The sequence below is a fragment of the Nicotiana sylvestris genome, chromosome 5, assembly GCF_000393655.2.
Source record: "Nicotiana sylvestris chromosome 5, ASM39365v2, whole genome shotgun sequence".
In the NCBI taxonomy this organism is placed as follows: domain Eukaryota; kingdom Viridiplantae; phylum Streptophyta; class Magnoliopsida; order Solanales; family Solanaceae; genus Nicotiana; species Nicotiana sylvestris.
The window spans coordinates 107,770,944-107,843,032 of record NC_091061.1 but is presented as its reverse complement, the minus strand read 5'-3'; the positions used below and the strand labels follow the sequence as shown (position 1 = coordinate 107,843,032).

Below are 72,089 nucleotides of genomic sequence, written 5' to 3'. Positions count from 1 at the left end.
TAACAAGCTTGCAGAAAGCAGTAAAATAAACAAAGAAAACACTTAAGCATAAACACATAAGAGAGGGGGAAGAATTTAAACAAGAAGAGACATACCAGTTGCAGAAAAGTAAGCAGAAAGAAAAGCAGGATACTTGCAGCCAAAACACAATCAGAGAAGAGAGCTTATGAGTTCAGAGAAAACTCGAATGCTTTTTTTAGAAAACCTAAGTGTATTTGAGAGAAGAAGTGGTGACTTATGCTGTGTGTTCGAACTTATTTTTTGAAAGAGAAGAGGTACAGGTATTTATAGTTTTGAAAACGAGTAGAGAATAAGGTAACAAATAAGGTGTCAGCACAAACATGGAAATAAACACAGTTAGAATCAATTAACACAGGTATTCCCCTTTAATCAAGGGATTACTGCTCAAACGGACACTAACAGGATTAATATAAGGAAAGAAGATCAATTTGTAAGCAGAATGATTGTTACCATAAAAGGAGCAGTAAAACCATATAGTAAGGGATTAAGTCTAAATACAGGAATGTACTTATTTTGGAAAGGATCTGGTAAGGCCAAACAAAGAGAGAGAATCAATTAACCCTTAACGGGCGAGTAAAAAATCAGAATTTCATCACAAGTTTGAAAATCAATCACAGAAGGGACTCAGTATATAAATGAAGTGCACAAGTAATAAGCATGTGATTAGGGTTTCGTAAGAAACCCAAGTGATGAGGAAGGCTTTGAAAACCATCGATCTAAGCAGGAAAGTCGAAGGTCGAACTCGGATAGCCATGGCTGGCCGGACAAAGGTTGAAGACAACCAGAGAACAGTCATCAAGCAAAGGCTTGGTCGAAACCTTTTCAAGATCTGGTCATAGGACCTCAGAAACGAGCACGTAGAAGCCATGAGAGGCTGGTATAGGCCTCTGATGAGCCTGGGAAGCCATGGATTAGGGTTTCAGTGAGAGGCGGCGGCTAGGGTTTGAGGTGAGTTGAGAGAAAGAAGGGATTCAAAGGCAGCGTCTCTGAAAGAATGAGGTAGGGTTTAGGGTCGTTTGGATTAAAAAAAGTAGCAAGCAACGGTGGCCGTTGATCTAAATGATCAACGGTCGGGATTAAAAGAGGTTATGGGTTGGGTCGGTTGAGTAGGTGCTGGGTCGGGTTAGAGTGGTAATTGGGCTGGTCCGAATTTGAGTTTGAAATTGGGTCAATTTTAGGCTAAAATCGAAATGTAATGGGGCTACAATTGAAACGAACTGAGGCCAAAATTTAAATAGCCAGTTTTCCCTTTTTATTTTATAAAAATAGTAAAAAATAATTTTGAAAGCAAATTAAAAGCACTGGATCCGTTAATAGTATATAAATATTAATTAAAAAATATTGGAACCAGTTTCATAATTATAAAATGCTATTAAATCTTAAAGCAGGCTAAAATTGCAATTATATGCAATTTAGCTCTTAAAATACCAAATTAATTTTTAAAAATATATGAAAAGTAACCTACCTATATTTTGGTATAAATATGAGAATAAAATAAGTTATTCACCAAAGCGATATTTTGGGAATAATTATTGAGCAATAAATCAATTTAAAAATCTTTTAAAAAATTGAAAAAAATACTAAAACACTTGGGCATACTTATATATGTATGTATACGATATTTGAAAGTATTTGCATGTAAACGAAATACATAGGGAAAAATTGGGTATCAACATCTTGAACAAACGTTCGTCCTCGAACGAGTCTAGGAACATACCTGGGGCCTTAAATAGGTGTGAATATCTGCTCCGCATATCCCGCTCGGTCTCCCAAGTAGCCTCCTCCATGGGCCGACCTCTCCACTGCACTTTCACTGAAGCTATATCCTTTGATCTCTACTTACGGACTTGCCGCTCCAAAATAGCCAATGGCTCCACATCATAAGTCAAATCGCCGTCTAACTGAACCGTACTGATATCCAAAACATGAGACGGATCGCCGATATACTTCCAGAGCAAAGAAACATGAAATACCGGATGTACCTCCGACAAGCTAGACCGTAGAGCAATCTCATAAGCCACATCCCCAATCCTACAAAATACCTCAGAAGGTCCGATGAACCGAGGGCTCAACTTGCCCCCTTACCAAATCTCATAACACCCTTCATGGGTGAGACCTTCAATAGAACCTTCTCCCCAAGCATATAAGACACATCACGAACCTTTTTGTGAGCATAACTCTTTTGTCTTGACTGTGCTGTATGAAGTCGCTGTTGAATCACTTTCACCTTGTCCAAAGCACCTGCACTAAGTCTGTACCCAAAAGTCTAGCCTCGCCCGGCTCAAACCAACCTACTGGGGATCTACACCGTCTCCCATATAAAGCCTCATATGGAGACATCTGAATACTCGACTGATAGCTGTTATTGTAAGCAAACTCCGCGAGTGGTAAAAACTGGTCCTATGAACCCCCAAAATCAATGACACAAGCACGTAACATGTCCTCCGAACTCCAAATAGTGCGCTCAGACTGCCTGTCCGTCTGAGGGTGGAAGGTTGTACTCAACTCCATTTGAGTACCCAACTCTCACTGCATGGCCCTCCAAAACTACGATATAAACTGAGTACCTCTATCTAAAATGATGGAAACTAGGATACCATGCAGGCGAACAATCTCTTGGATATAAATCTTAGCTAACCGCTCTAAAGAATAGGCAGTACACATAGGAATGAAGTGCACTTAATTAGTCAGTCGATCCACAATCACCCAAATAGCATCGAACTTCCTCAAAGTCCGTGGGAGTCCAACCACGAAGTCCATGGTGATCCGCTCCCACTTCCACTCTGGAATATCTATCTGCTGAAGAAAGTCACCCAGTCTATGATGCTCAAATTTTACCTGTTGATAATTGAGGCACCGAGCTACAAACCCCACTATATCCTTCTTCATTCTCCTCCACCAATAGTGTTGTCTCAAGTCCTGATACATCTTTGCGGCACCCGGATGGATGGAATACCGCGAACTGTGGGCCTCCGCCAGAATCAACTCTCGAAGTCTATATACATTGGGCACACATATCCGGTCCTGCATCCTCAATACCCCTTCATCACCAATAGTCACATCTCTGGCATCATCAGAACCTTGTCCTTGAGGACTAACAAGTGAGGATCATCATACTAGCGCTCTCTAATACGATCTAACAATAAAGACCGAGAAACCACGCAAGCTAGGATCCGACTGGGATCCGAAATATCCAACCTCACCAACCAATTGGCCAAAGCCTGAACATCAATTGCAAGAGGTCTCTCCCCAACAGGAACGAATGCAAGACTGCCCATACTCACTGCCTTCCTACTCAAGGCATCGGCCACTACATTGGCCTTCCCTAGATGGTACAAAATAGTAATATCATAGTCCTTTAATAGCTCCAACCATCTCTATTGACTCAAATTGAGATCCTTCTATTTAAACAAGTGATGGAGGCTATCAGTAAACACCTCATAGGACACACCATAGAGATAATGCCTCCAAATCTTCAACGTATGAATAATGGCAGCCAACTCCAAATCATGGACATGGTAGTTCTTCTCATGGGGATTCAACTGATGAGAAGCATAAACAATCACTCTACCCTCCTACATCAACACAAACCCAATGCCCACTTGAGAAGCATCACAATATACTGCATAAGAACCTGAAGCTGACGGCAGAACTAACACTGGAGCTATGGTCAAAGCTGTCTTGAGCTTCTGAAAGCTCGTCTCACACTCATCCGACCACCTGAAAGGAGCACCCTTTTGGGTCAACTTGGTCACGAGTGATGCAATAGATGAAAATCCCTGAACGAAATGACGGTAATAATCCGCCAAACCAAGAAATCTACGAATCTTTTTGGCTGAGGACGGTCTGGGCCAACTCTGGACCGCCTCTATCTTTTTTGGATCAACCTGAATACCCTCACTGGACACCATGTGTTCCAAGAACGCCACTGAACAGAGCCAAAACACACACTTGGAGAACTTATCATAAAGTTTCTCCTCCCTCAACCGCTGCAATACAACTCTCAAATGCTCAGCGTGCTCCTCCTGACTACACGAGTACACCAGAATATCATTAATGAATACAATAACAAACGAGTCAAGATAAGGCCGAAACACGCTATGCATCAGATGCATGAACATTGTTGGGGCATTGGTCAGCCTAAAAGACATAACAAGAAACTCATAATGACTGTATCGGGTTCTGAAAGATGTCTTAAGAATGTCCGAGTCCCTAATCTTCAACTGGTGATACCTTGACTGAAGATCAATCTTAGAGAACACTCTCGCTCCTTGTAGCTGGTCAAATAAATCATCAATACGAGGCAAAGGATACTTGTTCTTGATTGTAACTTTCTTCAGTTGCCTGTAGTCAATGCACATCCTCATAGTGCCATCCTTCTTCTTTACAAATAGAACAGGTGCACCCCAAGGTGACACACTAGGCCGAATAAACCCCTTATTAAGGAGTTCCTAAAGGTGCTCCTTCAATTTCTTTAGCTTCACCGGTGCCATACGATACGGTGGAATAGAAATGGGCTACGTGTCCAGTACCAGATCAATACCGAAGTCAATATCCCTGTCTGGTGGCATGGCCGACAGGTTTGTAGGAAATACATCTAGAAAATCTCTCACCACCGGAACCGAAGGCCAAATAAGAAAGGCTTCCCTTCCCAACCATCCGTTGGGCCTTCAAGAATGAAATCGCCCTACTGGGAACATAATCCTTCGAACCTTGCCACTCAATCTATGGCACCCCCAGCATAGCCAAAGTCATCGTCTTAGCGTGATAGTCCAAAATAGCATGACACGGAGACAACCAATCCATGCCCAATATCATATCAAAGTCCACCATACTAAGCAACAAAAGGTCTACTCGAGTCTCCAAACCCTCAATAGTTACCACACAAGACCGATACATGCGGTCCACTACAATAGTATCACCCATAAAAGTGGATACACGAACATATTAAACAAGAGACTCACGGGGTGTATCCAGATAATGGGCAAAATATGATGAAACATATGAAAAAGTGGAACCAGGATCAAATAATACAGAGGCATCCCTATGGCAAACTGAGATAGTACTTGTGATCACAACATCTGAAGCAATAACATCGGGTCTGGAAGGGAGTGCATAGAAATGGGCCTGACCGCCACTTGATCGACCTCCCCCTCTAGGGCGACCCCTAGTTGACTAACCTCTACCCCAAGTTGGCTGGGAAGGTAAGGAAGTAACTGGTGTTAAAGCCGAAGGCTGACTCCTCTGCTGGGATAAACCTCTCGTAAGGCGGGGACAGAACCTCTTGATATGACCCAAATCTCTATACTCAAAGCAACCTCTACCGGTCACTGACAATGGGGACTGAAGGAAGCCCCCAACACTAGGATATCTACTGGATGAACCAGGCATAGATGACCCCTGAACTAATGGTGCATGAGTCGAACTCTAAGCTGGAAGGGCACTAAGAGAAGAGTGGCCCTGATGTAAACTGTGAGAACCATGGCCAGATGATCCACCACGGTGACCTGAGCGAGTTGACTGAGCATGTCTGAATGGACGACCTCTGCCGTGCTGGAACTGCCCTCCAGAAGGAACACCACCAAAACTACCAGATCCCCGAGGCCTCTTGGCCTCCCTCTCAACTCGCTCCTGGCGGTGAACTGACTCTATCTCTCGGGCAATGTCAACCACCTCCTCAAAAGAAGCACCATATATCCCCTCTTTAGTCATAAGAATCCGTAGCTGATATACGAGGCCATCCACGAACCTCCTAATCCTCTCCCTGTCGGTAGAGACCAACCAAACAGCATGATGGTCTAACTAAGAAAACCTCATCTCATACTGTGTCACAGTCATATCATCTTGACGCAACTGCTCGAACTCCCTGCGCAGCTCCTCTCTGCGGAACTGCGGTACATACTTCTCCAGAAAGAGAATGGAGAACTGCTGCCAGGTAAGGGGCACTGCATCAACAAGCCTATGCCTCTCATAAGCCTCCCACCAAGTAAAGGCAGCTCTCGAGAACTGAAAGGTAGTGAATGAGACCCTACTGGTCTCCAAAATACCTGTTGTACAAAGAATCCTCTGACACTTGTCCAAGAAACCCTAGACATCCTCGCCCTCTCTACCACTAAAAGTCGGAGGCTGAAGTCTACCAAACCTTTCCAATCTACGTTGCTCGTCATCAAGCATGGTTGGAACTACATAGTCCTGAGCATGTGCAACCGGCTAAGCTAGTGGTGCCCCCGATGTCTGAAGTCCCTGAATAACTTGCTCGGGTGTGCAGGCGGTGGGAGTCTTAGTGCCTCCCCGGGCATGGGAAGTAGCTACTGTAATGGAAACAATGACCGCTTGAGCAATACTGGTGCACACGTTCAGAATCTGAGCTAAGGTTTCCTGAAGACCTGGGATAACCATAAGCACAACTGGTGCCTGAGATGGTCCCGCTGGGGAATCTACACCCGAAACCTGATCCTGAATTGGGGCAGCTGGTGGATTTGATGGTGCTGCCCTAGCTATGGTGCGAGCTGCCACGGCCTCTACCGCGACCTCGGCCACTCACAACCCCAACTGGTGGTACTGGTTATTTTCACCCTGACCGGTAGTACGTGTCCTCACCATCTTTGAGAGAATAAAATAACAGAAGTTTAGTTACCAGTATCAACAGATTCGCACAAAAAAAATTCAAGAATGTGAAGTTTTCCTAAAGGTTCTGCAGCCTCTCGAATATAAGTACATACGTCTTCGTACCGATCTGCAAGACTCTACTAAACCTGCTCATGACTTGTAAGACCTATGAAACCTAGGCTCTGATACTAACTTGTCACGACCCAAACTCAACCCATCGTGATGGCGCCTATCATAGAACTAGGCCAGCCTCAACTTAACGTAATCCAAACCACAATACTAGAATTTAGAACACTTGCGGAAAAACGCATTCATCATTTAAGTAAATTGTTTTATAAACATAAGGCATAATTCATAATACGAAAACAACCAGCCCAAAACCAAGGTGTCATAGAGTACATGAGTGTCTAGAGAAATAATTTAGTCTACTATAGTGTTTACTGAGGAACAACTGAAATACAACTAGAATAAAGAAGGAAGATCAAGATCTGTGAACGCCATGCAGATACCTCAAAAACCGTTCAAGCCTACAACCTCGATCAGTGACTGCTACCAGGATCGAACGCACCTGGATCTGCACACAAGGTGCAGGGGGTAACGTGAGTACACCAACTCAGTAAGTAACAAGTCCAACCTTTGGACTGATAGGTAGTGACGAACGTGACCTCAACATAAAATAGAAATAAGCTGTGCAGAAAAGTAGGCATCCTATTCTTTCAGGAATACAACTCAATAGTGAAACATATACAGATCTGAACAATGTAAGATATAAAGCTCAGCTAACTCTACATGCCAATGCACAGAATATATGAAATGCACCATGTTCTCCCACTTTCAAGTGCTCAACCACTCGGTACTGCATATGGCCATCCAACCCAATGAAATCTATCCCGGAACATATACAACGCTGACTGCAAGTCATCTAGTACCGAGGAACAAGGGTAATCCAACCTTGAGGAGAAATATATATATATATACACACACACTCAACTACTCGGTACCGCATATGGCCATCCGGTCTAGGGAAATCCATCCCGGAAATATATATATATATATATATATATATATATATATATATACATACACACACACACACTCAACTACTCGGTACCGCATATGGCCATTCGGCCCAGGGAAATCCATCCCGGAACATACTCAACCATGGCTAGACGTCACTCGGTACCGAGGAAAAAGGGAAGTCCATCCCTGTGGAGAAATCCATCTGCATATATCAATACTTCGGACAAATCCATATATAAGGAAATCTATCCCTCAGTAATATCATCCACGCTCTCTGGGGGTGTGTTACAGACTCTAGAGGGGCTCCTACAACCCAAGCGCTATCATAATCATCAACATAATTGCTGCAGCGTGCAGCTCGATCCAATAACTGTCACTCATAATCAGGCTCTTAGCCTCAGTCAGTCATCACTCTCCAGTCTCACATACGCGGGCTCACAATGTTATGAAACTAGCCCAAAACAATGATATGATGTGCCAAATAACAACAATGGAGACTGAGACATGATATGATATGCATGAATGAGACTGAGTAAAGAATACCAATGAATTTGATGAAATGACATCAAGAAACGACCACTCGGGTCTCAACAGTGTCGGCGTAAAGCCCTAGCATGATAACTAGCATGATTTATAGTCCATTTACTTCATCACATAAAGAAACACAGATATCAACAAGATAGAATTACTAATCGGTGTCATGAAATTAACCAGGTCACAACTCTCACGGTGCACGCCCGTCACTTAGCTTGTGTGTCACCTCAATACCGTCATATAGCACATAGATCGGGGTTTCAAACCCTCAGAACCAATTTTGGAAGTGCTACTTAACTCAACCAAGCCAAACTCCTACTCCGCGATGCGTTTGCCCCTCAAATCGATCTTCGGATGCTCCGAATCTAGACATAAACAATTCGATACAATAAACACGAGCTAAAGGAATCAATCTCATAAGAAAATGCTAAGCTTAAGACCAAAAGTCAAAAAGTTAACTTAAAAGATGGGCCCCGGGCCCAAACTAACCATACTAGTTTCAGTCAATTCCAACTTTGAATCGACTTTCAAATCTCAAAAGTTCATTTTATGAAGTTTCACAGATTTTCCCTATTTTTCATCCCAAATCTCTACCCAAATGATGAATCCAACGTTATAATCATGTAGTTTAGCCAAAATTAAATTAGAATCATTTATCCCGATGGTTTTCTTGAAAATGCCTCGAAAACTCGCCAAAGCCCGAGCTCTCTAGATCAAAATATGAAAATAAAACCCTGAATCTCATATTTATTGTGCACTCTCGAATCCCAAATTCGCTGACCGCCAAAAATCCACCGCCGCCGCGTCCTTCACCGCTGACCGCGGAATTACAGCCGCCCCCGCGTCCTTCACCACTATCCGCGCCAGTTTCCTCCGCTGAGTGCGGAATTTTTCTGCTTCCGCGAAAACATACCGCTGACCGCAAATTTCTGGCGCGGTCCGCATTCTCAACTTCAGAGAATCCCCCTGAAACTCTAGCGACTCCCTTCAGCAACCTAGCACCTGTTTCAACAGCTAATCTCCTCCGATAACTATCCAAAAAAAATCCCAGGCCCTCGGGGCCTCAACCCAACATACCAACACATCCCATAACATCATTCAAACTTAGTCGAATCTGCGAATCACTTAAAACAAGACCAAACATCGAATCAAACCTCAGATTCTAGCCTACGAACTCCAAACTCATAAATTCCACAAATGACTCTAAAACCAATCAAACCTCGTCTGAATATTCTCAAAGCTCATAGGTTATTACTTTGTTTACAGCTACTCCTTAGCTCTCGAATTAGAGCTAGCTATTGACCCGATAATCATTGAATTTTGCCGATACTTCAATGTGTGCCTTGGACAAATAGGTCCGATAGTTTGGAGGGCGCATGTCTACGTTACTTGTCAGGTTTTATTTCTACCCCTTTTACTTTTCAACACCTTCTTGAAGAGCGCAAAATACAATATAAAATTATTGCTCGCTAGCCAAAGATAGAATAGTTAAATTATTGTCTCCATTGGGATTAGATTTAAATGGTGTTCGAATAATCTTTAGTTAATTACTATCCAGGAAAATTAATACTTGATTGAATGATTATCACGTATGATTAACTACTAAAATTAAGAAACTATCAATTGATCATGAAAGACAACAGTTGAGCAACAAAGAGATATCAGTGAGCGAAATAAGGGTAATTGACTAGACAGGTGCAAGACAATTGACTCGGGATCCAATTCTTGAATTAGTTCACTCTATAATACTGTTGATTCTCACGAATTCAACAAATAAGCATACTATACATGAAGTTAATGTTCCTCTTTTGATTATACGTTAATTTCAGTAATTAATCCACTTGAAGCACGGTGAACAATTGCAACAAATAAAATAATGGTTATAGTCCAAAGGATAACTTCTCATGGATGTTTCCCTATTTTCTAGTTCGATTTATAATTCAAAAGGCTCTTTAAATTAACTAGTTAAATCACGAATTAAAACTAGAGCATAAGATGTAAAGAAATTCAATATAAGCTCCTCTTTTGATTAAGCAAAATAATAAATAACTTCACAATACGAATTAAAACTCCATCAATTAATTCAAATAATTGTCAAGAATCGAATCCCTATCAAATTATCAGTAACCATATCCATCAGCACCCTAAGAAAAATTACTCCATAGCAATTGAAAAATTCATCTCAAGAAGGTTTAATACATAGAAAATATCAATGCTAGTATTTGATACAAACTCCCTTATTGCACCGATTGTTGGTTGAAAATGTTGATGAATTCTTGTGTCTTCTTGCCTTAGTTGCTTCTCAAATATTTCGTAGGTCAAAAATTTCTTCAAAAATGTATTTTTGGTATATTTATACCGTGTAGAAGTTAGCCCGGACGAAACACCCTTTCCAAGCTGAACTAGGACAACACTCTGGGGAAAATGCACAGGCACGCCCGCACCATGCACACCATGCAGTGCGCGCCTGTGGGGATTTAAAAAGACATGTTTCTTACAGACTTATCCCAGTTGCACTGCCGCACCGTGCCTAGCGGTGCCCCATGTAGTGCGGTAGTGCTTTATTCTCAGAGTAACTTTTTTGATATCCAAACTTGGTCCTCAACCCCCGAATGCGATCCCGGTTTAATTTCTTGGGCTTTACTCAGACTTCAAAGCTTCAAATTGTTCGATTTAGCTTCAAATTATCATTTTAACTCAGAATCACTTCATGCAAGACATAAAATATGTAACACCTGCAATTCACTATCATTTAAGCTCAAACACATGTAAAATGCAGTAATTATAGTGCAAATTACGGCTAAAACACGGGTTTCTAGCCTACCATCAATACCCCACACTTAAACCATTTTCGTCCTCGAGCAATCAAACTACACTTCACATGGGGATGACCTTTTCATCAAACAACTTCCCTAATGCATCATGCCAAGAATATTTAAAGCAGACTAAGCACCTTATCATAATACATAGCCTCAAACTCGACTCAAAAGCACCACGCATTTTTCACAACCTACTCACTTACTCTAACACAGAGGCCAAAGTCATTGCCTTTCCTTCGCAAGTTATGTTCTCTCACACCAAAAATTGAGAGTTGTTCCACACATAATAAAATTTAAGAACAAATAGGAACTCAAGATAGAATGAATTCACTCACTCTCGGAAATAAAATTCATATTCTACAAAAGAAATACAATAGGCTTTCTTGTAGTGTAATACTCTACTAGTTGAGCTCATTCAGATAAAGATCAAGTAGGACTTTATTTTAGTTCTAACGTAGGTTGCGGGAGGGGTATGATACATTTTGGATAATAGTGATTACATCTCCCTGAGCACATTAATACATATACTTCACAATCTAACCCCACACTTATGTTGAACCAAACCCCAACCTTCACATTATATTAATGCCAGCTCCCAATTCTTTAAGTACAAATCAAGAACTACCACTAGCAAGGAATATTTTTTCCACAAAATACATGTACACACTTTTTTTTCTTTCTTTTTATCTTCTGATTTTTTTTCTTTTTCCTTTTAACCATTCTTACTTCTTTTTTTCAATTCCCTACAAGTGGAACTCACTTTTTTTTCCAAAGCGGTGCACCTTTCTCTTATTGTTCTCAATTCCACTCTAAATCTCAACTTAGATTTTAACAAGCTCATAACAACTTCAAGTGCTTAAGAGAGGTAAAGGTTCAAACATATAGTCAATTCAACAAGCGGGTCGGGCTTGTGGTGTGGTTGCCAAGGAAAATAGGATTACAGGCTCAAAATGCTAACTAGGACACACAACAATTAGGCAGGTCATAGCCATATAATTGGCTCAACAAAGAAATGCCTATATCACTTCCTAGACTGAACAAGACTATTATTTCGCTTTGCAAACACACGGGGCAAGTTCTAGACATCAACTGACATACATAGAATATCACAAAACCTCACACACACCATGGCACATAACTCACTTAAGATCGGATCTATCCCGACTCTCTAGTCAAAATAGTTAAGCATAATCGAGATCAAACAAATTAAGGTACTTATCCATGAGTCAAGAACTGAGCCTAGGTGTCACACTCACCACTCTCAAGACACAACACAGTCACAAAAATTGCCTCCTATTAGCACTATGACTCAAAATTCTTTATTTCTACAAAAAGAAAAAGCTAACTACACCTGGTTTAAATAAAAACCCTTGAAAAAGAACCTCGACACAAAGAAAAATCAAGGAAAAATTATTACACTATCTAAGAACTAAAATAGAAATAAAAGACATATTTTTGGATTTTCACATTTTTTTTGTATTTTTCTCGTTCGACTTCAAATCCCTCAAGAAGCCAGTCAACGAAATCCATCATCGGAAAGAGTTGAAACTAAAAAGTAATTACTAACTATTACAGGCCGAATATAATTCAGAGTTATAATTACACGCCACATTATCTAATAAAGCAAGAAACAAATCAAACAAAGCCAATTGGAAAATAGAAAATAAACAAATACAAGCAAATAGGAGCATCCCCAGCCCACACTTAAAAGATTGCATTATCCCTAATGAAAATAGTAAAATTAAGAGTGAAAAGGTGACTCCATGAGGACCTTGGCCTAATCCTCATCAAAACCCTCAAAGGTGCGCAAGTACTCCTCATCATCAGAGGGAACAGAGTTCACGTCCTTATCCAGTGGTAGTTATCCTCCCTCGGCCAAGCCCAACCACTGTTGAGTGACAGCAGAGAGGGGATGATCCTGCTTCAGCTCCTCCAATCAGTCTCCCCTATAGCAGTGAAGGCACATATCAACAAGCAATAGCTTTAGTGTCTCCTCAACACGAACCAATCTCTGATCCACAAGGACAACAACAACAAGGGTTCTATCATAGTTGTGACATTAAAGGACTTAATAGGCCGGGGTACCAGGATCATTTGATCAAAATGATACTCTTTCTCCACATGGTTCGTCCACAGAACCGGAGTGATCATACTCAGGTAATATAGGTGGCGGGCCCCAAATGGTCGCACCCGAGCCGTATGCTCCAGTATGATCTTGCCAATATCAAACTTCATCCTGTTCAGGAAGCCGTCAAACAAAAACACCTTCGGCCGGGAGACATTAGTATTGCTCTAGCAAATCTTGGCATTGATTAGTCGTAGTAGAACCCTGGCTGGCCGCTGGAACGTGCTCTTCTTCATATATTTGTGGTACTCATTGGGGTAACGATCCGACCGGTTGTTTTAAATTTTAAGATTTTGTTTAGTGGTTCGAGGTCTTGAGTGGCTTCATGTTGTGTATTATGACTTGCGTGCATGTTCAGATTTAATTTTCAGACGATTCGGAATGGATTTGGATGAGTGATTCTCACTTTAGAAGCTTAAGTTAAAAATATTGACCAGGGTTTGACTTTTACAAAAATGATCTCGTAATGGTATTTTGATGTCTTTGATAGATTCGTATCATGATTTTTGACTTGTTCATATGTCCATAATCGATATCGGAGGTCCCTATGTTGATTTGTGTTGTTTTACCGGAAGTTGGCAATTTAAAGGCTTATAATTTTGATAAGTTTGATCGTAGGTTGACTTTATAACTATTGTGTTGGTATTTCTGTTTCGGGACTTGTAATAAGTCCATTTTGTTATTTGGAACTTGTCCGTAAAGTTTGACGTCATTCTAAGTTGATTTGATAGTAATCGGACGTGGGGTTGTGTTTTTAGAAGTTCTTGAGTTTCATGTTGAATTCATGTGTTTTGAGGTCTGATTCATGATTTTGGATGTTATTTTGATGATTTGATCGTTCGAGCGAATTTGTGTTATATTTCTAGACTTGTATTGATGTTTGGTTTGCAGCCTTGAGGGCTCGGGTGAGTTTCCGACGCGTTCCAGAGTGTTTGGAAAAGTTTTAATATTACTGGTATGATCTGGTACTATAGGCCTCGCAACAATAAGGTGGGAGGTCACATTTGCGATGTATAGCTAAGTCTTCTAGGTTCACATTTGCAAATACAGAGTTCGCATTTGCGAAGGTGGGGCTGGGTAAGCTTTCTCGCATTTGCGATCAGTCTAGTCGCATTTGCGATATGTCTAATGTTCGCATTTGCGAATATTATGTCACATTTGCGACTGTAGCACGGATGTGTGTTCTTCACTTTTGCGATTGATTTCTCACATTTTTGGAGTTCGCATTTGCGACATCTGCGCATGGACAAAAAGCCGAGGGACAGGATTTTTGTCCTCATTTTTATATTTTGGAATCCTAGACTCAGTATGAGGCGATTTTGAAGAGGTATTTTTATCTACAAACTTTGGATAAGTGATTTTAATCTATATCTAATCATATTCCATCATATGTATCTTAGATTTAACATCAAAATCATGTCAATCAAAGTGAAAATTTGTGCAACTTTGTCAAGTTTTTGAAAAATAAGAATTTGAGTTTTGAGAGTCGGTTTGGACTCAAAATATTGAAACTAATCACATATATGAACTTGTGGGGGTCATGGGTAGTCGGAATCTACTATTGGACCTGGGTTCTGACCGGACGAGCCCCAAATTGACTTTTGTTAACTTTTGAGGAATCGTGTAAAGATCATAGCTTTATTCATTGGAATTAATTTCTCTTGCATTATTTGATGTTATTAAGTAGATTTTGGTTAGATTTGTGCCGAGCATAGGTGAATTATAAAGGAAAAGTTATTTTTGAGAATTTATTGAAGGCTTTTGAAGTAAGTTTCTTACCTAACGTTGTGTGTGGAATACCTTGTAAGGATTGGTTTGTTTGCATTATTTGAACTATGTGAAAGGCGTGTACACGAGGTGACGAATGTGTACACGGCTTATTTGTGGAAATTTGACTGGTTTAGACTCTTAGGTTCTTATGTACATTCAAAATGAAGTTGTCTAATCATATTAAATCCTCCATTGCTAAATTTACCCTTACGTGTCTTATTTAAAGTTGATTGATTCATGTTCTACCCTTGTTTCCAAATATACTCTTATATGTCTTAATTGAAGTTGTTTCCTCTTTTATTGTCATGTTATCTCTTCCGTAATTTCTTAACCTTAATTGAAGTTATTGTTATACATTCTATTGTTGACTTATCCTTATTTGGAATCATTGTTACATATTATCTCTCTTATCGTTGAGTTGTACCTTATTAGAATCATTTTTACGTGTTCTCTCTCTTATCGTTGAGTTGTACCTAATTGGAATCATTGTTACGTGTTATCTCTCTTATCGTTGAGTTGTACCTATTTGGGATCATTGTTACATATTATCTCTCTTATCACTGAGTTGTATGTATTTGTGATTATTGTTACATGCTATCCCTTACATTATTGAGTTAATCTTATTTCTCTTATCACTAAGTTGTATATATTTGTGATTATTATTACATGTTATCCCTTACATTATTGAGTTACTCTAATTTGATATCGTTGTTACACACTATCTCCTCCATTTTTGAGTTATTCTTGTTTGAAACCCTTATTATTTTTTATGTCTTTCATTGTGAGCTTGTTCTTCAATTATTTGTGTCTGGAGATTCTTGTGTTGATTTACTTGACGTACTCCCGTGTTGTTGTTGTTGTTGATGTACTTAGTGTCGTTGAGCCGATGGATATGTGTGGTTGTGATATTGGAAATGTTTTGAGGAAATATTATGGCTTATGGGCATACGTGTGCGAGTTATTATATTGTGTTGTTATGTTTTTGGCATACTTGATATTGCTGAGATTATTGTAGGGGTGTTTGCATGTGAGTTGTTTGTGCTATTGTTATTATTAATATTTGCACATGCGGTGTGACAAGGTGGTATATATATATGTGTGTGTGTGTGTATGGGGGAGGGGTTGCTCATGTGGCGAGCATTCAATTTATTATTGCGCACGTGGCAAGACAAGGGGAACTATGTCAGGGATGATTTGTGATGGCCTGGGGGCATTGGTATTGATGATATTTGTGTAGTGGTGTGCCTACCTTATGTAAGTTATGCATTTTACATTTTGTTGTTCCTATGTGCCATTCGTTTTCTCTGCTCTTACTTGTTGACTCGAGTTGTGATAGAACACTTGCACAAGCATACACGTAATTAATCACTCATATCCGCTTAAGAAGATGAATCCTGATGTTATTGATCATTTACATGTATTCTCGTTACTTGTCATCTATGTGAGAGTTGTACTATTGGCACATGAGTTGTCCATGCGGTTATAAGTTATTGTTATTGCTGGCACATGAGTTGTCCATACATATATGAGATATTGTCACTCCCTTAGCATGTGAGTTGTCCATGCAGATATGAGATATTTAATGGTATTGGCACGTGAGTTGTTCATGCATATATGAGGTATTAATGGTATTGGCACATGAGTTGTCCATGTGATTGTGATTATAATGTAGGCACAAGATGCCAACTGATTAGGGTTATGAGTTGGAATCCATGGTTTGTGATTATGAGGTGTGGTAACTCGTAAAAATTCTTGAATAAATCTTGTGTGAAAGATATTGTTCTTATTGAGTTGTTACTTCTTTTCCATACTTGGTTTCACCTGACTTAAACTATATTCATATTTCTCTATGATGTTATTACCTGTTATGCCTTGTTGCTAATTATTGTTTCTAGTTTTCTACTGCAAGTATTATTTTGTTATTTTTACCATGCTTAGGTTTATATTGATATTGTTCCCTGTTAGTTTCACATTCATACTTGTACATGTTATTAAGACTTGTAGGTGTCTTGACTGTCCCTCGTCACTACTCCTCTGAGGTTAGTCTTGATACTTACTAGGTACCGCCGTGGTGTACTCATGCTACGCTTTCTGCATATTTTTGTGCAGATCCAGGAACTTCGGAGTCTATTGATCATTAACTAGCTAATCGGGCATTTGCTGTGGAGACTCAAGGTATACCTACCGTCGCGTTTGTAGACCTCAGAGTCACCTTCTGATATTTTACTTTGTACTGTTTATTTCTATTTCAGAATAGTTGTACTTAGTGATTTTCTAGTAAACTCGGTAGAGCTTATGACTTGTACTAACGGTCTTTAGATGTTTTATATCATGTTGGGATTATTTGCTTTATATACCAATACATGGTTCATGTTTAATAGTTGTTTTGGTTAAAAATTTGTTGATCAGTAAGTATTAGGCTTACCTAGTCTTAGAGACTAGGTGCCACCACGACATCCTACAAAGAAAAATTGGGGTCATGACAATTGGCATCTTGCATCCATGTGGCAAGAGAGTCATCTCCACACAGCTTTTGCCGGATATCAGGATAGTTCGGGCGACGAAAAAGCCTCATAAACAGCTTATGAGTGTGCTCCGGGAATCCTATAATCTGATTAATCACCCGAGAAGAAAATGGGATCACCTTTCCTCGAACCTGCACCTCGTACACAACATCTAAACTGGCCTTAGGCTACCAATTGGCATAAAATTCCTCCACTAAGTTCACATTCACTGCATCACCAGGATGGAACACACTTTCAAAACCCAGGGCTCGAATGTTGTTGTATATCCCCGAGTACTTCCGGGCTAGCTTCCCATCAGCTATACCAACCTCTGGGTCAGGGTTTACCCCAGGAACAAAGGTCCTGTACCAATTCCTAGAATAATATACGTGCAACCTAGGACCACGTCAACATTCGAATCAATGTGCTCCATTTCTTCCTCCACTGGGGCGGGGGTGGTACCCACCTACCCCCTCTCCTACTACTATATGCAACCTCAAAAGAACCGGTGTTAGCAAGCTTACTGGGACGACAAGATATTGTACCTGCACAAGATGAACACAATTAGCCTCAACACGTAAAACAAAAGGTAAGACCAAACAGGGTAACCACCCCACACTTATGTCATTGGCATGTTCACAAGTACAATATAAATCGTGGACTCAAACTATCCACTAAACACTTCACAAGTCATCACCAACTCTCCTAACCACCAACATAACATTACAACAATGCAACCAGTGATTACACTACACTATTGTAAAGCACAAAATCAAAAAGCTAAACTAGTAACTAAGAAAACAAAACTAAGAAGTTATACTAATTTACTACCAACAAAACTAAAAAGTTACACTACAACACTACACAAGTACTTAGAATGAATCGGACCTCCCAATTAACAACTGGTAACACAATAGTATGGGGTGGTCAATCGATTAGCACCCATGGCTCACACGTTACAATATCACAAAATTAGCACATGACCGCCCACCCCATGCTCATCATTTGTCACCACCTCATTACCAAGCAATTACCCTCCATATTTGCAACCAAATATACACTTTATGTCATTAGAGCATTTTATCAAGCACATCGTAGGAACTAGCTTTAACTCATCACTTCAATTCACAATAGGTGAAAACCACCACACATATCAATCAATTGCACCACTCAACACAATCACAACACTGCCACAACTTCATAATAGCACCAAGTGCACAAAATTTACACAAAACTTCACCAATATTTGGCCATATAGGCACCCCCACCAAGCTTCAACATAAAATAATTCCAACACCATCAAGACACACCAAAAATCATCCATAAGCAAAATAACAACGAAAATTTCAACAAATCCAAGCATAATTTCGGCCATATTAAATGAAATAACTAAGAAAATTATCAAAACTACAATTATCTAGGCATTTTTGTTTTTAAATTATTATTATTATTAAATTTTAGCCAAAAAAAATGAACAGTCGCATCGCGGGGTGCGGCGCGATAGTGAGGATTTCATGTGGACTTACTTTTCTGATAGAGGGTCCTGTTTGGCCTAGCACGGCACGAGGCAAGATGCCCCACGCGGCGCTATAAACATTTTTCTCAGAGTTCGACTCATTTTCGATTTAGCTCACGGGTTGCATCCATACACTATTATGTACTTATTTTATGCCTAATTCATACTCATACATGTCCAAACAAATATCAAAACTCCTAAACTTAAATATTCATAATCTACCATTATCTAAACTACTCTACAAAAGCAAGAAAAAATGGTTAGAAGTAGTTCTGAGTTATAGTCGTCAATTTGACTCCATCACTTATGCTCATTTGATCATGATGCTAGAGGATTCCTTGTCAAATCCTCCAACATTGTACGGTTTCAACCTATGCTCGTTCACCTTAAAGCTTTCATTCCCTTCCTCATCTTGGATCTCAATTACACCATACGGAGAGATATGTTTCACCACATACGGACCAGTCCATCTTGACTTGAATTTTTTGAGGAACAACCTAAGTCTACTATTGTATAGTAAAACTTTGTCCCCTACATGAAACTCCTTTGGCTTAATCAGATGATCATGCCATCTCTCTGTCTTTTCCTTAAAAATTCACACATTTCCATACGCCGTCTAGTTTAAACTCCTCCAACTCATTCATCTCCTCTAACCTATGTTCACCTGCAAGACTAAGATCAAGATTAAGCAATTTAATTGCCCAATACACTTTATGTTCTATCTCAACAGGTAGGTGACATGATTTTTCATACACTAATTTGAACGATGAAGTCCCTATGATTGTTTTGAACGTAGTTCTATACACCCATAAAGCTTCATCCAATGTTATAGACCAATCCTTACGAGAAGCACTAACCATTTTTTCAAGAATTCGTTTAAGCTCACGGTTAGCTACTTCAACTTGCCCACTAGTTTGGGAATGGTATGGGGTTCTTGTTTTGTGTGTAACCTCATACTTGGACAATAGCGCAGCAAACTGCTTGTTCACAAAGTGCGACCTATTATCATTGATAATCACTCGAGGTGTCCCAAAGCGGGTAAGATGTTCTTCCGTAAAAACTCACACACCACCCGAGCATCATTGGTCCTAGTAGGGATTGCTTTAACTTATTTAAAGACGTAGTCAACAGCTACTAGGATATACACATAAGAGGGAGACAATGGGAACAACCTCCTGGAGTCAATGCCCCAAATATCAAAATTTTCACATACCAGGATGAATTTTAGTGGCATCTCATCCCTCTTGCTAATGTTACCTGCCCTTTGACACTTGTCACATACAGCCACATACGTATGTACGTCTTTGTACAAAGTAGGCCAATAGAAATTGATTTACATGACCTTTGCTGCAGTGCAGTTTCCACCATAGGGTCCTCCAGGGTCTCCATCATGATAATGAGACATAATGCTTGCCATCTCTCATTTAGGTACACATCTTCGAAGCACACCATATGCACATTGTTTAACCAAGAAAGGGTCATTCCAAAAATAACTTTTTTACCTCACCTTGAAGCTTCTTTCTTTGATCACAAGAGAGGTCACACGCAAGAATCCACTAGCCAAAAGGCTGGCTACATCAGCATACCAGGGCGGTCTTTCAAGGACTACAACAACAGAGAAAATATGCTCATAAGGAACTCTCCTTTTATTTCCACTATCTCAACCGAAGGTCTCTCAAGTCAAGATAGATGATCTGCAACTTGATTTTCTGTGCCCTTCCTATCCTTGATCTCTAAGTCAAACTCTTGAGCAACAACACCCACCGCATCAGACGCGGCTTGGACTCCTTATTACTCAGCAAATATTTCAAGGCTGAGTGACAATGTGCACAATCACTTTACTCCCCACAAGATAAGATCTAAACTTTTCAAAAGCAAAGATCATAGCAAAGAACTCTTTCTCAATAGTGGCATAGTTAACTTGAGCATCATTTAACGTCTTACTTGCATAGTTGATGGGCCTAAACATCTTATCTTTTCTTTGCCCTAGAACTATCCCCACAGCTATATCACTAGCATAACACATTATTTTAAATGGCTGGCTCCAATCAGGTGTCAACATAATAGGAGCACTAACAAGTTTTTCCTTTATCAATACAAATGTCCTTAGGCACTCCACAGTAAACACAAACTTGACATCCTTCGCTAGCAATGCAGTCAACAATTTTGTAATGCTGGAAAAGTTTTTGATAAACTTTCTATACAACCCAACATGTCCCAATAAACTCCTTATTATCTTCACATAAGTCAGTGGAGGAAGTCTTGCAATTACATCAACCCTTGCTCTGTCAACTTCAATACCATGTGCAGTCACTTTGTGGCCTAGAACAATTCCCTCTTTACCATAAAATGGCACTTCTCCCAATTAAGAACCAGGTGAATGGATTCACAACATTCAAGCACAAGCTCCAAAATTTTCAAACTGTCATTAAAATTGTCACCAGATAGAGTGAAATCATCCTTGAATACCTATACACACTTCCCTTAGATCGGAGAATATAGTCATCATGCACCTCTAGAAATTGGTCGGTGCATTACACAACCCAAATGGCATCCTCTTGTAAGAAAAAATATCTGACGGGCAAGTGAACATAATCTTCTCAACATCTTCTGGGGAAATGGGTATCTGATTGTAGCCTGAGTACCCATCCAAAAAATAATAACAACCATGTCCAACCACTTTCTCGAGCATCTGATCAACGAAGAAAAGCGGGAAGTGATCTTTCTTTGTTGTATTATTCAACCTTCTATTATAAATGAACATTTTCCACCCAGTGACTGTTCTTGTTGGGATCAATTCATATTTTTCATTCTTCACCACTGGTATGCCCCCTTATTGGTACTACTTGCACTGGACTAATCAATAAGCTATCAGAGATAGAAAATCACTCTCGCATCTAGAACCTTGATAATCTCCTTGCGCACTACCACCTCCAGATTTTTATTCAGCTTGCGTTAGGGCCGCATCATTGGCTTGTTATTTTCTTCCAGTAGAATTTTGTTCATGCATATGGCTGGACTGATTCCTTGAATATCAACTATGGTCCAGCCAATGGCCTTCTTGTACTTTCTCAGTAGCTCCATGATGTTTAGCTTAAAGTATATATATTTTTATGTATATCGCCTCATATTTTAATCTTGTTTCGTGAATTTGGGATGTTAAATGCTATGAATTATATTAATTTGAAGTTTTTTTACTTGTAGGAATGATTCGGGAGCAAGTGGGGGCAAAAACGTGCAAGATTTGAAGCTAAAACAAACAAAATCGGAAAAGGAAGCCAGTTGGGCACCACAGGCAGTGCCTGGCGCCACCTATGATGCTGAAAATAGTATGCACAAATATGGGGGCACTATGGAGGGCGCCTGGCACCGGGCTGGGCACCGGTGACGCGAATTGTGTCCTATTTCGCCCGGGACACGGTTTATTCGACCCTAGACTTATCCAACACGTATAAAAGGAATATTAAGCCGAATTTTGGAGCGAGAGATGCACTTTGGAGGAACAATACATGCAAAAAACATTGAGGAGCGAGAACATCTCGGAATTCTTCATCTTTTCTAGTATTTTTTAATTAATCAAACTTATGCAATTGTTTGATTACATCATGAATGGCTAAACACCCATTGTTCTGGGGTTGTGATTTAGCCATGAATATTGTTGTTTGACATTAACTTAACCTTGATTATAATTCACCAATATATGGTTGTTTCTTCAATTCTGTGTTTGATTGCTTAATTGTCTTGCCAACAGTTAGGTTCTATTTACTATCTATGCTATGCTTGGGAAAGTCGTGTTTAGATTAGAGAAGAATTGAAGAGAGCATGATCTTAACCCTTAGGGGGAGCGAATTTGTGGTTAGGATAGAAATATACCTAGTCACCATGCTTAATTAAATATCGTGATCTTAATGCATTCTTAATAGATTGATTTCATAGGAATATAGGCGTTAGTCTAGTGAGAATAGGTGAGTAGTACTTCGGGAGAAGGCTATGAGTGCATTTATCGATTAATTAGCAACCATGAGTGAATTATATGAAAGGAAGAGTTAATTAGAACACAACATGAATGGTGAATAAATCGCAACCCTGGAATATATGTCTTTACTGAATACACAACAATCAACTCGTTACTTGATAATTTAGTTATTGTTTAGAATCGTAGTATAATATAATCATATTATTGGATGTTGATTTTAGCTGGATTGAATAACAATTTTAGCAATTTAGTAAGTAGTTTACACAAGTCTCTGTGGGTTCGACCCTCAACTTATCATTATATTACTTGTCGACCACATATACTTGCGTGTGCGTTTGGGAGCAACAAGTTTTTGACGCCGTTGTCGGGGAATTGAATATAAACTACTTTATAGTTTTTGCTTTAATTGTTTATTTCGTCTAGTCTAACGTTACTTGATTGTTGCTCTAATCTCAGAAACTTTGATTGAATGTGTAGGGTCAGAAGCTAGGACAAACTAAATGGCTTTGACCTGAGAACCTGAGAAAACATTTCACATGAGGTTGAGGGAAGCAAGGGATACAAACAATATTCAAGCACTCATTCAATTTCCTGTGAACATGGCATAGGAGCAACATATGGCTGTTCAGGAGGTAGCAATGCCCAGTATTGCTAATGTTACCTCCAGCATAGTGAAGCCTAGAATCACTGGGCACTTTGAGCTGAAACAGAGCATGATCCAGCTACTTCATGCAAACGGGCAGTTTATGGGTCTTCCACACGAGGATCCACAGCAGCATATTCTGAACTTCTTGGAGATTGGTGATACTTATATCACTAACAGGGTCACTCCAGATTATGTGAGGCTCACACTTTTTCCATTCTCTCTATTGGGCGAAGCTAAGCGATGGATAAAGGTAGAACCAGCTAATTCCATTACATCATGGAATGATTTGGCAAGAAAATTTCTAGCAAGGTTCTTCCCTTCAGGAAAAACTGCAAAGATCAGAAGTGAGATAGTTGCCTTCAAACAGAAAGTAGGAGAATCTTTATACTCAGCTTGGGAAAGGTTCAAGGGGCTACTCAGAGACTGTCATCATCACAATCAGACGAATGAAGTGTTAGTTCACACTTTCATAGAAGGGCTCCATCCCCAAACAAAAATTGTAGTCGATGCTACAGCTGGAGGTCAAGTATTGGAGAAAAGCTTCGATGAAATTTATGCGTTATTGAACAAATTCTCCAAAAGTAATCCGGATTGGCAAGGAGATATGGGTAGGAACATGGTACAAAAATCACCAAGGGTTCTTGAATTAGATGTTGTCTCAGCATTATCAGCACAGGTCTTTACGCTGACCAACCAAGTCAATCAGATGACCATGATCATTAACAAGCAACAAGCCAAGCCTGTGCAACAAGTTCAAATATTTTGTGAAGTATGTGAAGAGGGTCACATGAGCAATCTATGCCCAGAAAATCCAGAATCTGTATATTTTGTGGGTAATCACCCAAACTTCTCTTGGGGTGGAAATCAAGGCAATCAGAATCAATACCGGCCTCAAGCACCTTAACAATAATCCAGACCACCTCAGGCTGAACAACAAGCTAGCCTTGAGGAGATGATGAAGAAATTGATGGCCGACCAGCAAGCCCTCAATCAGAAATTAATAGCAGATCAACAAACTTTCAATCAGAAATTAATAGCAGATCAACAAACTTTCAATCAGAAAATAATGACTGATCAGCAGGCTCAAGCCACATCACTGAGAAATTTGGAGCACCACGTGGGCCAACTTGCCATAGCCCAAAATACCAGACCAGTAGGGGCTTTTCCTAGTGATACTGAGCCCAATCCTAAAGATCAAGTCAAAGCGGTTACCTTGAGAAATGGAAGAGCATTGGAAGAAGTTCCAAAGAAAAAGAAGAATATAGCTCATACCGAGGGAGAATTAGTTCCCAAGCCATTTGAGGGGAATGAGAAAGATGATAAAGGACCCGAGCCAGTAATTGAGACTAGGCCACCACCTCCGTTTCCACAAAGACTGCAGAAGCAAAAAGATGATGCTAAGTACAAGAAATTCCTAGATATTTTGAGCCAAGTGATTGTGAATTTGCCTTTGGTGGAAATTTTACAGGAAGTGCCTAAGTATGCAAGGTATCTCAGAGATATTGTGACAAACAAACGAAGACATGCAGAGTTCGAAACAGTTGCACTTACTGAAGAGTGCAGTGCCAGAGTTCAGAGTAAACTTCTTCCTAAGTTGAAGGATCCTGGGAGTTTCACAATTCCTTTGTCTCTTGGAAAACAAGAAGTTGGTAGAGCCCTGTGTGATTTAGGGGCTAGTATAAATTTGATGTCATCCTCTTTGTTCAAGCAACTCGGATTGGGGGTGCTTAGACCTACTACAATCACTTTACAGTTAGCAGATAGGTCACTAGTCATGCCAGAAGGAATTATTAAGGATGTTTTAGTTCGAGTGGGAAAGTTTATTCTTCCTGCTGATTTTATTGTTCTTGATTACGAGGCAGATGATGAAGTGCCCATTATTTTGGGGTGACCATTCTTAGCTACTGGTGGAGCAATTATTGATATGAGGGAAGGGAAGTTAAAAATGAGAGTTGACAATGAGGAGGTCACTTTTAATGTGTACAAGGCACTTATGCTCCCTAAGCATTATGAGGACTTGTGCATGATTACTGTGGTCGAATTGAAGGGAATAGAGCAGAGTCAGCATGTGAATTATAGTTTTCCAGATGGGACAACTGAGTTAGAGGAGGTGGTGTTTCCAGCTGAGCGTGTAAAGATGATTGAGAAAAGAGCCAGAGATGAAAGAGGAGACCTTCCGAGAGCGTGCAAAAAGGCTAGACTTCATGGGAGAAAGAAGAAGAGAAAGCGCCCAGCCTGAGCAGAGTAGTAGAGTCGTGCCACGACTATAAATAAGGCGCTTGTTGGGAGGCAACCCAACCTATGTATCTTTTATGTATTGATCATTTTTTTAGTGTCAAGTTTTTGTGTTGCTTTTATTTTGCAGAGTAGGGGAAGTCTGAGTACCCAAAGTTGAAGCTGAGGAGCATGTTTGAGTTTAAGTGTGGAGTCGTCCCGACCCTTAATATTGAGGATCATGTCCTAGCTAGGCCTAAGAGGGCCTCAGGAAGTATTTATCACCCTTGTTTTAATATTTTTCTCTATGATCATGCATCGAGGACTATGCATAATATAAGTGTGGGGTGGGAAAACTACTTTCTGAAGCGTAATTGTATAAAACTATTTTTATATTTAGTTTTTCTTTTAGAACTCATAGTAGACATAGTCTAGGTTATAAAAAATAAAAATGAAAATCGAAAAAAAAAATAGAAAAAGTTCAGATTTTTCCCGACGATGGATCTTTTGGACAATGTTCTTGAGGGATAAAGTCCGATTAAAAACACCAAAAAGTTTTTTTCTTTTTTTAGGATAGTTAGGTAGTATCCCTTGGTTTTTCTTTGGGCGACGGTTCTTTTCCAAGGGTGTAGCTCAAACCGGGTACTTTATTTTTATTTTTTGGAGTAGTTTAGGAAGAAACTGAGTCGCTCTGAGATATTCATTGACATGGTTGATGCTGGCACATTAGGATATGACATACATTCTGTTTTCCCGTGTATTTGGTTTGAATTGTGAAGCCTAAGTAAAGTAAATAGCCTATTTTGTGATGCCCTTTTTTCAGTTGTTTGACTCGTATGCCACATAGTGCAATATTACTTAAATTCCTCAATTATGTGTGCTTGCTTGACTTGAGAGTTGAACAGAACCGTCTTGATTGAGTTATGTGCAACGTGTGTGTGAGGATTTGTGATTTTTTTTGTTATCTTGTGTAGTCTAGAACTTGCCCCGTGTGTTAATTGAAGCGAAATTGTAAGTTGTGCTAATCTAGGAGATGACGTAGGCATTTTCTTGCTTGATCATGGGTGTGCTTGTCACATAAAAATAAAAAATTTCGTTGCTAGCCCTTTGAGCCTATAGACCTTTCTTTTGGCACTCACATTACAAGTCATACCCCATTTTGTTCTTAATTTGATATTGATTGAACCTTCACCTCCTAAGGCACTTAGTCGCTAAAAGAAGTAAGGTTAGAGATTGGGGAGTAGCTTTTGAGTGGAACCATGGAAGGGCCCGTTGGTGCACTAAAGTTGAAATCAAAAGACACTAGCCAATGAACCTTAATGTATGGAGTGTGTGAAGAAAAGAAAAAAAAAAGATGAGAAAAGGAAAAGAAAAACTGAAAGAAAAGAAAAATGATAGTGAAAGTATGTAGAAAAATAAACACCTCCAATTCTTATTGATTTGTGCTAGTGAAAATATAGAAGTGCTTAATTGAAAAGAGGGCTATGTTGTATATGGCAAGTGATTTGGTTGAGGAGAATATGTGCTTGAATTGTAAATGTAGTGTATTAAAGTGCGTAGGAGGATTAGCCACTATTCCTAAATGTATCCTACCCATCCCTTAGCCTACATTACAACCTAAAAGTCCTAATTGATCCTAGATTTGGCTAGCTTAAAATAGTAGAGATATACACTAAGGGCAAGCTTATGGTACGACCAAGGGATGCATATGAATTCTTTGTGAGAGGGAGTGAATTTTGTTCGATTGTGTGATGTCCTTAATCTATATTCAAAAGTATATTTGAATGTATGGACTAGTCAATACTCACTCTTTTGTTTGTTGGTGAGGGCACATGATCTCATGAATGATTGGTAATGTTGTAAACTTTCTTGTTGGGTAAGTGCATGAATTGAGGGTGCTTAGTGGTTGCAAGTCGATTGTTGAGATTGGGTGGTGACGAATAGGTTGTTGGAATTTATTGAATTGAAATATTCTACTTGGGTATGCTTAAACGGGAAGAATGTGAAATTTTGTATGTTCATGCTTGTGTGCCGGTATTGATTGTAGTCAAAGGGTATAATGTGTGGTTAAAAGTTAAGGTGCTCCTCTAGGATTGAACTTTGCACGTAGTTGGGGGTTTATTAGATTGTCCCATTGCTCGAGGACGAGCAAGAGTCTAAGTGTGGGGTGTTGATGTTTAGCTTAAAGTATATATATTTTTATGTATATCGCCTTATATTTTAATCTTGTTTCGTGAATTTGGAATGTCAAACTATGAATTATATTAATTTGAAGTGTTTTTACTTGTAGGAATGATTTGGGAGCAAGTAGGGGCAAAACGTGCAAGATTTGAAGCTAAAACAAACAAAATCGGAAAAGGAAGCCAGTTGGGCGCCACAAGCAGCGCCTGGCGCCACCTGTGGCGCTAAAAACATTATGCACAAATTTGGGGGCGCTATGGAAGGCGCCTAGCACCAGGCTGGGCGCCGGTGACGCGAATTGTGTCCTATTTCGCCCGGGACACGGTTTATTCGACCCTAGACTTATCCAACACGTATAAAAGGAAGACTAAGCCTAATTTTGGAGGGAGGGACGCACTTTGGAGCAAAAATACACGCAAGAAACATTGAGGAGCAAGAATATCTCGGAATTATTCATCTTTTTTAGTATTTTTCAATTAATCAAACTTATGCAATTGTTTGATTACATCATGAGTGGCTAAACACCCATTGCTCTGGGGTTGTGATTTAGCCATGAATATTGTTGTTTGACATTAACTTAACCTTGATTAAAATTCACCAATATATGGTTGTTTCTTCAATTTTGTGTTTAATTGCTTAATTGTCTGGCCAGCAGTTAGGTTCTATTTACTATCTATGTTATGCTTGGGAAAGCCGTGTTTAGATTAGAGAAGAATTGAAGAGAGCATGATCGTAACCCTTAGGGGGAGCGGATTTGTGGTTAGGATAGGAATATACCTAGTCACCGTGCTTAATTAAATATCGTGATCTTAATGCGTTCTTAATAGATTGATTTTATAGGAATATAGGCGTTAATCTATTGAGAATAGGTGAGTAGTACTTCAGGAGAAGGCTATGAGAGCATTTATCGATTAATTAGCAACCATGAGTGAATTATATGAAAGGGAGAGTTAATTAGAACACAATATGAATGATAAATCGATCACATCCCTGGAATATTTGTCTTTACTAAATACACAACAATCAACTCGTTACTTGATAATTTAGTTATTGTTTAGAATCGTAGTATAACATAATCATATTATTGGATGTTGATTTTAGCTGGATTGAATAATAATTTTAGCAATTTAGTGAGTAGTTTACACAAGTCTCTGTGGGTTCGACACTCAACTTATCATTATATTACTTGTCGACCACGTATACTTGTGTGTGCATTTGGGAGCAACACTCCACCAGCTTGTGTTCCTGTGTACCTGTCAAGTAAGCAAAAATAATCACAGGAAAATTGTTAGTTTCAAGAAAAGCATATTTTAAGTGAGTAATGAGGACTTTCAATTCCACACTAGGCTTAGAAACCTCCTTTCTTTCGTTTCTCCTCGTCAACCACTTGATCATTAGTCTCAAGAGCTTTAGCCTCTTTGTTTATTTTAGGATCTTCATCATCCACTGTGTTGGACTGAGTAATACACCTCTCTAGAGTATCCCTCACAAGCTTGTCAAACTTATATTTTTCAGCTAACTACCCAACAACATCAAGCTTGAAACACGAGTATGCAGATGCCTCCTCCCTGGGATATTTTATCATTCTTTTTATCCGGAATATTACATTCTTGTTACCCACTCTGAGCATAAGTTTTCCCTCGTAGATATCAAGAATTGCTTTGCCTGTACATAAAAGGCCTCCCTAGAATTAGAGGCACATCCTTGTTCACCTCTATGTCCACCACAATAAAGTCTACGAGGAACACAAACTTGTCCACCCGTGCTAGAATATCCTTGATAATTCCCTCAGGTAAGATGGTGGTCAGGTCAGCTGGTTGTAAGGACACTGTATAGATTTGATCACTCCAAGCTCACCTTCAAGTTTTATGAACATAGAAAAAGGCATTATATTTATAGAAGCACCAGAATCACAAATGGCTTTGTCAAATTTCTCACTCCTCGCGAGCATGGTATGGTGAAGCTTCCTAGGTCCATACACTTTTGAGGAATTTTATTTTGTAATATGGCACTGCAGTGGACATTCAACTTGACCACTTGTATCTCCTCTAATTTCCTCTTACTCGACAAGATTTTCTTCAAGAATTTAGCATATGCAGGCATCTGAGTGAGAACCTCTATAAAGGGGATGTTCACATACAATTGCTTGAGCATATCCAAGAGCCTCCCAAAGCACTTGTCTAATTTTTCTCGCTTCATCATTTGAGGGAATAGCAAAGCAGGCATGTGTCTGCTTTCCTCAACCTCTTTTTGTATCCCACTACTCTGGCATTTCTATCTTCACTCTTGTTCTCTTCCATTGTCTCAGTCTGCTTGTTCACCACCTCAGGTCTATCTTTCACAACTGGGTTAACCAATGTTTTGCCACTTCTCAGAGATACAACTTTGATTGTTTCCTTTGGGTTCTTTTTCGGTGTTAGAGGGTATAGTCCTAGGAGCCCTCTCAGATGACAAGTTTGCAATATGTCCTATCTGTCTTTCTAAATTCTGGATGGTTGTGCTCTATTCCCAGATGGCTGCACCCTGAGGCTCAAATTTCTCATCTGATTTGTTGATAAAAGCCTTCATGAGATCTTCCATAAGGTATTGATTTGACTGTTGTGGCTCGTATTGCTGGTACTGCTGCCTCGGCTGGTTTTGAAAACATGGTGGTCCTTGACCCTAGGGTCTAGGATTATTTTGCTGCCACGAGTTCAAACTCCCACTAGGTGAACTCCAAGAAAACCCTGGATGTATTTGTCTTATAGCATTGTAGCTACTCCCACCTTGGTAGTTTTCTCTATTATACTTTCACACAATGTTAACTTCCTTAACTAAAGCTCAACACTCATGTGTAGGGTGTCCCATTCTATAAAAGTCACATGCTGCTTGTGGCTCACTCTGTATCTTCGCTAAGGTCACCTTTCTTATCCCTTTGGCTATGGTGTCTATTTGGGTTTGCACTGATATGTTAGAGTCTACATGGTGAACCCTAACATATTTTTTTTGTCATTACTCTCAGCAAGCCGCTGGTTAGCATCCTTAGATAGTTCATCAAGGATTGAGACACCCTCCTCCGAAGTTTTCTTCATTAATGGACCTCCACATGCAGTACTCAGAGTTCATCCCGAGGAGGGTGTTAGTCCATCCCAAAAGTCCTGGAGTTGCATCCACAATTTGATTCCATTATGCTGACACCTTCTCACTATCTCCTTGAATCTTTCCCAAGCTTCAAAAAATGTTTTAGTGTCCTATTGGCAGAAGTTGTGGATTTCTCTTCTAAATTTTCCTGTTTTTGTAGCTGATAAGTATTGTCAAGAAACGTTTTCGTCATATCTTCCCATATCCTGATCGATCCAATTGGTAAGCTTTGAAGCCAGTGCTTCACGTCATCCTTCAGTAGAAAAGGGGAATGCATTTAAGTAGATAGTGTCTTTGGACACTCTATTATATTGAAAGGCATTCATGATTTACTCAAAGTCCATCAAGTGAATGTTCGGATCTTCATTCACCTTCCCTCTAAAGGAACAATTGTTCTGGATGATTTGAAGCAAGCCTTGATTCAACTCGAAATTGTTTGCTGCTATGGGTGGAGGTCTGGAACTTGACAGTCCCTGATTATAGACTAGTTTGGCATAGTCAACTAATGATCTCTCATGCTTGGAGCTGTATTTCCAAACTGGTCTTCAACCAGGGGTCAATTTAGATTGAATCTTCGACCCCCATCCTTTTTGACAGTCTCATCAGCAACTCTAAGGGTTGTTTCAACCGCTACCCGTGCAGCTTGTTCTCTATATTGTGCTGCCTCTCTTGCAGCTAAGTCTAATCTATCATCATTATTCTTTGCCATGTGTTCTTGAGTTGAAGGTTGCCCCAAGAAATTTTTGGTGAATCCTCTTTTTTTTCTTAGTTGTCGTAGGTGTTTCTCCTACTCTGGTTCATAAGGTATCACTTCCTTTAAAGAAGATCGAGTCATACACCAAAGAGGTTAGACATGTATCCTGTACACAAATGAGAAAACATGAAGGATACCAAGTGAGAAAATTATGTCTTCTTGCCTTAGTTGCTTCTTAAATCTTTCGTAGGTCAGAAGTCCCTTAAAAACGTGTTATTAGTATATTTATATCGTGTAGAAGTAGGCGCGTACAAACCTACCCTTTCCAAGACGAACTAGGATAATACTCTAGGAAAAATGCACTGGCACGCCTCCCCCAGGTTGCACTATGCAGCGCGCCAGTAGGGATTTACAGAGACAAGTTTTTTGACAGACTTATCCCAATTGCACAGCCGCGCGTGCCTAGCGACGCCCCATGTGGCTCAGTAGTGCTTTATTCTTAAAGTAACTTTTTTCTTCTACTTTTTGATATCCAGACTTAGTCCTCGACCCTCGAACGCGATCCCGATTTAATTTCTTGGGCTTTTACTAATACTTCAAATCTCCAATTATTTTATTTAGCTCAAAATTATTTTTAAACTCGGAATCACTTGCTGCAAGGCATAAAATACGTAATAAGTGTAATTTACTAGTAGTTAAGCTCAAACACAAGTAAAATGCAGTAATTAGAGTGCAAGTTAAGGCTAAAACACGAGTTTCTAGCCAACCATCACTTCTTCACCTTTATTCGCCCAAACTCTTTCGTGCTAGTATATTTGTTCTTGCTGCAAGAAGTAAGAGAGTAGTTGTCAGTCTTGAGGATGAACATGACAGATGATGGTGCAACTGGTATGTGGTCGTTTTAACTCATGAGTTGGTAGGGGAGGAGATTATGTCTTTCCCTAAGAAATGAAACTTTAAACGTAAGTACATGCCGATGTTCCTCCATTTTGTTTCGTTTTAGTTAGAGCTTTACTTTTTCCCTCACACATATTTTTTGTAGCTATCATGAAAGTCATTGGTGAGATTTCAGACTTTCGTGAATAGGTTGCACTAATGTTATCTTCTGCTCCCATGGATCTAAGAACTTGAAAGTTTCTTTCCAAGAAATTTAGATGGGAGGTATAAAATCACGATAAATTTCTTTTTCACCATATGTATTCTTTGTATTTGCCTTCATCATTTTATATTAAAAAAATTCTAGCCATTTGAGCAGTGGAGTTGGGATCGGGTATGAAGATTTCTTTATTCTCGAGGTTTAGAGACGAGATGTTCTTGCTGGCGGACTATTCCTTGGTTAGGACTGTAAGGATATGTAAGGAATTGGTTAGCAAATGGTATATGTAATGGGTAGGTTGCTATAGACTTTTGGAAGGTTGTATACCTGTTTGGGAATGATCGGAATTGGTTTGGGAGATATTTGTAAGCCTAATGAGAATGTGTATTCTATATCAGATCGGGTTTTCTTATTCTTACGTAATTGCTACCATGGGTATATCATCGAACAAAATAGATGTTATTTATGCCCTGGTTTATGTTATATGTTTCTCTCTTATTTTATAATGGGTTATGAGGTTGCATGATTATTCGCATGCATGTTGTAATCCTGTTTAGGCCTTATGGTGATGTGGGCGAGATGACCCTCGTGATGTTGATTCGCTTATTTCACCCTATCTGTGCTAGCCTCCTCTTAATATTGTGTTATATCTATTCACCTTTCCACAATTATATTTGTGCACTCTATTGTGTTTGATGTTGATGCACATGTGTTTAGTGAGCATGAGCACCATGGCTCGAAGGGTATCTCTATGTGGATTGATATATTTTGGATCGGGTTGCGTGCTATAATGGAGCTATGTGGGATATCCTTCCTTGTGTTTATTTCGTGTTTTATTTTTCCTTGTGGGATGAGCTCATGAAATTATGTTTTGGTTGTTATATAAGTTGTACTTGTTGGATAGTCCTCGTACCTTGCTTTCTTTCCATATTTGGATATATTTAAGTTATTGCTTGTTTGGTGTACAGACCGTGTTGTGTGAGGACCTATGTAATTTTTGGTGTAACTTGTCGGCTAGGCTGCTTGAATTGGATGAGATGAGGTTTTTGGACCTGAGATTTGCACTATCGTATTGGGATAAGAAATGTTTGGAATAATGATACCATATTTTCGCTCAGAATTTGTCAATTGTCCTTGTCGGACGAGAGAGCTTCTTGACTGATTTATTTCATGAGTAGTTACAAGTTTTTACATGTTTCTTTTATCATTGGTAGCATTGTGAAGGTCCGTAACAAGATTTTATTTGATCTGAAGCATATTATCAGTATCGGATTTGGAGATGAGCAGCTATTGTGTCAGAAGTTATTGGTGTGAGTATATGGGTTATGTGTCACATCATGTCATTTATCTTAGCAGTGTATTGACGACTTGATGCATCTTGTTGTGATTGATACAATGTGTACATACAAGGATAAGAACTTATAATGGATTCCGGTTGTTGGAAACGAGATTCTAAGATTTTTAGATTGAGGTTGAATTAATGATCTTCAATTAGGTTATTTCGTTAGGCTTATATGGATTAGAGTGATGTGGAATCACTCATGGATATGTGTATGGTGAGTTCATGCAGTGATTTGATAGCCTTGGAATGACTCTTGTCACGTTCTAAGACGAACGTATGTTTAAGTGGGGGAGAATGTAACGACCCGACCAGTCATTTTGAATATTTGCATTCAATCTGGCAGTTTGAGGTTATGAGTATCTTTGTATAGTTTATTATACTTATTGTATCGCCGGCTTCAGTTTTCAAGTGGTTCGGGATTGATTTAGACGGATGATTCCCACTAGAGAAGCTTGAAGTTGAAAGAGTTAACCAAATTAACTTTTGCATATTTGACATCAGATCGGAGTTTTTATTGTTCTAGTGGATCTGGATTGTGGTTTTGGATTTGAACGTATGCCCCAATTTATATTTGGATGTTTCTAGAAGGTTTTGGCTCTAATTGGCAAAAATTAGCAATTTGAAGGTTTGGGAAGTTCATAAGTTTGACCGGGAGTTGACTTCGATGTTATTGGTTTCGGATTATTGTTCCGAAAGTTGAAATATGTTTGTTATGTCATTTGGAACTTGTGTTAAAATTCGAGGACATTTCGAGTTGATTTGAGATGGTTCAGCACGCGATTTGGAAGTTAAAAGTTCAATAGTTCATTGATTTGATTTGGGGTGCGATTCGTAATTTTAATATTGTTATGCGTGACTTAAGGACTTGAGTAGATCCGTATTATATTTAGGGACTTGTTAATATATTGAGGTGGGGTCTCGAGGAGCTCAGGTAGGTTTCGAATGGGTTTCGGCCCATTTTGGACCATGTTAGTTCTTCTGGTTTCTGCTGATTTCTGGTGCTTCATTTCTTCTTTGCATTCGCGTCCCTGTCTTCGTGTTTGCGAAGTGTTAGTGGTTATCTCCTTCGCATTCGCGTAGTGTTGAGCTGGGCAGGTCATGATGGATTCCTCTTCGCGTTCATGCTGGTGTCTCCGCATTCGCGATTGTCTGGTAGTTGTGCTCTTCGCGTTTGCGAGGGTTATTTTGCGAACACGTAGCATTATTTTGTGGCAGAGTAATTTGTTCATCGCAAACGCGAGGTTTATTCCGCGTTCGCGAAAGGTATCCCTGTTCAGTGATTATAAAGTACTCTATTTTAAAGGTTTTGGTCATTTTATTACATTTTGAGTTATGAAGCTCGGATTTGGGCGGTTTTAAGAGGATTTTCACCACGTGGATTGGGGTAAGTATTTTGACTCAGTTTTGATTATATTACACGATTCCATCTTCGATTTTGAACTTTAATTTGATGAATATAAAAGAGAAATTGGAAGGGGGGAGAGGTTTGTCAAAATCTTTCTAAATTGAATATTTGAGATATGAACATTGATTTGGAGTCGTATTTGAGGGAAATTAGTATGGTTGGACTCGTATTCGAATGGATTGTCGGAATTTGTGAGTTTGGTTGGATTTTTGGGTGCGGGCCCGAGTTGACTTTGAGTATTTGATTAAAGATTCGATCTTTATCGTTTGGGTTTGCTTCCTATGGCATTATTTGATGATTTTGAGTTGCTTTTGGCTAGTTTCGAGCCGTTTGGTGGTCGACTTGTGTGGGATGACGCTTCTAGTGTATCAATTTGGCTTGTTTAAGGTAAGTGTCTTTCCTAGATTTGTTGAGAGAATTTTTCCTACTAAATGATATTGTTTGCTACATGCGGGAGTGATACATATACGAGGCGATGAGTGTATATGCATGTTCCAGGATTTCCTATGCTCGAAAAGGGGAAATTATATGCTTTCTTTGTGCTTTGATGAATCAGGTGATTCTTTGACTTATACTTTATTTAATTCCATGACTAGGGTTGTATTGTGGTCCGGGCCAAACGGGCCTAAACGGTCCTGGGCTTGAAGCGGGTTGGGCTGAGGCGGTCCCGGGCCAAACGGTCCCAATGTGTGGAACCGGCCCACGGTGGTCCAAAGCCCACATGGTCCCGGGCTAAATGGGCCGAGCCCGCGATATATATGTATTATATATATATATATATATATATATATATATATATATATATATATATATATATATATATATATATATATATATATATATATATATATATATATATATAGTTTATATGTATTAGATATATAATATATATATATATATATCAAATTTAAACACAAAATAAATTGCAAAGAAATATTCAAGGGAATGTCTTATATATTTTACTATTACGACATTAACAAAGAATGACAATATCTTTCTTAGTCTTCCTCCCCCCAATGGAATGAGCACAACAAGGTACTAATACCACCATTAAAAGGAAAAAAAAAACTAGGGAAGATGTGCCAAAATACAAGTTACATGTTAGTCTATGTATTATCTCTAACAAATCTCATAAATCCTTCAAGGTCCGGAGGAATTTCCGTTGGTGGTGGTGGAAAAGAAGCTTGTTCATCACCGCTTCCGGGCAAAGGAGCATCCTGCGCAAGTTCCGCTAGCATTTCTTTATAAGTTTCATCTATGTCCGGTTGTGATTCTGCAAGTCCAAAATTGCTTCTTTCCGAGCGGATCCAATCTCTGAAGAGTACTAATTTTTCCAAGCTCTCCCTCATAGAAGTTCTATGATCACCGATTTGAAGTCTCGCTTGACTGAATGCGCTCTCCGATGCCACTGTTAAAGCTTGAACACTTAAAATATCTCGAGCCATCTTTGAAAGAACCAGGTAGTGTTTTTCTTTGTCCTTCCACATTTCCAAAACATCGAAGGAGCCGTCAGGATTCTCTAATTCAAGTCCCTGCGACAAATAAACTTGAAGCTCATTTAGTTGTGAACTATCACCAAAATTATCACCTTGAGAACCCCTGAACTCCGTCCAAGAACTAAGGGCTTTTAGGCCCGCAGTTCTTTTAGATGCTTGCGAACTAGACGAAGTAGGAGTTGGAACATTTGGTCTAGCTTGATCTAAGGCAAGTTGATAAGCATTATAAATTGTTTGAGCATTTATTTTAATTGAGGCTTTTGCATCTCCAAGTGTAGCAAATTCCTCAGTTGAAAGTGATAAAGTGTTATAAATTTTTGAATACCAAAAGTGAGGACCTCCTAATTTCATTGTAGGATTTAACAATGCAGCAACACCAAAAATAAGGGGGATAGGTAAAAAATATTTTTTAAACTTAGCTTTCATAGAATTAATAGTTTCTTGATAAATTACTCCACCCTCTGAAAATTGAGTAAATAAATCTACAAGTGCTGCAATATAAACTAAATAGTTAGAAATAGTAGGATAATATTGGCCAGATAATTCATTTGTAGCAATATGAAATTGTTCTAAAAAGTCTACAAGCATTTTAACATTACTCCAATCTTGATTTGTAAGGTGCTCATCATCATCATCATCACCATCACCTACACGAGCATTATACGTTGCGCTTATTGGGTTCCTATATTCATATGCAACAACTAAACTTTCATACATGTAATTCCATCTAGTCGGACAAGGTTTAGGAACCTTTCTTTCTCTAAGGACAAATTCATCACAATTTTTAAAATAGTCTCTAAGTCTACTTCTACGGTTTGAATAAAAAAGCCAATTAAGAGCCATTTTAACCTTTTCAATTTCTACATTTAAAACTTTCATACCAGCACCGATGATTAAATGGTAAATATGACAAATACATCTAACATGAAAAATATTACTAAATGCAGGATTTAGTGTAGTTGTAAGCAACCCTATAGCGTTAGTATTACTAGAAGCATTATCCATTGAAACCGACATAATTTTATCTCTAATGCAAAAATATCTACAAATATTTGCAACTGTATTCGCAATAAACTTACCTATGTGGCGTGAATTTATTATTCTATAAGCAATAATGCGCTTTTGCATTATCCACTCCTCATCTATCCAATGACTTGTAATAGTTAGATAATCACAGTCATTACCACTTCTACCAATATCAGTAGTAATAGCAATGCGACAATCTATATGAGTAAATAAATAGCGCAAATATTGTTCATATTCATGTTTATATTTATAAATATCGCTCTTTACGGTTGCGCGAGGCCATCCTTTATAAGTAGGATTAAAAACTCTTCTAATATAATGCACAAAATGAGGGTTAGAAGGAAAACTATAGGGTAAGCACATAACAGTAACCATTTTTGCCAATTCTTCACGATCTTTATTTGGATCATAATATAAAATGTCACTGGTAACAGTGTTAATTCCCGGTTGAACTAGATTTGAACTTGTACTAGGGTTAACCATACTATCTACACTTGTCCCCTCTTGCGCAGCTTTCATTCGTAAAAATCTAGCTTTATCTCTAGGGTGCTTCAATATGTGTCTAGTCAAACTACCCGTGCCGCTACGGTCTCCAGTAAATTTATGAACTAGTTGAGACCCACAAGTTTTACACTTAGCCTTATTTTGTTCTCTTAGTTGAGTAAAAAAGTGCCAAACAAGAGATGTTTCAGGCCGTTTAGCAGGTTGTCTATTAAAAGTAGGGGTTACTACAGGAGGGTCAGGCGGGGCATCATTTGGGTTATTAACAGGACTAGTAGGTGTATCATCTAAATCCGGTTGCGTTTCATCTAAATCATCATTTTCCTCATCATTTTCAAAGATAGTTTCATTAGGATAAAGAGCATTCATAACTTCTTCATTTAATTGTTGACCCGGTGCAACATCATGGCAAAATTGACTATCGAAAAATTAAAAATAAGGGTTATCACTATCAAGAATAACAGGTGGAGGAGGACGGGTAACAGGTCTGGGTTGGGGAGCCGGGGGAAGAGTAGTAGCTTGGCTACTAGATTCCCCAATTTTAGATTTTCCCTTACCTTTACCACCAAAAAAAATTTCAAAGAAAATGTCATATTAATTATAATTATACTAAATAAAACTAACAAAACTATAATATTAAAACTTAAGAGTTGGAACGAGTTTACCGAATTGACGAACAACTTCTTGAAAATTGAATATCGTTGAAGACTTGAATACTTCAATTCACCAACTTCACAATTTTTCACGAAATTGCAATAATAAAGTAAGCAATTATAGAAGAAAATTAGAGAGATATTGATGAATTTGTGAGTAAAAATGAAAGAATGGGCAGGTATTTATAGTTGAGAATTGGAAAAAAATGTAATTATAAAAAGTTTGGGGTTAAAGCAAAGTTTGGAGGCCAAATAGCTATTTTTTAAAGTGCATAACGGACCAATTTTGAAGCCCAACGGTCAGATTTCAAAATCTAGCCGTTGGGCATTTTTGAAAAAAAGAATTTTTAAAAAAAAAAAAATAGCCGTTGGGCCCGATTGAACCGGCCCAGGCCCGCCTGCCGGTCCCGAGTTTAACGGTCCCGGGCTCATGGGCTATTTGTGTTGAACCGGTCTGCCGCGGTCTTTTGCACCACTTAAGCCCAGGCCTACTTGAACCGACCCATTAGGCTCGTTTGGCCCGCGGTCCTAGGCCGGTCCCGGGCCCAGACCGGCCCACAGTACAACCTTATCCATGACTAATAAACTCAATTAACTATGTTATAAATCATGTTAGAACATGTAACATCGTAAAAATAATTTAATGTATTGTTTTCAGACTGTTTACTTTCTTAATTGATCGTAGTATCATGAACACCCATTTATACATGTTATTGTCTTGCTACCTGATATTCTTTATCCGTAATATATGTAAGGATTGGGGATTAGGGCTATGTTTGGCATGATGATTATTTCCGTGCGGTTGATATGATGCTGGCACGATGAATATTTTCATGCGGTTTGAAATGAGATTGGTTTGTTGGTTATTACCGTGCAAAAAGAAAGGAAGTTGGATTTTTGTTATGATTACTCATTCATTAAGCACTTACATGTCCTTTACTTTGGTTTCTATTAGTGTTTGCTCTTTCGTAGGATACCTTCCATTTGGGTTCCTTATGTAGTTATCACTATATTTTCTCTTTGGTCCCTACTGTATAGCTATGTCTTTACCTTGTCTGTTACTGTTGCACTTGCATTTTCACTTGAATTACTTCTGTTATATGTCCTCTTCGAATTCACATTTGTTATTAGCCCATACCTGTTATATGCCTCAAATTGTCACGTGATTTATTTGTTAAATGCCTTAACTTGCTACATGTTTTCACTCACTACATGTTTAAACTTACTATATGTCTCCACTTACTATATGTTCTTCTTACCATATGCCTTAACTTGCTACATGTTTTCACTCACTACATGTTTTAACCTGCTATATGTTTCTATTTACTAAACGCTCTACTTACCATACGCCTTCACTGATTAAATGTTTTTACTTGCTACGTGCTTCTACCTGCTACATGCTTTCATATATTGAATGCCTTCATTTGATCCATGTTCTTACTTGATAAACATCTTTGCTCGTTTCATGTATTATTACTCTCAATTGCTTAACCGGATTGGGTGACTTGTGGATTGGTTGTATGATATACCTTGTGGAAGCCTTGTCGTCATATATGGTGGATTAGTTTTTGATATTGGACTGCTCATTCTATCTTTTTGAGTTGTATTACCTAGTCGGATACTGTATATTTGTTTTCTTAGTGTTACGTTGTGAACTTTTCCCGTGTTTGGTTGTTGTTGTGGTTTCATATGATATTGTTGATATTGTGAATCGGGTTGCACGTCGCAACAATGACTAATATATATAGGGGATCGGATTGCACGCTGCAATATATATATATATATATATATATATAATCGGATTGTGTGCCGCAATGGAGAAAAAGATGTATTATGGTTATTCATGACTTTGTTTTATGTGAGTTTATCGTGTTGTGAGACTGAGAAGTGATGATATTGTGGGGCCCTTTATCATTTGTATTCATGATTCATTCATTACGTGATTATGTGTGTATCTTTTCTCGTATTTGCTCTTCTGCTTATTATCTGCACAGGTACAAATATAAGTAGGTATCTTTTAACTAAAATTCTCGTCACTATTTCACCGAGGTTAGTTAAGATACTTACTGAGTACATGGGGTCGGGTGTACTCATGCTACATTTCTGCATCTTGTGTGCAGATCTTGAAGTGATGTAGTTGTGGAAGACGAAGTTGTGCATTGAAGACGTACCCGCGTTCCAGATTCGAGTTGCTTTTTATTCATGGTAGCTTAAGATATAAGTTCTGTCTATGTAAACTTCAAACAATTATTGTATTTATTCTTCCAAATTATAGTGGCTACTTGTGCCACCGGTTCTTGGGGTAATTGTATTATATTGGGTTATAGTTTCTATTATATACATTGTTGATTTCTCAATTTAGTTGTAATTTATATTATTTGACTTAACTTGCGAGTTGTGTTAGGTGCGATCACGACTAGATAGATTTTGGATAGTACATCTATCTTTTCTTTTAATTCCCTTTTACTGTTTATTGCTTTTCTTAATCAGAAATATCCAACAAATATCAAAGAGAGTAACAAGAATCTAATTCTCCTTTGACTACTGCTTTATCGAAATCCAGTTATTCCAAAATTCAGGAACTCCGTCACCTTCTCCATCGCCGGCTAAGCCGCCGTTAATGCCACCTCAATTTCCTCCACAGAGTTCCTCTGATCCCGCAGGCGGCTCTGCTTCTTATAAAAGAAAATCACCTGCTCAATGTGCACTGGCAAGAACAGCTAGCTTGTCACCAAATAATGTTCAAGAATTAAGTGACGCTTTTAATAACAATGGAGAATCTCCTAATGCCTTGAGGTTAAAGAAAATGAAGGATGGAATGAGAGAAATGATGCAATGGTGTGATGTTATGATTCAAGAAGAGAGACAGAGAGAGAAGCAGAAGCAGCACCGTGTGAGGAAGCCGTGTGGGTGGAGAGAAAAAGAAATTGTCTGATTCTGCATTTCAAAGTGTCCATCTGGTAAAGGCTATCAGTTTCTTATGTGGAAATAAGTGCTACTACATATTGTCAACTTTCTGAAAACCTTTCTACTCAATTGCCTTGGTGGTTTAGATGATGATTGCGTCAAAAAAGCACAAACAGTATCAGAATCACTTATCATTAGTAAGAACTAGTTAGGCGCCATTCAATTCAGAAATATTTTAGAGGTGTCAATTGACCTATGTGATAAAAGATATTCTACAGTTTTTTTGGTCAATGTATGAACTTGTTTCATTCCTTTTTACATTTGTGATTTCAGGATTTGTGGATATGCTTGCATAAAGAAAAACTGCTGTTGTAGTAAGAAAAATGTAACAGAGTTCTTAAGGAAGTACCATACACTTAAACATAGTACCAAACTAGTTTAAGTGATTTGGTATAAACACCACGTGTGCCAAACTAGTGCAGAACTTGGTTCAAGAAATTAAAGGAAGAGGGAAAAGAACAAAAGGCAGATCAATTTTTGCAAGAAGAATCTAGAGAGGCTAGAGGTTTGGAGACAGGCCCTTGAGTCTAAAGGCTTCAGGTTGAGCAGGACGAAGACGGAATACCTCGAGTGCAAATTTGGGGCCGAGCCGACGGAAGCTGGAGTGGAAGTGAGGCTTGACTCTCAAGGCATTCCTACGAGGAGTAGTTTCAAGTACCTTGAGTCAGTTATTCAGGGGAGCGGGGAGATCGACGAGGATGTCACACACCGTATAGGGGTGGGGTGGATGAAGTGGAGGTTAGCGTCGGGAGTCCTGTGTGACAAAAAGTGTCAACGTTACTAAAAGGTAAGTTTCATAGAGCAGTGGTTAGGCCTGCCATGTTGTATGAGACCGAGTGTTGGCCGGTTAAGAACTCACACATCCAGAAGATGAAAGTAGCAGAGATGAGGATGTTGAAGTGGATGTGCGGGCATACAAGGATGGATAAGATTAAGAATGGAGGACAAGATGCGGGAAGCAAGACTCAGATGATTCGGGCACATTCAGAGGAGGAGCACTGAGGCACCGGTGAGGAGGTGTGAACGACTGGCTGTGGTGGGCACGAGGAGAGGTAGAGGGAGACCTAAGGAGTATTGAGGAGAGGTGATCAGGCAGGACATGGCGCGACTTAGGATTACTAAGGACATGGCCCTTGACAGGGAAGTGTGGAGGTCGAGCATTAGGGTTGTAGGCTAGGGGGAAGTTGTGAGTATTTCTACAGCGCACTAGGGTGAGACTAGCCAGTTAGGAATTAGTCTTAGGATGCTACTGGTTAGCTACTGATGCAGGGCTTTATCTGCTGGATATTATTATATCTTCCATCTTTTTCGTACTTTCTATATTTCTTATATGATTGTTATTTTATTATGAGTCTATTGACAGTACTAATATATCGTCTCTTGTTGCTTTCTTGAGCCGAGGGTCTCCTGGAAACCACCTCTCTGCCCCTCGGGGTAGGGTAAAGGCCTGCGTACATATTACCCTCCCCAGACCTCACTTGTGGGATTATACTGGGTTGTTGTTGTTGTTGTTGTAATCTTTTTTTTGACAAGTAATTTGCAAGAAGAATCTATTAGAAGAAACATCCCTTGTCTGACTTTCAATGCACCATAACATTATTTTCAGTCAACCAAAAACAAAAACAAAAAAAAAAACAAAAAAAAAAAAAAAAAAAACAAGAATATGAAACCATTAAACAAAAAAACAAAAAAACAAAAACAAAAAAAGAGCCCGGGCGTCTCATTCTACTTTCTATTCCTACCTACATCTTTCAATGCAAATGTTGCTATCACTTTCTCACGTTCCACTCCCACCCTTTAAAGCGCGCTAAGTAAGGCATGCTTGGAGTTCCTTTCTAAAGTCAAGCTTTGACCAATATGCTAGAACCTAGCTACAGAATTTCACAGTTCATCCTTAACATCATCAATGGTGCTCTCTGGGCTTGAACTGGCGTCAGACTCTGTAGGTTTCTGTGTTGAGGCCGGCTTTTGAATCTTGAAGGGGATAGATGCGTTCTTTTTCAGGAATTTGTAGAAGGCCACCACTGTACGGTCTGTGTCAACAGTAATCTGTAGAACAGGATGATCATTTAAAGATGAATCATCCATCGTTTTTAAGAAGCGAAATGGAATGGAACATATACTAAACAATTTTGGAAGCACTTTAATTTATACTCACTGGATCAAAGCTCTTGTTGCCAGCTGGGAAAAACAGAAGTGTTGGGAATCCATCAGACTGCAATAAATCAAATAATCATTAACCCAATGTTCGAACAACCACAATAACCCCCTCCCATCGCACCTTTCAAAGGATAATTGAAAAGAATAAACAATTGACACTCTTTTCCTCCAATAGCTTGACTCTTTTCGAAGACCAAACATGTGAAGTTTTTATGCATGGTGGTGAAACTTAAACTTAGGACCTATGCATAATATTAAATAATGTGACCATATTATCTAAGTGTTTAAGTTGTTAGCGACTTAGCGGCCACACTTTTAGTTACTTACGTCATCAACGAACCCTTAGTTTTGTAGAAATTTTCTTTCTTACAGATAAATGTTGGTATACACACGAAAGGATGCAGTATAACTTGAGCATGCTCGCAAACATATCCATTCAACAAACCAACTATGTACTGGGATATAGAATCTGGCACATTCCGTGCGGGACACGAGTACATAACTGAAGTCAAAACATGAAGTCGCAAAATGTACCTTGGCTCGGGGGTGCTCATTTGTGGTACCATCCATCTTGGCAATAACAAGGGAGTCGATGCCTCTTAAATGCTTGCCAAGCTTGTTGTATATGGGTTCTAGTGATTGACAATGCCCACACCAAGGAGCATATATCTGTTTTGAATCACAAATCAAAATTCTCCATTAGACATCCAGAACAACCTCAAAAGTTTTGGATGTTGCACATCCAGTTATTTGCATCATTGAATAATACATGCACTCATTCAAAACAAGACGACTAGTACCTCAAGAAGAACATCTTTTGACTCATCCAGAACAATTTCGTCAAAGTTATTGCCAACCACAACTTTGACATCCCCGTCATTCTGCATGAATGATCAAAGGGTTTGAGAAAACAAAGCTCAATCTGAAGCTTAATGTTGGAAAGTAGTGAAAAGAACTAGAAGACTTACGGTCTCAGGGATTGGGTCAGATTTATAAAAGGGCTTTAGGTTGTCTTCCAAAAACTTCTCCCCGAATGACTGCAAAACAAATAACAAAAGAATACATACAGGATTAGATAGAAAGTCGAGGATTAGCTGAGAAAAACCTTGCTAACCTAAGGTGATCTCTCAAAAAGGAGCAAAATCCAAAGCTCCAAAAATGAATTCCACTGCACCCCTCCCTCCCATCAATGCCAAGCTTTACCATTCACCAACAAAGATTTCAACGGCCAAAAAATTTAATTGTTTCAAGAGTATTATTTTCAAGAGTATTATCCAACTCGTCGAGGCTAACATCATAAAATCAAATTTTCAAGTTGATGAACTGTTTTACTCTATGTAACTTTGAGAAGGAAAGGCCTATCACTCCAACTTTCTGATTTATTCAATCTACTTTCTCCCCTCCGAACCCCTCATTTATAGTTTTATTTCAAAAGAAAACAATATGTATAACTGATTCATAAACACATTTGATCTAATTTGACACATGGGGAAGTAACATCCAGAATTTGTCACACGGTTTATCCAAAAGTTTGGTTCTAAAGTTAGCAGTGAACAAACCCTGACACTGTCCAAGGTTATTTCACCTTCCAGTACAAACTTCCTCCCATCCTCATTTCCTGTATATGCAAGAACCTGCACCAATTCTCGAGTTAGATGCTAGGAAGTTTATGGAAGTTCGAAAACAAAATCTTCTGCAAAATGAGTAAACTAAAAACATCTTACTCTTGGGGCATCACCGCTAACACCAAAGTACTCTGAAACGGGTTTTCCAACATCTTCATTGTCGATTTCAACATACACAGAGATAAGCTGCAAGGTTTTTGGAAAAAAAAAAAAAAACAGGAAAGACTTTTGAGTCAGAGAATTGGCAAAAGCACACTATGCAGACAGCTTCTTTATAAAGTGACTGGCTGCCCTAAATAAAGGCTTTTCTTTCTTCTGAGCATGTTTCCAAGTATCAGAAATCCCTTTTTCTCTTTCTTTGTATACATGAGACATTCATAAATGCCCATAATAGTGCATATCTGAAAGAGGTGGTAAGATTCTCACCTTTCCTTTAAAAGCTTTCACAGCCTCTTGAAATATTGGCAGAAACTTGTCTGAATCTTTGGAAGTGGCAAAAAGTATCAACTGTGAATAAGAAAGAGAACATGTAAAACAAAAGAAAGAAAAACCATCCAAGATCAGCCTTCTATTGTTAGCTTAATGATCACCTGCTTCTTAATGGGATTTTCGAATATCTCTGAGGCACTTTCCCGAGTAAAATAGGTGACAAGAGGAAGTTTATTCTGAAAAACAAACTCAGCTATTGCTGACTTTGTGAACTCACCGCCTGCAAGAAAGCATGACATTGGTAAATACTTCTCTATTGAAATGATTAATGCTACATAACTGCATTAGCCAGACTAACCGAAGTGGTTGATATTTTCGGCTTCCTTCTTAAGTATGACAAGAGCTGGACGTTTGGCTTGAGAATCAATGTGGAAGAGCTTTGCCACATCTGGACTGGTAGTCTGATAGAAGTTGACATCATCTTCTAGTGCAGCAGCTGCAGCAAGCTCTTCACTTTTATCACCCTGCAAACATGTAAAATGATTTTTTTAAAGAAATTACCACACATATATGCTACAACAGTATGCTAAGAAATGCTGCCAATTACGAAAAAATAGAACTCAACTGCCATACATTTCTTTTTATTTTGCTGGTGTTCCATTTTTATCCTTACGAATTATAATTCATGTTTTTCCCTCTAGCTGGGTTTTCCCCATAAAATTAAAATTGAGAAAGTGGTATTATAATCTTCACTTGCATTATCACAGTATCACCTATATAACTGGAAAAGACATCCCAACTTTTTATATCACTGTATTACATGCCAAAAGTCGCTAAATTCGGCTTCCACATATGTTCTTTTTACTCTTTGGTATAAATCTTCTTTTGGTCCCTTTAGCTAGGTTTTGAATCCCCAACAAATCAAAATTAAGAAACCCACATCCACCTTTGTTACCAGTGATATATCTAGTAGAGTATATAGCAGGTGGATATGATGAGATATCAGCAAATTCCTCCAAAAAAACCTAAAGTCGAGGAATTCAATCAATTCTAAAGTTAGTTCGCAAGCTACAGCTACTACTCTCTCCATCTATAAGATTTTGATGATTGAATCTAAAAGCAACTTTAGATTGGGTAAGAGAAGTAATACTGTACTAATTAATCACCATAATCTGAATTGCGTTTAGGTCCCATCATGCTCAATAACGAAAAGAAAACCAGCCTGGATAGAGGAATTACCACTAAATCATTCAAATAAGCCAACACTACTTTTTTCTCATCTTTCAAGATACGTTCTGCCTCCTCTGCCGTCGTTATATTTGATAGAGCAGGTCCAGTCTTCTTTTTTATCCATGAAACAATAGCATCCCTGCAATGAAAAACAAATGAAAATCCACTTCGGAGTACAACAAAGTAGAAAGAATGTTAAGATAACAATACTGACCGTATGGAAGGAAAGAATTTTACTTTTATATGTTGTCAAAATTTATTTACACAATTAGGTCACTTAAAAGTAATTACAACTAACTGTTTATATCAAGTTAAAGTAAGTACAACTAACTGTTTATATGAAGCACCAATTTGTAACTTGGAAATTATGGTAAACAACATGATACAACGAGTCAAATTACATGTATGTTGTAAAAATCTTCAAAATTCTAAGCAAAGCCAATGCTTAGAATACGTATTAAATGAGATTAATCAACACTTTCGACCATATAGTAATTTAATAGGTTTCCAAGTTCTTTCAACGAGTTCAGGACCACCAGTCAAGAGCACATCAGCAGTTCATTTCAGCACTCACCAATACTTCCAATGAATTTACAAATGAAACTAGACATTGTACAAATTTAAGATCCACTCTCACAATAAGTTACATTGTAAGAAAAATTTAAAGAATATAAATAGAAGTACAAGTCACTAGCAAGAGTAATAGATAGCAAAGAGGAACATGTTAATTCACCAAGCAAGCCGAAAATTGAGAAGCCACACACACAAACACGCAAATTCAAACACGACAGAATCAAGTGAAAAACCAACTTACTTGTTTCTTTCACCATTGTAAGGCTTGTGAAGGCCATCAGTGAAGAAGAAAACAGCGGGATAGCCTTGAACATCATACTTCTGAGCCAGCTCAGCTTCCTCAGTGGCATCCACTTTAGCAAGCATCACATTCTCTCCTTTCAGCTCCGTCGCGGCCGCAGCATACTCCGGCGCGAGTGCCTGGCAGTGACCACACCACGGCGCGTAGAACTCAACCATAACATGTTTATTCCTCGCAATAAACTCACTGAAATTCCCTTCCTTCAGTACTGCAACATCCTTCTCATCCACTGCCGGCGGCTCGTACGCGTCGTATCCTTGATCCGAAGCATCAGAATCATCCTCAAGATCGTCGTAGTTCTCAAAATCGTGGCGGTCGCCGTACGGATTGGAATCTGAATGAGCATCAGCAGCAGAATCCTCTTCTTCGAGGAAACTGAGATCTTCTTCTTCTTCAATTTTTTCGCTGTCTAAAGACGACGCCGTTTTGAGGAAAATGAGATTGAGTAGAAGAATCGAGAGAATTAGATATTTCTTCATCGCCATTTTGGTGAAGAAAGTTGAAACTGAACAAGAAGAGAAGTAAAGAGGGAAAGTCTTCAGTTGTGTACTTGTATAAGACTGGTAAACTATACGAGTTGTACGTTATTCTTATGTCATTGTACGTTGATCAAGAATTGCCGATCCCACATTATTACACCGAGATTTTTGCGCTGATGAGGTCACACCGAACGTAGGCACGTGTCACAATTGGGTTGGGTCTTGTGAAATAATTGACTAATAGGGATTTGACACATCAGAAAAATGAGGTGGTGAATTAAATTGTTGACTTTTGACTCTTTGGATATAGTACAAGTGAGATGCGATCGACGAGTAAAATATTGACACTATGACTAGGAGAGATCTATATGCCATATCATGTTTGACATTTTAATGTGCCAGTTCTTTTTTCTTTTCTTTTTTATGTCTTTATTCAATATAATTTTAGGGAAAAAATTGTGTTAATTTTCCATTTAAAGATCAATGGAAAAGGAATATTCCAAGAAAAAAAATACAAGAATTGATTAGTCAAGCATCAAGGATTAAGGAGTCCGGAACCAAAATGTTATTTTTTTGGACTCAAACTACATAAATAGGTGGTAAAAAAATGACTTTTTTATATATAGCGTCATAATACCTGGCGCTATATACTAACAGTAACGGAACCGTTAAGGTATAGCGCCAGGTATTGTGGCGCTATACTGTAAAAGCTGACATGGCCAGGTATAGCGCCACAATACCTGGCGCTATATGTCACACCTCCTTTTTGCGCGCCCGCCCCGAGGGGTAAGATGCGCGAGTGGAGTTTTTCCAATTTAAGTGACAATATTCGAAATTGGATTATTTATTTAATTCAGAGTCGCCACTTGGGAAAGGTTTGGTTTTTGGTGTCCCAAGTCACCGGTTTATCTTGAATCCCAAATCGAGGAAATTTTCGACTTTTCCAAATGAAGTCTGCGAACCAGAAATTCTAAGTAAGGAATTCTGTTGACCCGAGGGAAGGTGTTAGGCACCCTCGAATCCCGTGGTTCTAGCACGGTCGCTTAAATTGTTATAATGGCTAAATATCTGATTTAAATACATGTTGTGACTTATGTGCTTTTATTAAGTTTAAACCGCTTTTATTATTATCATTTATTTTTATAGAATTGCAACGTCGTGAAAATGCATCTCGAACCACGTCACAATCAATGCACCCGTGGTCGTCGACACATTTTGACTCCGTTGAGATTCGGATTTGGGTCACATCAATGTGCACCCGTGTTTAAGAAGGTTAAATTATTAAAGGTGCGCCTAAAGCAACTAGCGTATTGTTATTTTGGGAAGGCCGTAAAATTCGCTAAACGGCCTGTCCCGAATTCTAAGTATTTTAATATATACATTTAGAGGGCCCCGCAGCTTGTGCATTTTTGTTTGTCGAGGCTCGTCTCATTTTTATTTAAAAGGATAAACCTACAGTGGCTACATTTCTAATGCATTTGTCTCTAAAACTAGAAGAAAAGGTACGTGTTAATTCAACTATAGGCTTTTGCCTAATTCGGATTCTTATCAATTTCTGATTGATTATTTACAAAGTGGAGGGATGTCATAACTTATGAAACATACTTTAATTGGACAAAAAAAATTACACTCGAGATTGACCCAACATTATACTTGTGTCCACACGTTTCTTGAATTGAAATTTATTAGACTGATTGGGGCTGAATTAAAGGAATTAACTACTAGGCATTGTCACTAATGAGACTTGAATATAATATTATGTACTGCCTAACGAGTTATGATAAAAGAAAACTAAAATGAACAAAGAACATTTGTGTAAGGTGGAAATATTCTATTCTATGCATGTCGTTCAGTTGAACGGGAATCCAGTCAAAATCTATACTAATTCTCCATGCCCTCTCTGTATTGTATCGTTACATTTTTGTACCAGCAAACAACTACAAACTAAGAAGCTAGAGGCTAAACTTGATTGAGTATTATCTAACTAATCTTTCATTACTGAATCACACTAATCAATTTATACAATCTGAAGTCAGTATATCACAAGCATTACAAAACAGATATCTAAATCTTCTTCAGGAAACTCCTTTCATTTCATGCTTTTGAATTGTTACAGTTAACACCAAAGTTGGGTTTGAAATGTGTACCTGGAAATACTGAAAATGCAAAGGAGAAGAAGAAAAAGATGGGGAAATCAGCAGCAGCAAGAAACAAAATAGCAGCAGCAGCAGGGCAAGATAGCAGCAGACAAAGCAATACAGCAAGAAACAAGCTCGAGTGCAGAAATGCAACTATGGCCAATAAAAAGCAGTAGCCAAATGACAGCAACACCCAGTGGAGTAGACTCAGGACTCCAGACAGACCAAGCCAGTAGTGAACCAAAAATACTCGACTAGTAGACACAACTGGAATTTCAAAGAATCAGAATTGATTTTGAACAAATTGAACAGCTGAAACCCGAACAATAATAGGAGGAAACAGTTTCTGATTGTTGATTGTACAACTTCTATCCTTTCCCTTCTCTCTATCTGTGTTTGTGTTTTTCTTTTTCAGCTCTTAAGGTTCAATGTGTATCTCCCCCTCATTTTGTATATCTCCCTCCCTTTATAAACCTCAAAACTATCTCTTTTAACAGCCTGTTTTCAGAATACCCCAGTACCCCTCCCATGTGCCTTCCATTTTCAATTCCAACTTTAGCTAATTAAGTATTAAACCCCATCAACATTCCCTGGCAGATTTAACTTTTAAAAGGTTTAAATACTTCTTTAAACTAAAGCCAAGTATGGGCAGTAGGATGTATCTGACAGCATATGCTGTCAAATTGTTTAGAGCTTAGCAAAGACCTTTATGCAGGCCACAGGCTGTGCACAAAGCACATGAGGTGCACCAGTGCACATGCTGTGCACGAGTGCACATGCCTCCCAATTCAGAATTTAAACCAAACATCCCTTTTTACATTACTGATCAATTCAATAGCTATAAGTAACAAAATTGGTTCTTAATTGATTCAACAAATGTTTAACAGAAGCAAATCGATTTACTATGCTCAGACAGTTGAAACTAATTGACGACTCATGTCGACTCGACTATATTAGCATTAACATACACAATCGTAGCCAAAAATCAGACATTCAGAAGTATGGGACACATGACTCGACTTATACTGATTAAAACAGAATTGTACTTTGAGGAATCAGTTAGTCAGTACAAATTTGGAATACAACCAATACACATGCCTTATCAGAATAGGAGGGGAGGGATTCAGACAAACACAGAGGTTCAAACAAAGTGGAAAACAAAAGTTGATAAAATTAAAACAAATATGAACAGTCTTTTAAAACAAATCACACGGACTAAAAACAAATAAAGGAAAGAAAGCAGACTCACCTTAAACTTGAAAAGTTAAAAAGTTTGAACCCGGATTTGGACAGACCTTTCTTAAGGCTGAACGGACTTTAATCGAAGTGTTTCTCAGATGAGAAACACTTCGATTAAGGTCCATTAGACCTTAATCTCTTTGGCTCGGACTGGCATGGGCCAGTGATGAAGGAACACAAAACTTTCAAAACTTAGATCTGGGATTCAGGCTTCCCTGATCAGATTCGGACCAAACCAAGTATGGTTTGGTCACGAGGAGGGTCTGGGGAGTGTCTGGTGTGAAGCTTGGGTTGGTTGGTGTAGATTAGGGTTCCGACTCGAATCTTCAAATGAAGATTCGAGAAGGTGGGGTAGGATTCGAAGTGTGTGGTTGGTAGATTTAGGTTCAGGATGGCATGGGGGTTCTATGGTGTTCAGGTGGAGGTCACCGGCGTTCAGGCCGCCGGGTTTCTGGTGAAGGTGTGCAGGGGCGGCTAGGGTTTGAAGGGGATGGGTTTGGTGAAGACGAAGGCAGGGGTGTTGGCTAGGGGGCAGGGTATGGTGATGACTTTATATAGTTAATGGGTGGATTGATCTCGACCGTTAGATCAATCTAGATCTACGGTCTGGATCTGATAGCTTAAGTGGAACGGTGTCGTTTCAAGGGTAAAGGGTTGGGGTCGGTCCGGGTGAGACGGGTCGGGTTTATTGGTGGGTTATGGGGAATTGATCTTGGCCGTTGATCAATTTGAGATCAACGGCCCAGATCAACCTGTACCAAAACGACGTCGTTTGGATTCTCTGGGCATCAGGTGGTCTGGACCGGGCAGGCCTTGGTTTTGGGCTGTTTGTTTGGGCCAATTTGTTAAAATTGGCCCAAGTCCGGAAGGGAAGGGGTCCTTTCAATATATATTTTTTATTTATTTCCTTTTCCTTATTTATTTTAAAACAAAACTAAGCCAAAAAATCAAATTAAAATTAAACACACACTCAATACAATTATTTGCACACACACTAAAATATTTCAAAACAGGTAAAGTCAAACAAAATAAAATCACGGACGAAGATGCCTATTCGTGATTTTCTATTTAACGACCGGATTACGGTTCGAATTATGCAGGACACATATATTTTTTTTGAATTTTATTTTAATAAAGTAAATAAATAAAAATGGGCCGAAGTCACAAATAAATCAACAAGGTGCCGCACAGAAATCCAAAAATTGTACAGCAGGGCCAATTATTATTTTTTATTTCTTTTTGGAGCGATTGTCGTGCGAAACAAAAATCACGTGCTCACAGCTGCCCCTCTTTGTTCGGAAACACGAAGGGTTTTCGTGCAAAGATAAAGTGAGCGTGTATGAGCGATTTTTGCCTATAGACCACTCCGTATGAAGCATGTTTTTTTGAAAGATCTGACCGAATCTTGCTTCAAAGATTTCCTACATATCCTGGGCTAAACAGGAATCAGGTCAATGTAGTTCGGGAAGTTTTGGTAGCTGGGACTACCATGGGATTGCAATGCTTGCTGCTACTGCTGCTGCTGTTGTCACTGCTACGTTACTGACCGCCTTATTACAACCAAATGGAAATTGGAAACTGAGCTAACTACTTATGTGTATGTCAACTGCTAGTTACAAGATTCCTATCTATGATTCTTTTACGACTTGATCTTGGGTCTTAGCTGATTCTGCTTGTAGACTCCGATCTGAATCTTGATGCTTGCGAGTTGTGGTGACCTGTTTAATCTCTGTGATACTGAGTGAGGCGCGACTGGCAGGGTTCAGGACCTTAATTAAATGCTGGAGTCAATCCGCCTTCCATTTACTCCGAATCTTGGGACATCTCTTTTTCTTCTTTGATTTTGAGTTGAGACTCATCTCGTGGGTCATTTCGATCCGTGTGGCTCGAGGTTAGACCTGCGGGAAAAAACAAACAAACGAACGAAATTTTCTGCCCCAGTTTCACTAGGAAAATTTCGTTAATTATTCACCAGGAAGTTCATAAAATTGATGAAAGAGGATATGCATGCTCAGTTCAGGGTTGGAGCCCTAACACCGGCTAGCTGGGGAGAGGTTCGGTTTGGGGTTTAAAACCCTAACGCCGAACAAAGGAAGAATTCAGTTTAGGGTTTAAAACCCTAATGCTGATTGCATGGAAAAGCTCAGTTTAGGGTTTAAAACCCTAATGCTGGCTGGAAGGAAAAGTTCAGATTAGGGTTTTAAAACCCTAATGCTGACTAAAAGGAAAATTCAGTTTAGGGTTTAAAACCCTAATGCTGATTGCATGGAAAAGCTCAGTTTAGAGTTTAAAACTCTAATGCTGGCTGAAAGGAAAAAGTTCAGTTTAGGGTTTAAAACCCTAATGCTGACTAAAAGGAAAATTCAGTTTAGGGTTTAAAACCCTAATGCTGATTGCATGGAAAAGCTCAGTTTAGAGTTTAAAACTCTAATGCTGGCTGAAAGGAAAAAGTTCAGTTTAGGGTTTAAAACCCTAATGCTGACTAAAAGGAAAATTCAGTTTAGGGTTTAAAACCCTAATGCTGATTGCATGGAAGAGCTCAGTTTAGAGTTTAAAACTCTAATGCTGGCTGAAAGGAAAAAGTTCAGTTTAGGGTTTAAAACCCTAATGCTGACTAAAAGGAAAATTCAGTTTAGGGTTTAAAACCCTAATGCTGATTGGCTGGAGAAGCTCAGTTTAGGGTTTAAAACTCTAATGCTGGCTGAAAGGAAAAAGTTCAGTTTAGGGTTTAAAACCCTAATGCTGACTAAAAGGAAAATTCAGTTTAGGGTTTAAAACCCTAATGCTGATTGCATGGAAAAGCTCAGTTTAGAGTTTAAAACTCTAATGCTGACTGAAAGGAAAAAGTTCAGTTTAGGGTTTAAAACCCTAATGCTGACTAAAAGGAAAATTCAGTTTAGGGTTTAAAACCCTAATGCTGATTGCATGGAAGAGCTCAGTTTAGAGTTTAAAACTCTAATGCTGGCTGAAAGGAAAAAGTTCAGTTTAGGGTTTAAAACCCTAATGCTGACTAAAAGGAAAATTCAGTTTAGGGTTTAAAACCCTAATGCTGATTGGCTGGAGAAACTCAGTTTAGGGTTTAAAACTCTAATGCTGGCTGAAAGGAAAAAGCTCAGTTTAGGGTTTAAAACCCTAATGCTGACTAAAAGGAAAATTCAGTTTAGGGTTTAAAACCCTAATGCTGATTGGCTGGAGGAGCTCAGTTTAGAGTTTAAAACTCTAATGCTGGCTGAAAGGAAAAAGTTCAGTTTAGGGTTTAAAACCCTAATGCTGACTAAAAGGAAAATTCAGTTTAGGGTTTAAAACCCTAATGCTGATTGGCTGGAGAAGCTCAGTTTAGGGTTTAAAACTCTAATGCTGGCTGAAAGGAAAAAGTTCAGTTTAGGGTTTAAAACCCTAATGCTGACTAAAAGGAAAATTCAGTTTAGGGTTTAAAACCCTAATGCTGATTGCATGGAAAAGGCTCGAGAATACTACACGATCTATTTTTGAGTTTTCTTGTTTCAATAGAAGATAAAAGGGAGTTTTGCGGGAACTTACCTTTTGAGTGAATTCCTTATTGCCAAAATGTTTCTTGTACCCGTGTACCTTCTTCTTTGGGCGACACCCGCTTCTTGCATGGTTGTCTTGGATCATTCCTGTTTCAACTTTTCAGACAAAGAAAAATTGTTAGTTCGGAAACGACGGTTGGTTCGGTGACCTTGATCGTTCCCAATTGCTTTGTTGCGTCTCTATTTCTGTTGCGAAGTCCCGCCATTGATTTGATTCGAATGGCGAAACCTTTAGACTGCTCAGGCTTGTATTTCCGGATTCTGTGATGATTTGCCTCGTAAGGCCTCTTTTTTTCTTTTTGTCCCGTTTTGATTGAAGGTTCTCAACGGGGATTTCATTGGAGGTGTTCTGTGGGAACTTGTACAAAAGGAAGCTATGTGGGGGGATATTTACAAAATGGATTCTTTGTGCGGATTTTGTACAATGGGGTATGCTGGGTTTTTGTTTCAAAACGGGTTTCCCAGGGTTTGTAAGCTTGTTGGGGAATATCTACAAAAGGACTTGCTGGGGATGTGCTGATGAAATTCCAACGGGAATTTTTTTTTTTTTTATACTGGGGAGACTTTGTGGGAGATTGTACAAAAAGAGAAAGTCTCTGGGGTTTTGTACAGGGGGAGACTCTGTGGGGATTTGTCCGAAGGTGGACTTGCTGGGGGAAGATTTCAAGATTCCTCTCTTTCTTCCTTACTCCGGAACACCATCAAACGTCATGATTCATCATGCTTGGGTAATCATATCAACGAGATGAGGTGCTTTCCTTCATGAGACGGGATTCCGTGCAAACAAACCTGCCACCTGTCCTTTCCGGTGTGTCCTGAACTCGGGGTTAAAATGCAAAAGGGATTCGAAAAGAAACAAAGAAAGGGGAAAACAAATCAGAAAAGGAATACCCTTTTCGGGATGAGAAAGACTTATCTGAGGAAGATAACGCTGGCTTTAAATGACATGACATGCTTTTTGGACTGGACGTCTGACCTTCTAAGAGCTTGCGTTTTCCTGAACCAGAACGGATCTGTGATTCCAAACTGGTGGAACTTTGCCGAGACCTTCTTGGGGTGGCGTCATTCCTTTTCGGCCAACAGCGCCCTTTGCGGGTTTTCGCTGGCTGACCTCTCTCATTTCTCTTCCTGTCATCGCTTGATAGCACTCTTTGCGAGTTTTTACTAAACAAGCTCTCTCATTTTGGTTTCTCTACTCCCGTCGCCTCGTGGTGCCCGAAGGTTTTCACCGCCGAGACTCTCTCATTGTATCTTTCTCAATTCAGAGTGTGCTGGTCTTCATTTGTGACGCTTATTGGTTCCCCACCGTATTTGGTAATTGATTTGAAGGCTTGTGCTTGGTAAAGAGAGGTAGTGATACTAACTTCTCAACTGCTCGATGTGCCCCGGTTTCAATTTCAGGGTGGATGGGATTTTATTATTGGTGTGAATGGGATTTTATTGTTGGTGTGACTGAACCTCGGGAGAGGCTGCCTACGTATCCTTTCGGAATCAAGTCAAACGTAGTTCAGGCCTCAATCAAATTTTGTTTTTGTTTTCTTTCTTTGTTTTTTTTTGTTTTTTTTTCTTTTTTTCTTTTTGTAGAGAGGATTGGGTAGTGTTTGGGGAGTAGTGGGGAATAAAACCTTCGCCATTTTCAAATGTGTCAGGACCACTGGAGTATGATTTAGACGTAGTACCTCTTGACTGCATCTGCATTTACTGCTGTGTCGGGGTCATTTCCTTTCGATATCACCTAAATACAATGCTCCTCGCGGCAGTATCTTCCTTACAATGTATGGGCCTTTCCAATTTGGGGCAAACTTTCCTTTTGCTTCTTCATGATGCGGCAGAATACGCCTCAGTACTAGCTGACCTACTTCGAAATTCCGGGGTCGGACTTTCTTGTTGTAAGCACGGGCCATCCTTCGTTGGTATAACTGTCCGTGACAAACTGCGGCCATTCGCTTTTCATCAATCAACGTCAATTGCTCCAATCGAGCCTTGACCCACTCGCTGTCTTCGATTTCTGCTTCGACAATGATTCGAAGCGAAGGAATTTCTACCTCTGCCGGTATTACAGCCTCGGTCCCATAAACCAAAAGATAAGGAGTCGCTCCCACCGATGTGCGTACCGTAGTGCGGTACCCCAATAATGCAAAAGGTAACTGCTCATGCCACTGTCGGGAACTTTGGATCGTTTTCCTCAAAATCTTCTTGATGTTTTTGTTTGCTGCTTCCACGACACCATTGGCTTTCGGCCGATAGGGAGTGGAATTCCTGTGCGTTATCTTGAATTGCTCGCATACATCTCCCATCAAGTGACTGTTCAAGTTCGCTGCGTTATCTGTAATGATAGTCGCAGGAATACCGAAGCGACAGATAAGATTTGAGTGTACAAAATCCACCACAGCTTTCTTAGTGACCGACTTGAGAGTGACGACTTCTACCCATTTTGTGAAGTAATCGATGGCAACCAGTATAAACCTGTGTCCATTCGAAGCCTTTGGTTCAATTGGTCCAATGACGTCCATGCCCCAAGCGACAAATGGCCAAGGCGCAGACATGGGATGCAGTTCCGTGGGAGGTGCATGAATCAAATCACCGTGCACCTGACACTGATGGCATTTCCGAACGAAGCCAAAGCAATCCTTTTCCATGGTCATCCAGTAATAACCTGCTCTAAGGATTTTCTTTGCTAAGACATACCCGTTCATGTGAGGTCCGCACACACCTGCGTGTACTTCGTGCATGATTTTCCTCGCTTCCTCGATATCGACACATCTTAGGAGATTGAGGTCCGGGGTCCTCCTATATAAAATTCACCGCTCAAAAAGAAACCACTTGCATGTCGCCTAATGGTCCTCTTTTGATCTCCAGTAGCGTGCTCGGGGTATTCTTGTGTCTTCAGGAATTTCTTAATGTCATGGTACCAAGGATACGTATTTGATCCCGCCTCGATTACACTACAGTAACCGTGTCTTTCCTTGATTTGGATTTCTAAAGGATCGACGTGGGCGTTGCCCGGGTAGGGTAATATTGAAGCCAAAGTAGCAAGTGCATCTGCCAGTTCATTGTGACACCTCGGAATATACCTGAACTCTATTGAGGTAAAACGCTTGCTGAGGTCCTCCACATGTTGTCGGTATGGGATAAGTTTGACATCCCGAGTTTCCCACTCGCCTTGAGCTTGCCGGATGATCAGGTCAGAATCTCCCATAATCAGTAAGTTTTCGACATCCTGATCGATTGCCATATGCATGCCCATAATGCAGGCTTCATACTCAGCTGTATTGTTTGTGCAAAAGAAACGCAGTCTAGCTGTGGCGGGATAATGTTGACCGGAAGGCGAGATCAAAATTGCCCCAATCCCTACACCCTTGGCGTTCACGGCTCCGTCAAAGAACATTTTCCAAACATGTGCTTCCTCCGAGATCACTTCTACGGTGTTTACCTCTTCGTCTGGAAAGTAGGTATCCAATGGCTGGTATTCCTCATCAACCGGATTTTCGGCCAGATGATCTGCTAACGCCTGGGCTTTCATCTCCGTGCGGGTGACATAAACTATGTCGAATTCCGTAAGCAAGATTTGCCATTTAGCCAGTCTCCCAGTAGGTATTGGTTTCTGAAATATATACTTCAAAGGATCCAACCTGCTTATGAGGAATGTAGTGTGGGCTTGGAGATAATGCCTCAGCTTTTGTGCAACCCATGTGAGAGCGCAGCATGTCCTTTCCAAGAGAGTGTATTTGGCCTCGTAGCCGGTGAATTTCTTGCTCAAGTAGTAGATTGCTTGCTCATTCTTTCCGGTTACGTCGTGTTGCCCGAGGACGCAGCCGAAAGAGTCCTCCAAGACTGTTAGATACAAGAAAAGTGGCCTTCCCGGTTCTGGAGGGACCAAGACCGGGGGATTCGAAAGGTACTCTTTGACTTTATCAAAGGCTTCTTGACATTCAGTTGTCCACTTAATCGCCGCATCTTTCCTTAACAGCTTAAATATGGGCTCACACGTGCTTGTCAGCTGGGCAATAAACCGACTGATGTAGTTCAACCTGCCCAAAAGACTCATCACGTCTTTCTTTGTTCTTGGAGGAGGCAAATCTCTGATGGATTTTATCTTAGTTGGATCTAGCTCGATACCTCTCCTGCTTACGATGAAACCCAAAAGTTTGCCCGACGGAACTCCGAAAGCGCATTTGGCTGGATTTAGCTTCAAGTCATACTTCCTTAGCCTCTCGAAGAATTTCCTCAAGTCTTGGATGTGGTTATCCTGCGTCCTGGACTTGACTATCACATCGTCCACGTACACCTCTATTTCCTGATGCATCATGTCATGGAAAATGGCGGTCATGGCCCTCATGTAAGTAGCCCCAGCATTCTTTAGACCAAATGGCATGACCCGATAACAGTAGGTGCCCCAAGGCGTGGTGAAAGCAGTTTTCTCGGCGTCCTCTTCATCCATCAGCACCTGATGATATCCAGCGTAACAATCTACGAAAGACTGTATCTCGTGTTTGGCGCAATTATCAACGAGGATGTGGATGTTAGGCAGCGGGAAATTATCTTTAGGACTTGCTCTGTTCAGATCTCGGTAATCTACACATACCCGAGTTTTCCCGTCCTTTTTCGGTACTGGAACCACATTCGCCAGCCATGTTGTATATTGGACTACCCGGATCACTCCCGTTTTCAGCTGCTTGGTGATCTCCTCTTTAATCTTGTCACTGACCCTCAGTTTTGAACTTTCGTTGCTTTTGTTGAACTGGAGGACAATCAGGATGAATCGGCAATTTGTGAACCACTAGATCAACACCTAGTCCCGGCATGTCATCATATGACCAAGCAAACACGTCTTTGAATTCAAGAAGAAGTTGAATTATCGCCTCTCGCGTTTTTCTTGTCCGTGTGAATGCTTATCTTGGTCTCCCGGACTTCTTCCGGGGTTCCTAAGTTTACCGGTTCAGTGTCATTCAGATTTGGCTTAGGTTTATTCTCGAAATATTCCAACTCTCGGTTTATCTCCCTAAAAGCCTCTTCCGCATCATATTCTGGTTCTGGGTTCATTAATTCGCAGTTAAATAGCTCATTGTGATCTGGGCGTGAAGTCCGCAAGCATGTCATATTTAAAGCCGCATTATTAGGACTGAAAAGGAAGATAAGAGGAAAAGTAATAAAATCAGAACAAAAGAAAGAATAGGAAAGCAATGATGATTTTTTTTTATTTTCTTTGGAAAATTGGAAGACAACAACGTTTACAACTAGGAATTCGGAACAACAATTGAAAAGAAGAAAACGTTCAAGTTATGTCCCGGAGATAACTTGTGATACAGGAAAGGTGGCAGGACAGGTCTACCCGGACTTCCGTCTAGTTGGGAATGGCGTGATCTCCCAGTTTTGGAGCTTGGCGTTTGGCCCCATGTACATCATCTCAGCAGTGCTCGTGCCTTCGCCTGGTTGAACCATGTGGACCTCGTAGAGCATTTCCCTCATTGCCCCACATATTTCCTCGATTTCCTCAACTGTGAAGACCTCATCTTCTTCTTCTTCAGTGTACCTTGGCCTGACAAAAGTCGCATGTAAATCCGGCAGTGGTTGAGGCAACTTCCAGCCCTCATTTCTCCTTTTCTTTGCCCATTTTTCGTCTGCTGGAGTAGGTTTGAAACCTAGTCCAAAAGGTTTCTTGACGACTGGTAAAGTAATGGGTTCTGTTATTCCCTGAAGGGTTCGTTCAAGTCCCTTCCCTGGCCTAAATCTGTGCCGGATCATCTCTTTGGCCACCATGACCGAAGCTTTAGACAAGAAAGGCTGGGGGCAAGGTACTCCCTCTTCGTGCTACTCCGCCAGTACCACCTCGAAAGCTTGATAGACCGTATGTTCGCTCCCTTCTCTTGGTTCAAGATACGGGATGGATGGGTCCCGATAAATGGCATGTTCGTCTTCCCCATGGACCACGATCTCTTGGTCTTCGTACTCGAACTTCACCATCTGGTGAAGAGTGGAAGGCACGGCTCCTGCCGCATGGATCCAAGGTCTGCCAAGGAGGAAATTGTAGGATGTGTCCATGTCGATCACTTGGAAGGTTACTCGAAATTCGACTGGTCCTATGACCAGCAGCAGGTCTATTTATCCCATGGTATCTGTCTTGATGCCGTCGAAAGCTCTTACGCAGACATTGTTAGGTCGGATTCTTTCGGCCCCAATTTCCATTCTTTGCAGCGTGGAGAGTGGGCAAATGTCAACGCCTGAGCCTCCATCCAACATTACCCTCTTTACATAGTAGTCCTCGCATTTAACTGTTAAGTGCAAGGCCTTGTTGTGTGCTGCTCCTTCCGGGGGTAAATCATTCTTGCTGAAAGAGATTTGGTTGACGGCGAAGAATCTTTCTGTCATCCGCTCTAGTTGCTCCGCCGAGGTTTCGACCGGTACATATGCTTCATTCAGGGTTTTCAGCAGGATCTTTTGATGCTCGGTTGACCTCATTAATAATGAAAGCATGGATACTTGCTCAGGGTGCTTGCGCAGCTGATCTATCACTTCGTAGTCCGGCATCTTCATTTGTTGGAAGAACACTTCCGCTTCTTCAACACTTACGGGCTTCTTTGGAGGGAAGCGCCTTTGTGTGGCGTTGTTCAGTTCTTGGGTATTTGAGTACCCTCCAATGAAAGTATTTTCTGGAAGTTCTCCCATGACCTCTTTACCTTTGTACATCACCAAAGTCTTTTGATAATTCCACGGCACTGTGGACGGGTTGGTCATTGGCTTTTGTGGCACGCGTCCGATAACCACTGGCTCATTCAGCCGAGGTGGTTGAATCGTCCCCCGGACCACATAGGCCCCTTTCGGCACGTACGTAGGCTTTGTCTTTTTGATCCCGAAGTTCTGCGTCTTCTCGGCTTGACCTCGTGGTATGTAAAGAACTCCACCCTTTGCTGGTACCACTTTCTTTTCCACCTTCTTTTCAGGCTTGCTTTCTGCAGCCTTGGCCTCATCCCCTTTTTCTGATTTCTGGTCTATTTCAGGCCTCTTCCACGTGTCAACAATGGCAATTATGGCTTTCAAAGCAGGGTCGAACTCTTTGTCCTCACAAATCATGCCGATTAGTGGCCCATTATTGTGAGCGGGCAACGGATTGTTAGTCACATTTGGGATCTCTTCGTCCCTTAGCACTATTTTCCCCTGCTCTATCAAATTTTCGACCACTCTTTTCAATGACCAGCAGTCATTTGTATCATGTCCCTCGGCCCCTGAATGATAGGCGCATCTGACTCCGGCTTTGTAAGAAGGAGATGTCGGGTTTTGCCTCGTTTGGGGAATTGGTTGCAAGAAACCCAACTGGACTAGCTTAGGGAACAATGTAGAGTATTGTTCACCGATGGGCGTGAAAGTCCGCCGTCGAGGTGGCTCCTGGGGGCGGTAGTTATTCTGCGGGGGTTGTGGGTTATAGTGGTTGCGGTAAGGAGGCTGATTTCTGGGAGGTGGAGCTGGGCCTCGGTTGGCTTGTTGTGGTGGATGGTTATAAGGTTGGGCATTCATGACCATATAAGGTTGATGAGCATATGCCACATTTGAGTGGGGGTAGTAGTGTTGTGGGGCCCTTTCCGGAAAATGGGGCCTGGGATGACGATACTCCCTTGCTTCAGAGGCTGCCATAGCCGTTTCTTCCTTCTTCTTCCCCCTTGTCGTTCCTCCAGACCCGCTTTGGACGGCCTGAGAGGTTGCCCTTATGGCTGCTTGACTCAAAATCCTTCCCGTTTTCAACCCATTTTCCACCATCTCTCCAATCTTGATCGCTTCCGCGAATGGCTTACCCATGGCCGACATCATGTTTTGGAAATAGTCAGACTCTTGAGCCTGGAGAAAAGTAGTGACCATTTCCACTTCATCCATGGGAGGCTTCACTCTCGACGCCTGTTCACGCCACTTGATAGCATATTCTCTGAAGCTTTCCGAAGGTTTCTTCTTTAAATTCGACAGAGAGTTTCGGTCTGGCGCAATGTCGATGTTATACTGGAATTGTTTTACGAAATCTCTGGCGAGATCATCCCATATATGCCATCGGGACATTTCCTGATCCATATACCATTCCGAAGCTATCCCTACTAGACTTTCCCCAAAATACGCCATCAGCAGTTCTTCTTTTCCGCCGGCTCCCCGTAATTGGTTGCAGTATTTCTTAAGATGTGCGATGGGGTCACCGTGCCCATCGTATTTCTCGAACTTGGGGGTCTTGAAACCCGTTGGCAGGTGCACGTGAGGGAACATGCACAGATCGGCGTAAGAGACGCTCTTTTGTCCGCTCAATCCTTGCATATTCTTCAAACTTTGTTCAAGGCTTCTCATTCTCTTGGCAATCTCATTTTGCTCTGCAATTCTGGGGTTCTGATCCTGTCCCGGTGCAAGCTCGCACTGAGGCGGTAGAGTATTAGTACTGGTAGCGAACCTAGTTGGTTCCATTGAGAGCGATGGTGCTTGGAATATAAAAGAGGATGAGTCAAAGCTTGGCTTGTACGTGGTGGGCTGTGCCTTAACCGGGCAAGGCGATGCAGTAAAGATGTTCATGCTTGCATCAGTGGATGACATTCGGGGATGAGGCTCAGAGGGTGATCCAGCAGAGAAGGCTGAGGTGGCTGGGTACCCGAATGGGGTAGCATGATAGTTTATGGGGACATTAGACATTCCACTTGACCTGGAGAATAATTCAGGGAATCCGGGGACGACACTTGGCGGCTCTTTCCCATTATTCCAGTCGTCCAACATTTCCAACATGCGGAGCCGTAGGATTCTATTTTCTTCCGCAATCGCGAATTCAGGTGTGAGGACGGCTGAGATCGAGCTTTCCTCAGAAACAGGGATTGTTTGCAATGGAATTTCTGAAGACATTTCCACACTTCCTTTTGACCTGGTGAAGTAAGTGTGAGTACTGCTTCTGGTCCTAACAACAGGTAGTTGAACACTTCTCCTTGACCTCGTGAAGTATGAGTGCGAGGCCAGACTTTCACCAAACCAACCGTCTTTCCAAAAACCCTGAAAAAATGCTCAATGACAAACGCACGGTTAATTTGCAGCAAATAACAGATAGTTAATCTCACGTTGGGCATGATGCACCTATACAGTTAAGTGGATTACTATATGTTTGCTACGAGAGCATGCGTCATTCCGGCATTTTTTTTCTCTTATTAGTTTTTCCCCTTTTTTTCTTTTCTTTTCTTTTTCTCTTTTGTTTTCCTTTTATTTTATTTATTTTTTTTATTTTTGTAGTAAAAGAAATGCGACCGGATCCGATGAGGATTGCCTACGTATCACGATGCCTACATGAATCAGATCATTACGTAGTTCGAAAAACACAAATGAGCGTAAAAGAAACAACCTCTTTATTGTTGAAACGTTCTATTACAAGCTACATTTTGCAAAAGAAAGAGCAAACTTTGAAAATAAACCTAGACTCAAAATAGACTGAAAATCACCTTGATGAATAAAACAGGCAGAAGATGCTAAAATACAGATTTGACCTATGAATGCATTATGGTTTTAAAAATTGGTTTCCGCGGGGCATCGTTCGGCCTCGCCGCGGTCCTAGGCATGAGATCCCTCTCAAGTTTCTCCAGCTCGTGCATAGTCTGCTTGACATAAACCATTACTGCCGAGGGGAAGGTAACACTGGACATGTTCTCACATCGCAGACATCGTCTGGTGATGGCATGGGCAATGGCTTTGATCCTATCTCTGGTTTGCTTCTTTTTATGAGTAGGCGTTTTATCTGATCGCTGCATATCTCGAATACTTGAATATCCTGTATATGCTGATGCTCCAATCGCCGTACTTCCAACTTCATCTGGGCTATTGAGTCATACCAGTATCTGCTCTCAATTTGGAAATCCTTGGCCTGACTAGCTGCTTTGATCTCAAGTGCTGCCATCTCTCTCTTTATCTTAGCAACAGTCTTCTCGTGGTCGCCTTCCAATTGATTCAGGTATCTGCGATGCTTATCTGTTCTTGTATCCCACTGTGCTTTGAGCTCTGCTATGACGTTTTCAGATTTCTCCAAACCATCTCGCCACTCTCTGATCTCGCTTTTTAGCCTTTTTATCAGGTGCTCGTCTGATCGACGCCTTGGCTGTTTATCTGCATCCAACCTTATCTGTTTGATCTGGGCTCTGAGCTTTTCATTTTCTTGAATCAACCTGTTCCGCTCTCCCAGATCGGTAGCAACTTGCACGTTGTGTTCATATTTCAAGTTTTCCACTTGTTGCTTTAACCTGCTGATTTCGGCGCAATAGCCTCTTTCTTTTGCTAACCAATCCCACTGCTTTTGTGATGATTCGGTAAAATTCCGGATGTGGGGTCTCTTAGCTGGCCTTTCATGCTCGAGTTCCCTTCTGTACCATGCAAGGTAACCTGGCGCCGTTTCTCCTTTGGCTCGATCCCGCACGCAAGTATCTGATTTCAAAAGTTGACCCTCATTCCAGATTTGGCGAATCTTTGCTTCTGGGAACTGTCCGTTAGGACTTATCTCAACTGTTTGAGCGCTAAGATCTTCCTCATGAGGTACTGTCTGGCATCTTCCGAATTGTCTCAAAACTCGGCCGGGTGCGTAAGGTTGAATGCTCTTAAGCCCCATCAGCAAGAAATGAGTTTTAGCCGCCGACATATATAAGATCTCATCAACAGGCAACCATCCCAACGTCCATTGTATTTGGCTGGCAGTAAGAGCTTGCAAGAACGAGGTCCATGCCAGGACTCCTTTGGGCCAAATGATCTCTTTGGTTCTCGTGTAAGATTCTTCTATGCGGGTCTTTTCCGGGGAACCATGGCTCAAAATCTCGGAATGATGGCAGAGGTGCTCGGTCATCCATATCTGTAGGAGCAAGTTACAACCTTCGAAGAAATTTCCCCCAGCTTTACAAGCTGTGAGAGCTCGAAAGATGTCGGATACCACCATAGGCGCGAGAGTACTGTCACTTTGCGTGAGTAAAGTGCTGACGACCCCAGATATCTTCAAATCAATGTTTCCATCTTTCCTCGGAAATACCAGAAGACCCAGGAACATTATCATGAACGCTACCCGTCTGTGCTCGTCCCACTTCTGACGAACTCCTTTGCTGCACAGTTTGTTGATTGGATTATTGAATCCCCCCTCGTGACCGTACCTATCATATATGAAGCATGGAGTACAGAATCCGGCTGCTAGATCCGGGTTGTGGACTGTTCTAGGTATTTTCAATGAATCCAGGAACCGATGTACCGTGACGACTCTTGGGGCGACCAAGTATTTTTCCCTCAAGGGAAACTCAGTATTCCCGATGTATCCGGCCATTTCTTCCAAAGTCGGGGTGAGTTCAAAATCAGAGAAATGGAAAACATTGTGCGCCGGGTCCCAATAGGTAATCAAAGCTCTTATGATATCTCCCCGGGGCTGGACTTCCAACAGACCCACAAGACCTTTCAGATATTTCTTAACCTCATTTTTTCCTTCCACACCTAGATCATTCCACCATAGCCGTAACTTGACAGGGATTTTGGTCATTATTGAAAAATGTTCATTTTGCATCGTGCTCATCCTGCACATTTATTAAGGTGATTTTAACAAAACGACTTGACTCAAAATATTTTAAACAGAGGGGATCAAGTTTTGAACACGGCCTTTAAACACTTCGGGGATGAAGAGTTTTATGGCTGTGCGGGTCAACTGGACAAAAATGCTAAACAAGACCCAAAGGTGGCTATTTATGCAAAGTCAGCCTTCCGGCGTGCCTTTCGGGAACATTCGGCTATTTATGATAAAACAACGTCACCTGACTTATTTACGACTCTTTTAAAAATTTGACACATCTTTTATTTATTTATTTACTGATTTTTGGCTATTTAGAAAAATGGGGTTGAACCCGACGAGGGTTGCCTACGTATCTCATATCCGGTGAGAATCAAACCGGCGTAGTTCGGGATATCGTAAAATAGGAAAAAAATCGAATAAACCTAGAAATCAGGAATGCGTATTTTTTACATTTTTTTTTGAAGAGAGATAAAGATTAAAGAAACTATTTATTTTTTTATATTATTTTTTTTAGGAAAAATTTGGACTATTAGTCTGAATTCATAAAAGGAGCACTACGAAAGAAACAACACATTTCTTGAATTATGAATTTTCGATTTTTTTTTACTTTTAGAATAAATACCTTTTCTTTCTTTTTTTTGATTTTGAAAGTGATAAAAGAAAATTTTTATATATATATTTTTTTAATAACTCTCAATAAACAAGACAGTTTTTTTTAGAAAAATTCCGGCGAGGTTTTGACACTACTTGGACATTGGTTTTATTTTCCAAAAATAAGCAATTATCTCCCCTACGCTGCTATTTTCCCCTTTTTTAGGAACCGGTCGACATGCGGAACCGAAGCAAATAAATGCACAACACAGATAGGAATGCAGCATGATGGTCTTTTCCATTTCAGGTTGCCTGTCCTAGACGGACCCAACCCCTGTGTTGAGTCCCCTAAGTCAAATGCAATATGATGCAAATAAGCGTTCCTACTAGGGATCCGGCATGAAGTTTCGTTATACTAGGTTTAAACCTTGGTATTTGTTCTAGACTGTGTACCCGAGCGGACAACTCGAGTCGAGGAGGGGGCTACGTACCGGGGACCCGCGAGATCGTCCGGCTTTGTAACTTGTCCGACCTCTTTCTTATTTCAGGTATTGACACTAACAGAATAGGGAGTCTCGACCAGCGAGCTTCTCCCCGGAGGTAAGAAAAGAAGGGTTTCGGCACAGTTTATATACAGTTCAGATAATATCAAAAGCGGTAAAAGACAACATTTAGCACTTTTATGCAAAACATGTAATAAAGATCAGATAATAAAGCCAAATATAACAATTATTCTAAGCTCGAATTCTTGGACCCTGAACCAGTGGTTCTGGGTCATTATCCCCAGCACAGTCGCCAGAGCTGTCACACCTCCTTTTTGCGCGCCCGCCCCGAGGGGTAAGATGCGCGAGTGGAGTTTTTCCAATTTAAGTGACAATATTCGAAATTGGATTATTTATTTAATTCAGAGTCGCCACTTGGGAAAGGTTTGGTTTTTGGTGTCCCAAGTCACCGGTTTATCTTGAATCCCAAATCGAGGAAATTTTCGACTTTTCCAAATGAAGTCTGCGAACCAGAAATTCTAAGTAAGGAATTCTGTTGACCCGAGGGAAGGTGTTAGGCACCCTCGAATCCCGTGGTTCTAGCACGGTCGCTTAAATTGTTATAATGGCTAAATATCTGATTTAAATACATGTTGTGACTTATGTGCTTTTATTAAGTTTAAACCGCTTTTATTATTATCATTTATTTTTATAGAATTGCAACGTCGTGAAAATGCATCTCGAACCACGTCACAATCAATGCACCCGTAGTTGTTAACACATTTCGACTCCGTTGAGATTTGAATTTGGGTCACATCAATGTGCATCCGAATTTAAGAATATAATTTACTTAAACCGTGCCTAAAGAGTCTAACGCGTTATTATTTTGTAGAAAGCCATGAAATTTATTAAATGGCCTATCTTGAGTTCTAAATAATTATCATGGTTATTTATGGAGGGCCCCGCAATTTTTGCATTTTTTATTTGGCGAGGCTCAACTCTATTTTTAGAAAGGATATCCTAAAGTGGCTACATTTCTAATGCATTTGTCTCTAAAACTAGAAGAAAAGGTACGTGTTAATTCAACTATAGGCTTTTGCCTAATTCGGATTCTTATCAATTTCTGATTGATTATTTACAAAGTGGAGGGATGTCATAACTTATGAAACATACTTTAATTGGACAAAAAAAATTACACTCGAGATTGACCCAACATTATACTTGTGTCCACACGTTTCTTGAATTGAAATTTACTAGACTGATTGGGGCTGAATTAAAGGAATTAACTACTAGGCATTGTCACTAATGGGATTTGAATATAATATTATGTACTGCCTAACGAGTTATGATAAAAGAAAACTAAAATGAACAAAGAACATTTGTGTAAGGTGGAAATATTCTATTCTATGCATGTCGTTCAGTTGAACGGGAATCCAGTCAAAATCTATACTAATTCTCCATGCCCTCTCTGTATTGTATCGTTACATTTTTGTACCAGCAAACAACTACAAACTAAGAAGCTAGAGGCTAAACTTGATTGAGTATTATCTAACTAATCTTTCATTACTGAATCACACTAATCAATTTATACAATCTGAAGTCAGTATATCACAAGCATTACAAAACAGATATCTAAATCTTCTTCAGGAAACTCCTTTCATTTCATGCTTTTGAATTGTTACAGTTAACACCAAAGTTGGGTTTGAAATGTGTACCTGGAAACACTGAAAATGCAAAGGAGAAGAAGAAAAAGATGGGGAAATCAGCAGCAGCAAGAAACAAAATAGCAGCAGCAGCAGGGCAAGATAGCAGCAGACAAAGCAATACAACAAGAAACAAGCTCGAGTGCAGAAATGCAACTATGGCCAATAAAAAGCAGTAGCCAAATGACAGCAACACCCAGTGGAGTAGACTCAGGACTCCAGACAGACCAAGCCAGTAGTGAACCAAAAACACTCGACTAGTAGACACAACTGGAATTTCAAAGAATCAGAATTGATTTTGAACAAATTGAACAGCTGAAACCCGAACAATAATAGGAGGAAACAGTTTCTGATTGTTGATTGTACATCTTCTATCCTTTCCCCTCTCTCTATCTGTGTTTGTGTTTTTCTTTTTCAGCTCTTAAGGTTCAATGTGTATCTCCCCCTCATTTTGTATATCTCCCTCCCTTTATAAACCTCAAAACTATCTCTTTTAACAGCCTGTTTTCAGAATACCCCAGTACCCCTCCCATGTGCCTTCCATTTTCAATTCCAACTTTAGCTAATTAAGTATTAAACCCCATCAACATTCCCTGGCAGATTTAACTTTTAAAAGGTTTAAATACTTCTTTAAACTAAAGCCAAGTATGGGCAGTAGGATGTATCTGACAGCATATGCTGTCAAATTGTTTAGAGCTTAGCAAAGACCTTTATGCAGGCCACAGGCTGTGCACAAAGCACATGAGGTGCACCAGTGCACATGCTGTGCACGAGTGCACATGCCTCCCAATTCAGAATTTAAACCAAACATCCCTTTTTACATTACTGATCAATTCAACAGCTATAAGTAACAAAATTGGTTCTTAATTGATTCAACAAATGTTTAACAGAAGCAAATCGATTTACTATGCTCAGACAGTTGAAACTAATTGACGACTCATGTCGACTCGACTATATTAGCATTAACATACACAATCGTAGCCAAAAATCAGACATTCAGAAGTATGGGACACATGACTCGACTTATACTGATTAAAACAGAATTGTACTTTGAGGAATCAGTTAGTCAGTACAAATTTGGAATACAACCAATACACATGCCTTATCAGAATAGGAGGGGAGGGATTCAGACAAACACAGAGGTTCAAACAAAGTGGACAAACAAAAGTTGATAAAATTAAAACAAATATGAACAGTCTTTTAAAACAAATCACACGGACTAAAAACAAATAAAGGAAAGAAAGCAGACTCACCTTAAACTTGAAAAGTTAAAAGTTTGAACCCGGATTTGGACAGACCTTTCTTAAGGCTGAACGGACTTTAATCGAAGTGTTTCTCAGATGAGAAACACTTCGATTAAGGTCCATTAGACCTTAATCTCTTTGGCTCGGACTGGCATGGGCCAGTGATGAAGGAACACAAAACTTTCAAAACTTAGATCTGGGATTCAGGCTTCCCTGATCAGATTCGGACCAAACCAAGTATGGTTTGGTCACGAGGAGGGTCTGGGGAGTGTCTGGTGTGAAGCTTGGGTTGGTTGGTGTAGATTAGGTTCCGACTCGAATCTTCAAATGAAGATTCGAGAAGGTGGGGTAGGATTCGAAGTGTGTGGTTGGTAGATTTAGGTTCAGGATGGCATGGGGGTTCTATGGTGTTCAGGTGGAGGTCACCGGCGTTCAGGCCGCCGGGTTTCTGGTGAAGGTGTGCAGGGGCGGCTAGGGTTTGAAGGGGATGGGTTTGGTGAAGACGAAGGCAGGGGTGTTGGCTAGGGGGGCAGGGTATGGTTATGACTTTATATAGTTAATGGGTGGATTGATCTCGAC

At 40.0% G+C, this 72,089-nt stretch overlaps 2 protein-coding genes and 1 non-coding gene across 3 annotated transcripts; 1 reads left to right on the top strand and 2 right to left on the bottom strand.

Annotated features, from left to right (window-relative positions):
- Window positions 1-23,874: 23,874 nt before the first annotated feature.
- On the bottom strand, window positions 23,875-23,979 carry LOC138869838 (small nucleolar RNA R71). The gene has a single exon (XR_011400089.1). It is a non-coding gene; the product is annotated as a small nucleolar RNA R71 (small nucleolar RNA).
- Window positions 23,980-24,507: 528 nt separating this feature from the next.
- Window positions 24,508-25,431, top strand: LOC104227930 (uncharacterized). Its single transcript, XM_009780310.1, has one exon. It carries the CDS (start codon window positions 24,508-24,510, stop codon window positions 25,429-25,431), a length of 924 nt encoding a protein of 307 aa, XP_009778612.1.
- An 18,355-nt stretch (window positions 25,432-43,786) lies between these two features.
- Window positions 43,787-49,135, bottom strand: LOC104227929 (protein disulfide isomerase-like 1-3). The gene is made up of 12 exons (XM_009780309.2): window positions 48,494-49,135; window positions 47,689-47,818; window positions 46,808-46,973; window positions 46,611-46,729; window positions 46,447-46,527; window positions 46,120-46,206; window positions 45,955-46,029; window positions 45,364-45,432; window positions 45,196-45,276; window positions 44,930-45,064; window positions 44,394-44,450; window positions 43,787-44,284 (listed from the first exon to the last, which is right to left on the bottom strand). The coding sequence occupies exons 1-12, from the start codon at window positions 49,036-49,038 to the stop codon at window positions 44,117-44,119; spliced, it is 1,713 nt and encodes a 570-aa protein (XP_009778611.1). The 5' UTR covers window positions 49,039-49,135; the 3' UTR covers window positions 43,787-44,116.
- Between the last annotated feature and the right edge of the window lie 22,954 nt (window positions 49,136-72,089).

Bases quoted from the DNA above. Each gene is read 5' to 3' on its own strand.
- LOC104227930 (XM_009780310.1), top strand. From the start codon at position 24,508: ATGGCCGACCAGCAAGCCCTCAATCAGAAATTAATAGCAGATCAACAA.
- LOC104227929 (XM_009780309.2), bottom strand. From the start codon at position 49,038: ATGGCGATGAAGAAATATCTAATTCTCTCGATTCTTCTACTCAATCTC. The intron at 46,030-46,119 runs GTAAGATGTTTT...GAATTGGTGCAG, and splicing joins TTAGCGGTGATGCCCCAAGA to GTTCTTGCATATACAGGAAA. The intron at 45,433-45,954 runs GTTTGTTCACTG...TTTGTTTTGCAG, and splicing joins TAACCTTGGACAGTGTCAGG to TCATTCGGGGAGAAGTTTTT.